Source organism: Gadus morhua, chromosome 23 (genome assembly GCF_902167405.1).
Source record: "Gadus morhua chromosome 23, gadMor3.0, whole genome shotgun sequence".
Taxonomy (NCBI): Eukaryota; Metazoa; Chordata; class Actinopteri; order Gadiformes; family Gadidae; genus Gadus; species Gadus morhua.
In genome coordinates this window covers 14,973,939-15,046,027 of record NC_044070.1, presented here as the reverse complement: position 1 = coordinate 15,046,027, position 72,089 = coordinate 14,973,939, and the positions used below count along the sequence as shown (strand labels likewise).

The following is a 72,089-nucleotide window of genomic DNA, read 5'->3' as shown; positions in this document are numbered from 1 at the left end:
AATTTATTAAGGGCAAACTTTTTGGGAAAGGGAAAAAGGTTATTTATAGAACATGAAATTATTCTAGCATTGATAGATATTGATACTCCTCTTAAAGGTGACATTTTATACCACCAGGTGTGAGTGTTATTAGCCGTTATAAGCTGTTTTGAATAATCTGGCTCTTCTGATATCACAAGTGGGCGTGTGTGTGCTGGATAACTGAGCAACGTTTGCTACAGTCCTGCTACAGTACTGGGCAGGCTGGTAGACTGCTCTATCCAGCACACATCTAGATGGACACGCATGTGTTAACCGGCATGTTTCCCCTGACAAAATGCCAGTCGAGTTGACATGGCGCGGCTCCCCAAATAGTCCCCAAATTGTCGTTCTCATCCTTAATGTCCGTTTACGTGCGGCTACATTGCATTGATAGTTGTAAATACCGAAAGCCCTTCTTCTCTTCACCGGTGTTTGAATATTTAAATCAGACCTTTAATCTGCGCATGAGCCAGCTCAGAGAAGACATGGTTGTTAACGAAGCAAAACAAAACTTTGACAAAATGATTTTGAACGGTACTTTCGCTGCGACTTTGAGGTAGAACAATCGATCCAATCATATTTAGGATCCAGATAAAACACCCACGTGGCGCTGCCGCTGCCAGGTCCCTTTGGCTAGTTACAAGACACATTTCACAGTCTGTCTCTGGCACACATATAATCTGAAAAAAGGGACGATTCAATGCGCTTACTTTCTGGGTAGTTTCTTTAATTTCATTTGTCCGTTTTCATTTTTTGTGCAATAAATGTTTAATTTGGTTTGAAATTGTTTCATTGTTTACAATTCAATTCTACCAGATAAATCCACATTTAACATAAGGTTCATCGTTAACAACTAAATGGATTATACAACAGACAAAAGCAGAGAAACAAAATATGCTGCAATTTGTGTGCATCCTGTTTTAAATCACATTTATTTAGAGAAGCTAACCTTTCGACAGGCATTAGCATTTGATCTATGGATCAACAAATGTCACGGTTAGGGGTCGACCAGCATGGAGCTATAGGTCACATCGGATCACAAGCCATCTGCATGGCCTTATATTAGTGCACCCTCAATACTGAGCCTGAAGCACAAGCACCCACACACACACATTCACATGCACACACACACACACACATACGCACGCACGCACACACATTCACACACACACACACACACACACACACACACACACACACACACACACACACACACACACACACACATCCACACACATTCACACACACACACACACACACACACACACACACACACACACACACACACACACACACACACACACACACACACACACATTCACACGCACACACACATACACACACACATTCACACACACACACACACACACACACACGCACGCACACACACACACTTTCACACGCACACACAGACACACACATACACACATACATACACAAACCCACACACACATGGATGTCAGTCGTGACTCTTCATGGGCCACAGTGGTCCATGTGAGGCGTATAGGTCAGCTGGGCCCATTGGGTGTTCTCATCAAGCTGAATAAACAGCACAACCCCCATGATATGCACGAGAGTCTTAGGTCTCCATTAACCAGAACCTTACATCATATCTTGTAAGGCTGCAACTTTCCATTCTTTGATGGAGCATTAAAATGGAAGCTGTCAAGAGGAAAGAAATGTCTTTCCAAAAATCTTTGACTGTTGATGACACAGCATTTTTTTTGCTGATACTGTGGAAGGAGTGTCGCTTGTCCAAGCAAAATAAGATGAACGGTCCAAAAGCCATTGAACCATTGTATGTTCCTCAGTAAAAAAAATAACATTGAAACCTAGGGGGAAGACTTTGAAGATCGAGTTGCATTAGATGACCTAATTGAGCAGAACGGCAAGTATACAACAAAGGAATGCCTTTGAGATCTCCAACATGGAGGGGAGACACCCTGAATGGGAAGCGAACCCATTGCAAGATCTCACACACAAACGCTGCTCACATGTTCACACACTTTCTTAAGGCCATATGAAACACGAAAACAATAATAGCCCTTTCATTACTCCCCCATGTTATTCATTATGGTGCATGAAAGACCATATCGTCTGCTTCCAACGCCTCTGCAATGTTTCCTCTTTCTCATAAGGTAAAGACTTGATACAATGGCCCGCGTCCAGCCAAAGGGGGAAGAACGGCCTTCCAACAACGAATCTGGCTTGTAGCCAAACATTACTTGAGTTAAGTTAAAGTAATCCTTTATTTTCCCTTTTTGGGGGAAATTATTTTCCCTGCTTTTGACCCATCCGGGAGCAGGTGAACAAATGCACACCGGCATACCCGGAGCAATGGCCAGCTGCAGTGCAGCGCCCGGGGAGCAGGTGGGGGTTTCAGGTGCCTTGCTCGAGGGCACCACATCCATGGATGAGGACGTAGGAGAGTGCTGCACAGCTACTCCCCCTGTCCACATTTTTTGTGTACCGGTCGGGATTCGATCCGGCCACCATCCAGTTACCGATAATATTCCTTCGGAGCTCATTATAATTATATCAGACCGCCTATTGATTAAATTAAAACATACAGTTCTGGAGTCTGAGTAATTTAGCTCTTCTGCTTGTTATATTTTACATGATTTCCCAGGAACGAGTGCTTTTAACCAGTGTCAGAGATGTGTTATGATTGGTGTTAAATCAAGAGAAATACAGAGCCCTAGTTAGCAATAGCCACTGTACAACTACAAAGCAAGCTGCTGAGTCTGGGGGGCTTGGGTGGTGTTTATTCTACTGTGCCACTTTTAAAACCAGAGGCCACCAGCCATATCCAAATAAAGACCATTCTACTTAATTATAAGACATGGAACATCATGAACATTTTCATGGAGCGTATTTGAGCATCGTTGGAGATTTGTCTTTTTTTTTCTTTGAAGTTGGGCTATTAGCAATTAAGTCACTGTAATTAATCCGACAACAGGAAGTGAGGTAACGTAAACTCGTTCCCCGGAGATCTCTGGCTCTAGTTAAACCTTTTTTAAAACACATCTGCGCAGAGACATGGATACTCGCCCCAGACACACACCTGCTCTCATAAAGAGGTTGCTAGTACGATCCCCGGCTCCTTCTAGCTGAGTGTCGAGGTGTCCCTGAGCAACAAACAAAGTAATTTCTCACGAGGAACAGGCTTTGCCTTGCGTGGTTGACTCCGCAGTCGGTTTGAATGTGTGTATGAATGGTTGAATTTATCCAAAGTCGCTTTCGATAAAAGCGTCTGCTAAAGGCCCTAAATGTTAATGTCAATTTATACTGAACACGCCAGGTGCATGGAAAATTTACTATTGCAGAACCACCCAGACACAAAATCCATAACGTGGTATTTGATAGCAATCATCTCAATGCTATTATCTTCTTTAAACCCAAAGCAGTGGTACAGTAAACCTGGCCATATGCATTTAAACATACACGCACATTGTATTGGTTGAAAACGTGTCTGTGCATTTACACTAGCATGTGCCTTCAACCAAGCTTGTAAAGAGTAGTGGATTCCGGGTGATGGGGCTTACAAGGAATCCATTAGGTTTTTAAGTGAATGGACTGTCGAAGATAACAATGCCTATGTTAAAACACAGATATTGGCTTTCAGTCGCTGTAATAATAGCCCCTGTTGAATGAGGATATATTATTATCCAATAGCATAGCACCAAGTAATAATGGCGGTGAAAAATCGGCGTTAGCATTTTTACTTTTACAAAACGGTTTAGCTGCCATTAAGAGAAAATAGATGTTACTTCGTGCTTTACAGGAATGTTTACAAGCAACATAGTGGTAGCCATTAATTTGCAGGCAGTGTTACTATTTTGCACAGTGCGGTTCTGTAGGCTTCTGGGAGCCTGGGAGCCTTCGATCTAACCTTGAAACCTTGAATTGTTAGATCTATCTAGACCTATTTGTGCATGCATATCCCACATCTATGACGTCCACGTTATCTGTTAAGGAGGGAGGGGGGGGGGGGGGGAGAGACTTAAAATCCCCAAACCAGTTTTTTAGAAGGCATGCCAAAACTTGGAAGATCTGAAATGTTGTCTTGAAATAGACTCTTCAGTAAATCCCGTCGGGGTTTGGGATATTTTGAGTCACTTCCAGGAATTGTTCATTTCCTCAAAGCATTGGGTCAATACTATGCGAGTTGGGGCCAGGACGAGCCTGTGACCTGCGCCAAGTCAAAACCCAAGTCAAGACCGGCTTCCCTCAGGTCTTCAAAACACGGAACACAACTTCAACCAAAAGCAAAAGACAAAATAAGAAATCCACCAAATAAATAAAGAGTGAAAATAAACTGAAACTTTAACAAAAAAAATGGCGGTTACATGATGAATTACCTGGGGCTGTGGCACATCCCTCTCACTCTGTCTCCTGCTCTCTGCCCTCGGCTACCTTGAGGTTGCAGAGACTTTGGGGCGGAACTGGAGGCTGGTCAGGTGACGCGGTTCACCTGGCCAGCCGGTGTAAAAGCTTAGCTATGGTTCGACATCAACGCAACGCAATGACCACGCAGTCGCTTCGACGCAGTCGTGAACCTGTTTTGGTTCTGCGTCTGTTTGTTTTTTTAGCGGACCAATCAAAGCCTTTGCTGCTGCGTCACCGCGGCGCAAGGTTAGAATTTTTGCGAGGTGCACTTCAGGGCCTTGCTGCCTAACCAAGCCTTCATCCATGCTACGTTGGTCTCTCTATTCTCCAATGTCTAGCTTCCACCAATATTTAGGCCTTTTTTTTTATCAACATCCCCATCCCACATGTTCTATGTCGACCACTGCACCGCAGCTGCTGATATAACCAACTACGCTCTTCATTTGATTCTTGTGGTAAATTGCTCTTTTGTTTCATATAAAACACTTTTGACTGACAGTTGTTAGCCCAGGAGGTCTCCAGCCTGGTCTGCGCAGCTGTCGGTTCTTGGCTCCTCTGATAGCCCGACCAATTTCCAACCGCTAATTGTGTCAGCTCTCCCCGGGGCTACAGCAAATCTCTGCTCCTCGGCCCGCCCGCCTCCATCCACCCACACTCCCACACACTCCTGCCACCCCTCTACTTGGCAGAGCTCCTTATGGATCTCCTAGCTCTGTGTGGAAGGAGATGAGGGTGGATGTAGAGAGGGAAGGGAGGGAGCTGGGGGTTATTAGGGACAGTGATCTCGGAGGAGTGGGCGGGTAATCCGACGGCGCTGTGGTTCCATATTGGAATCACTGCTATACTGCTGTATAGCAGTTTATTATTGTGTTGGCAACCGCTTGAGCTTTAACAGTGAATCACCTCAATGGCCGTTATCGCAGTGATGTAGAGCTTAGGTCGGGCCCAGAAAACCAAGCCCGACCCGACCCGAGCCCGTGCGCGTTCTGTCCGAGCCCGTGCGCGTTCTGTCCGAGCCCGGCCCGGCCCGACACATTAACTGTAATTATGAGCCTCAGCCCGATTTCAACCTGACATTTTATTTAATACATTGGATGCGTGTGAGTGGAGGAGACACGTGAGCTGCATGCGTGGCGTTTTTATTTAAATTGTTTTACTTTTTGTAACTTTGTTCACATTTGATACTTAGGCCTAATCTGCTAAATATATATAGGCCTATAATATTTCTGTTTATGGCATAGATTTCTCCTCAGATTAGGCCAATAAAGCAATGATTTAAGGCATACCCGGCACCCAGCAGTGGCCAGCTGCAGTGCAGCGCCCCGGGAGCAGGTGGGGGTTTCAGGTGCATTGCACATCAACTGTAATGTGATGTGTGTGAGAGAGAAAGAGAGAGAGAGAGAGAGAGAGAGAGTGAGAGGCACAAAGGGGATATATATATGTATATATATCCCTTTTGTGCCTTTGCCTTTGCCATAATCCCCTGACATCTCCATAGAGTTTCTCCTTGTAAGCCCTGCTGCTGATTAGCAAATGGGGAATCCTCCCTCTGACAGCCAAGTTCTCCGACCCAATTTGGAAGTTAGCTTCCCACTGATGAGGAAACCGGGGGAAGAAATGTCCATTATAACTAACCATTCTAACGCGACAACGAAGAGAGAGCGGCAAGGTACAGAAACGGGCCTACTGAAGTTTCGGCCCTGATTTAGATTCATGTCAAGATTGAAGACACATATATGCACCCCCCCCACCCCCCTCCAATAAAATACCTCCATGGCATGGTGAGGGGCGTCTTCATGAGAAAGCAGTCTGAAGGGTAGAGGTCCATGGTGGGACGGTCGGGCCCCGTGGGACCCCCAGGGGGGGTAGTCGAGGGGCGGGCTTCATTGTTGTGCTGTAACGCCTCGCACGGTGTTGGGGGGGGGGGGGGGGGGGGGGGGGGGGGGCGGAGCCTAGGCAGGATGCAGGCCGGCGGGGCAAGCCAAACAGAGCTTAATCTGTGTGTAAACACAGCGAATCTCAGAGTGACCCCCAAGACCAAACACCAGCAGGAGCCAGACATCCTCCACCAACCCGAAAGTAAGAGCCTGAGACGGGTGGGTGTGGTGGAGGTAAATCCACCATCTATTGTGAAGGCCGGAGCCTGATGTGGTGCAGCACAGTGGACTGGTCACCGTTGTAGCCCAGCCGTTCCGGTCTCCCTCGAGACATACTGTTCTGTGGATTTCACTGTTGTGTTGCCATGACATCATCCAGGGTGAGGTCACCGGGGAGTATCGGTTCACATATCAAGATATTTCGACAATCGGGGTGTTTCCTCCGACCGCAAAGTCCAGTATGTCCTTTGAAGGAATGTAGTTTTCTTATTATTTGAACTGGTAGTCTCTGTGTTTTGACCCAATGTTTGAATACAAAAAAATAAATCCAACTGTCTAACGTTTGATTGAAACTGGCCTAGCATTTCAAATGTATGATGGAAGAATCCTCAGATGTAGACAACATTGTTAAGATAATCAGTAATTTCATGCATGGTTTGATGTCTGGATGTTTTACCGAAGAGCAATGTGAGAAGCATGTGAAACAGAAATACAGAGCGAGACTCTGAAGAGTGGCGGCTACGGAACAGGAGTTTAATCCCGCTCTGACATTGTAATTCTTGTTTTAAGTGAAATATCAAACAAGAAATTCACAGCTATTCAAATTCGGTTCTGCTAACGCCTCCCCCTCCATTATAAAAGTTATTTCTAATACATATCAAATAGATTATGTGACAACTGAGAAAAGTGTGTGCTTAAAATTATATAATATTAGAGAAAAAAATCAAGAATTGTAATGTCATCCTGGACTGAGGATATGTGCAGCCATATCTCTCTCTTTGTGAGTACTGACCACTCAAACTCAACATTTGGTTATAATAAACGTTGACAGAAGGCTCCATGGATCCACACAAACAAGAGCTGCAGACCCTTCAGGCCCCACAGAATACACATCCCTCCCCCTGGAGAGTTGCTGGACCCCTCCCTCTTGGACAGCCGTACTCCATCCACACGCTGCTCCCTGCTCCGATTGTTTACTCTTCGCTGTACTCCCTCCACCACAAACACAAACTTTGATATGTTTTTCCATCGTTTTTTTTAACAGGGGGTACGAACAGAGAATATTAAATGAACTGAAAAATAACGTGTACGTGTGTGTGTGTGTGTGTGTGTGTGTGTGTGTGTGTGTGTGTGTGTGTGTGTGTGCGCTGTACTTTGACAGATTGTAAATTCAAAGAAGGTTTGCAACCTGCACATTTTGGTAAATTGTTCAGCACATCTTCAACGCTAAATGGATAAAGTGCCCAAGGCATTAAGTGTAGCCCAACAGGGTGAAAGGATGAAAGCTTTATCCAACAGAATATTCGTTCTATTTAACCGATGCAGATGCTTCAATTCGATGCAACTATTTCGTTACGGTTTCATGCCAGCATTGGGCGGTTAACTTAAGTATTTTGCAAAGATGCAGCTAATATTTTGAAACATACAACCCTTTTTAACCCTCCTTTGGCTCACAGAAAATGTGCCTTTATTTTCGAAAAATACGGTACACCATATCCCCTTATAATTTGTCATGTCAGAGCCGGACATAAAGCAAGTCAATGGAAAAGTGGCATGAAATGTATTTCGGTGGATGTTAGTCTGATTCCTGTGCATTATTTTCTATGCTTCACCAATTCAAGAACCATGCCATGCATTTGGAATTACTACCGTAAGACATTGTACTACACTAGATCATCCCACGCCATATCATGCCATACTCTGCTTGTGTGTTGAGTAAGTGCATGCATGGAGGCACTTACAGTCATTGCACTAAGCACTTTAAATTGCATGGGCAATGTTTAAGTTGAGAGTGCAATCTCAACTTTTAGAGGAGGAGATAGCATTCATTTCTCAAGTGGGAGAGCGAGAGAGCGAAAGAGGGAGAGAGAACGGGCAGCGACGGAAAGAGTGAGGGTGTGAGAGATCAAATGAAGCATTTCCTTAGAGGTTGATACAGCTTCCGTAACTGTGTGCCGTCGTTGAGGCCACTCACATGTGCCCTTTCTAACCACGTGGTGAGTTTCTCACAACGGAAGAGAGAGCACGATGGAGAGAGAGGGAGAGAGAAAACTTGTGTCAGAGATCATCACAGAATACGAGACGTGTAGACCTTGTGTCACACGACAAGGTGAACTACCTTCGTGATGAAAATACGCAATCCCTCCCCGGTCAACTATTCCCTCTGTCTGTCTATCACTCCCCGTCCCCCCCTCCCTTTATCCTCTACTCTCACTCTCCATCACTCAATCCCCGTCTGACTCTCCATCCCTCTCTCTCTCTCTCTCTCCCTTCCAGTCTTGCTCTCCCTCTGTCTTTATCCCTCCCTCTCTCTCTATACCTCTCCCTATAGAGAGGAGAGCGGAGGAGAGATGAGAAGAGATTCAGATTAAACTAATGAGGGGAACAGCAGAAGCAGTCAAAGTGAGGGGTAGATTGGCGACGAGTGGCAAGCAGAAACGATGGGGATGAGGAGAACACACACACACACACACACACACACACACACACACACACACACACACACACACACACACACACACACACACACACACACACACACACACAGAGATGTCAGCCTGGTTGATTGGCAGGTGGAGTATGCCCTTGCAAAGCTGAGATTGCCCTATTGGAATACATGTAATTCCAATTGGGGACAAACATGAGCTTAATGTTCAGCTGAGAAAAAAAATAATGATTGCATATTAAAAGGAATAAGAATCCTTAGGTTTGCAAAAATGTTGGCAGGCATGCGCAGACACACACCATAGTATATTTATAACTATGTTCCAATGCACACCTCGGCACTTGTTGTTTTGTAACCCCCAAGGGATCTAAAATGTCAGTCGGAGGTGACCCTGACAGCTCTAGAAGTGTTTTTCCCCTGGGTAGATAAAGGTAATCTTCCATCTGACACATCCACGTCCCCTGTGGGGCTTTTTAGCGTTTTTTGATGGTATCCTCTGGCATGACTACCAACACCACCATGACTACCAACAAAGTAAACACCACTACCACCGTCACCACCACCACCATCGTCACCATTACCACCATCAACGCCACCATCATCGCCATCACTACCACCACCATCAGCAACACCATCACCGCCGGTGCCACCACGATCACCTCCACTACCAATGTCACTATCACCACCACCATAACTACCACCACCATCATCACCACACTCACCACCAACACTACCACCACCACCACTACAACCAACTTCACCACCACTATCACCGCTTACAACACCACCACCATCATCACGCACAGCCCCTATAAAGAACACAACACATTGGTCTCTGGTGGAAGTTACCACCAACCTTAAACTTAAATCTCTCTCTCTGTCTCTCTCCCTAACACACATGCGTACGCATAGACCCACGCACACACACAGTGATGAGAGTGATAATGACTATTACAGCTAAAGTGACCAATTTCCATCTCACCTGTTTCAGTTTGTTGCCAAGGGAATGCTACACGCCACCTCTGTGGCTGCCCGACAACCATTGAATTGGGCTCTTCCAGACAAAGGACACCGGGCGGGGATGGTGAAGCAGACAACAATGCATGACAATGGTGCCCCAGTTTTCCATGCCGGAGTACTATCCCTGAGTGTGTGTGCGGTGATGGCCTGTTCAACCTGTAAACATTGATTTCCTCAACGTGCGACTGGTGTGCGGCCTCACCCGGCCCCAGGATCCAATCATTCCGACGGGGGCCAAGCAAGGCTGCCTAAACCAGCCATCATCCACACACACTCCCTGACATTTGCTAGGCTTGTAATGCTGCTGTCTTTTACTGCAAGGCAATACATCTCCCTCAAGGCACTTTAATGTTCAGCAGGGAGAAGCTAGATGAAAGCTAGTTAGGTAGCTAATGTATGACAGACAGAAAGACGAGTGGGCATTATAAGTTGCTCTCCTGCTGAATAACTCATTGATCTGATCTGAAGTGGTCCCTGATCCTAATGTGAGATGGCATCCTATTCCCTGCTGGGAGTCCCGTGCTTGACCTTTTGCTCTCAGAGGCTTTAACGAAGCGCCAGGGGATTTTTTAAGTCATTATTTTATCTCCTATCTCCGGCCTCATTAACCTTACAGTAAATGTAAATCCACCCTATTCTGACTAACCAAGGAGATAATAGAGAAAAGGGAAGCTACGGGTGGATCGGGGGGGGGGGGGTCTGGCTGATGATGTCACAGGACATCCTGTTAAGAAACACTTCAACGTCTTTGAACTCCAGCCAGGTCCAAAAATTCCGGAAAGGGGCCTTTACACAGCGGGGGCCAGAGAATAGGACAATCTAAGCCAAGCGTGCCAAAGGAGGACAGATACAGATAATGTATGGTAACTATAATAGGAGTTCATGTCTTCAGTGAGTGATGAAGCTTATATTTGCCATATTTGGCCATCTATAAATATCCCAGATGTATATCTTTGTGCTTGTATACCTTGTGTGTTTGTGTGTATTTGTGGGTCTATAGATTTATGTCCGGCAAAGCACATACATTTGTCAACTTTTATATGTCGTTGTTGACATAAGAGATGACATAGGAAGATATATGTTGCTTTGTGTATGTTTATGTGTTTGTGTGTGTGTGTGTGTCCGTGTTCTTGCGTGTGTATGCCGTGCCTGCGTGTGAACCTGTGCTCATGCGTGCCAACGCACATGTAAACATGCTAACGTAGGGATGCTAGCTTTGCGTGCCGCCGTCTCTGTTTGGGTAGACGTTACATTCAGAGGATGTGTATGTGTAAACGGCAGTGTGTGTATTATAGGCATAAGGGCCCCCGAAAAACAGGAAGGCAAAGAATGGGGGTGACTCCCGCTTTTAGAAAACGGGCTCCTTTGAATGTGGCGTGGGGCAGGATGGGACACCTAAGGTATAGCCCGGCCCAACAGAGTCAGCACAACGCAGACCCCTACCACAGTTACAGAACACCTCGGGGGAACACCAATGTGCCTTGATGCAGAATCAAACTGATTATCGTTCTATTGTTGGAACCCAAAATGCCGGAACTCAGCCTTTTTATAAATGTGCATACGGATGAAATGGTGTTTGAAATTAGGTCTTTTTTTTTTTGTATTGGCGCACTAAAGCGAACAGACGCCAGACAGTGTTTGTGGTTACCTGGACAGCGTGCAATGTTTGCTTGCAAAGCGTTCTAAAATGAAGGTCAACTGAAAAAGATGATGAAGTAGATTTTATCGGAGTATGACGCTCTTCTTATTATTATTATTCTGTTACCATGAAATCCATGAAACTCCTTCCCAAACTCGGACCTCGCCCAGGCTGAGCAAGTGTGATTTGTATAAATCTTCTGAATTTTCGTTCGGTATAGGGAGGTCGGTAGATGGTTGTTTTTTTGCAATACCAACCTGACTGAGGTTAATGAATGACTCACTTGGATCGAGCAGGAAATATTAGAAATAGAATGGTACGACATAAGAAAGAAGGAAGAATAAAGTCATGAATGATTAAAGTCATAAAAGTGTCAAACAGATGGGATCATTTTGGTTGGACCATTCACCGTGCTAATTGATGTGTCTACCAGTTTATCTGCTAAGCTGCTGTGAAATATGGTGTCCAGCAGTGGAGCTGTAGTAGTGGGGCTTGGATAGAAGGAGAGGGGTAATAAATACATGAGATGTATGATGATACTATGTATGCAATGATTTATTCACACACACACACACACACACACACACACACACACACACACACACACACACACACACACACACACACACACACACACACACACACACACACACACACACACACACACAGACACCTAGACAAATGCAAATAGAGACTAAAATAGACAAAAACACACACACGTGTCGCCAGACACACAGACATATACACACACACACACACACACACACACACATGTAGACACCTAGACAAAGACAAATATAGACTATCATAGACAAAAACACACACACACACACAAACACACATAGATACGCACATACTGAAATATTGATCAAAGTTTCCCTGACGAAAGTAGGGAAACACTTGGGCTTAGCTCAAGTGCTGCATCACATTACATAGTGTATGGTGTGTCCCTGTGTGTGGCTCTGTGAATGTGAGTATGTGTGTGTGCATGTATTAGCTTTTTGGAGTATTCTCTGCCTTTTATATACATTTTTGCGTATGGAGAAAATATATGTGTGTTTGTGTGCGTGCGTGTGTGTGTGTGTGTGTGTGTGTGTGTGTGTGTAAGTGCATATGTGAGAGTGTGTGCTGACATAAGCCAGCTGGGCTGTGATTTGCCATGCAGGGGCTTTAGGGAGGAGGAGTACAGAGAGGAGAGGGGAGTTGCCAAGACAAGAACTGGAGAGAGAGAGTCGGAGGGAGAGAGAGAGAGAGAGAGAGAGAGAGAGTCGGAGGGAGAGAGAGAGAGAGAGAGAGAGAGAGAGAGAGAGAGAGAGAGAGTGAGAGAGAGGGAGACGGAGAGAGGATATTTAGAGGCAAGTGAGAGAATTCATAGAGGTGCAATCCGATGGTGTCTCTCTGACACTGGCAGGGAGGAGGGTAGACGAGGGATACTTTCACTTAAAGAGTTGGTGGGCGTGCTGATGGCTGAGGATAATTCACTGGTTGTAATCCCCTTCCGTCCCCTCAGACACTAAAACACCTCCTATACACATACTGTACACAAGCACTGACATACACAAGACCGACACACACACACACACACACACACACACACACACACACGAGGACACACATGCACACCTGCCCGCAAAAACACACACAGACAGACATGTACACACGTTCACACACAAACATACATACAGGCATGCACACACACACACACACATACACACAAACTCGCCTACGGGTAATCGCTTTAACAACAAAACCTAAGCAATCCACATGCATAATAATACATACCTTCTCAGACGGTTAAACTATCTGCGCCTCACCATCGTTCAAAAGGTTTTATCTTCTAATGGAGTCAAACCCAACATGCTTTGTTAACGTAAATCCTTTACCACGCGAAAAAAAGAAATCCCTTCCTACACACATTGTATTGTATTGCGCACACACACACACACACACACACACACACACACACACACACACACACACACACACACACACACACACACACACACACACACACACACACACACACACACACACAGTCACCCTAGGGTAACCTATTTAACAACAATATCTAAGCTATCTGCCGGCATAAGGAGGTGAAGGGGGAGAAAAAGTATGCTTGCTCAACATTTCCCCGGAAAAAAACAGGGCTTTAAAAAAAAACACTTACTGCGATTGATGGAGTTTGGCAGTGGGGGAGGGGGGAAGGGGAGCCGAGGGGAGAAAAATGATGATGGGATGGAAATATAGGAAGAGTGCAAGAGAGTGGAGAAGATTTATGAGGCTGGGATAATTGCGCGTGACTGCAGAGGAGTATTAGTGTTGGAGGGAGAAGACAGAGAAGAAGAGAGGAGAGCAGTGATTGGTCAGAGGAGACAGCGGAGCGGTGGTAGTGGTGGAGGGATCGGAAAGAGAAGAAGAAGAGAGGAGAGCAGTGATTGGTCAGAGGAGACACTGGGAACCAGGCAGGGTGAAGCACCCTCGGGAGGATGTCCTGTTTAGTTCATATGCAGCGTTTTTACTGTGGGAAAGCAGGCAGCGTGTGTGTGTGTGTGTGTGTGTGTGTGTGTGTGTGTGTGTGTGTGTGTGTGTGTGTGTGTGTGTGTGTGTGTGTGTGTGTGTGTGTGTGTGTGTGTGTGTGTGTGTGTGTGCGTGTGTGTGATTATGTGTGTGTATGGGTGTATGGTTGTATCCATGGTTGTGTGTGTTTGTGTGTTTGTATGTGTGTGTGTGTGTGTGATTATGTGTGTATATGGTTGTGGTTGTGTGTGTCTGATTGCGAGCGTCGTTATGTGTTTGTGTTTGTATGGTTGTATCTGATGTGTGTGTGTGTGTGTGTGTGTGTGTGTGTGTGTGTGTGTGTGTGTGTGTGTGTGTGTGTGTGTGTGTGTGTGTGTGTGTGTGTGTGTGTGTGTGTGTGTGTGTGTGTGTGTCAAGGTTGTGAGTGCGCATGTCTGTGTGTGGGCTGAGATGTTCTCTGAGCTTCCACTGTTCACACTTGGGACTCTTCCCTCTCTCTCTCTCTCTCTCTCTCTCTCTCTCTCTCTCTCTCTCTCTCTCTCTCTCTCTCTCTCTCTCTCTCTCTCCCCCAACATAAAATCATACTTGAACAAACATGTTGCATGGAATACCATTACTGCTATGGTGGCGAGGTCATAAATCAGATGACAAAAACATGTCATGTGACCCATGCCGTAATTGACAAGTCACACTGTACACAGCAAGTTAAAAATAGAGGGGTCTATTTTGGATTTAGTACTTTGAGTGGGTGTGTGTGTGTGTATGTGTATGTTTTTGTGTGTGTGTGTGCTAAGTACCCGAGAGAGACTGAAATCCAGTCTTATGTGGCTAGGCCGGGATTAATAAAACTTCTATTGTCTTGATTGTCAAATGGTTGGCATTATATCTGCCTCAGGGGACAGCTCAGCTTTGTATTTTCACACACAAAGTACTACAATATCTATTTTTAGAATGAATGAATAACCTGGAAAGTCAAGGTATTCCAGGGTCTTTGACTCCCAGGGGAAGGAGTCTGAGTTCCAACCCCTTAGGCATGGGAAACAACATAACAGTCCAAACCCCCAGTCTACCTGTAAGGATCCTTCATCAAGATGCCCAAACCATTACCTACTCGCTAATGGCCTCTATGTAAAAAAAGTAATATCTAAGATTAAAATGATATGCATGATAAAGGGCTCTACAGGTAATAGTTATGAAGTAAATAGATTGAATTTAAACTTTTCCTCTGACCGTGAGGGTGTACGTATGCATATGTGTGTGTGTGTGTGTGTGTGTGTGTGTGTGTGTGTGTGTGTGTGTGTGTGTGTGTGTGTGTGTGTGTGTGTGTGTGTGTGTGTGTGCACATGTTTTCTTTGTCTGTTTGTGTGTGTGTATGTGTATGCACACATTTGTGTGTTTGTTGAATTAGACACCTCCACCACATGTAGCCTGCGATAGACAGCACTCTGCACATTCCCATGTGCCCCCCCCCCCCCTTCGTCCCCTTAGTCACGCCAACTCACCTCCAAGGTAGTGTGGCAAAGTCTCCCTTCCTGCCCCAGGCTCGGTCAGAACCACTTGGTCGGACCCACTTCCCTGTATTCTTCTGTCAACTCTGGGGAAGAAGATAAAAAACAAAGACCTCCACTTCCTTCCTGCTTCCATGACTGTGTGGCCATGTGAAAGGCCACCCTTACGGGGCACCACTGTAACCACTCAACCCCACTTGACCCACCCCCTGGCTCCCAAAGCCCTATTGTCCCCCCCCCCCCAAACACACACACACATCCCACTGTTATTATTCTTGCACAAAAAAAAAAAAATGAAAATAATAAGGAAAACTATTAAAACCAACAATCGTGTCCCGGCATTTCCTGAGGTTTGTGTGCTGAAATAAATAAAGCGGAGACAGAAATTGTTTCGATTGTTGGCTGGGGGTCACGTTGGAAAACTAGAGTCTGACAATGTTGTTGACAGCTTCCACTGTCCTGCCTATGACAGCCGTGGTTTTATTGTTCGGGCCATCGGCTCTGTTTACTGGACATGTTGGTGAGATACTGCCGTGGCCGTCTGGGTTTACTCTGTATTGTTTTCTGTGTATTGTCTGACTACTTCTGCGGTGGACATGGTCTGACTCCGGATCTGTCGCTAACATCGGCTGATCTGGTGTTTATTATTTGCAAGGCAAACCAAAAAGCCTCTGAACAAACAAACACACACTCATATCACACACACATACTCACCATCAGGGCCTCTTGCGTTCGCACACACACACACACACACACACACACACACACACACACACACACACACACACACACACACACACTCCTATACAAACATGCATCAACTATGCACATATTAGCGGTGAGATTTTGCAGGTCATTTCTCTCCCTCGCTCCCTTACTCAGAGCAGCTCAATGTTATTCAGCCTCGAGACTGAAGGGCATATGTCCCCTTAAACTATAAATAATTCAACAGCAAGACCTGAAAATGACAACATTTGCATGCCTTTATTTCTGAATTTGAAGTAGTCGTCTTTCAATTGTACAAACGGCACATTCATGTACATATTTTATAGCAATTTACGGAATTGTATAGAAATGAATGAATGCGGTGTAAGGATTTTTCCGAGAAAGGAAAGCATGCACTTGCATCCAATAATTTTTTTTTGAGAATTGGCAAAAGTGTGTTTCATTTATTAGCATTTTTTACAAGTTCCGAGGTTGGTGTCAATACACCTCTGGAGTTTGCAAAGAATAGATGTTTCTCTCATTTTCATGAGGTCAATGATTTGTTTAATTGACTGAAGATTGAATCAGCTCTTTTTTGTGCTCAGTCGCACATTCAATGACAATGGTTGGACAGGGGATCACATGTAAATAAGTAGTATGAATAATAATAATAATAATAATAATAATAATTCCTGACAATAACTTTCTTTGTAAATGACTTGAATGCTGGACGAAACCTTGTAACATTGAAACATTGTAATTATTAGTGCTGAAGGATGCGATTTCCTTGCAAATTGTGAAAATAGCAGTTCCAATCATAGTTAAGAGGATATTACAGAATATATTATGCACTGGACAGGAGAGATACAGTAGAATGCGCTCATAAAGAAGAAGATAAAGTTGAAGGTAACTGTACATGTAGTAAGAGATTCGATTTTAACCCTTCTTTCTCTGCAGATTTGATCCTTTTGTCAATGAGTATCACCTTGGGCAAAGAAGAAGGTTTTATTCCATGTGTCAGATGAGTTGTGATGGTTATTCATGTCCTGCCTGCAACAGTTATCCCCATGGAGGTGTCCAATTATCCAGAAATATCTCGATGTGACCTTTGCCTACTTTCAGTCTCTTTGGATTAAAGACACATGTAAAATCCAAGTGGATGAATCCACTTGCAAACTCGCAATGATAAGTTAAAAGCACAACACTAGAAAAATGAATGAACCCTCTGGAAAAGTAATGCGCTACTAGGATTGCAGTCATGAAGATCAAGACCTCCGTCTCTCTTATGTTTAATTCCTCTTTGGTCGACCTTCCAGAAGGGTCACAAATAATGTTCCGTGATTAATGAGTGCATGAGCTGCACGCAGTAGCGTTCCTCCCCCGTCCGTGACTCGCCTCTGATGCCTAATCATCCAGTCTCTTATCGGGAAAGCGTTCAGAGGGGAATCACTGGGGCTTCAGTTCACTACAGAGACTCACCAGAATCCAATGTGCTACCATTTGAGTCCACAAAAAGAAAAGAAAAAATTTCCCGTTTCCCGTTTCCCGGTCCAGTCGGGAGGCTGCGTGGTGTGTGCTTGTGGACTGAGCAAGAGGCATAGAGACCCGACCTGGCCTTTGGACCTTCCCCTCCATCCCCTCCCATCCATCCATCCATCCATCCAACCCTAAGGCCCAGCCCCCTCGGGCTAGCCCAGCAGGTCGCTGCGTTTGCTGCACCAGACCACCAGGGCGATCATGGCCAGCGTGAGGAAGACGGGCACCAGGATGAGCGCCAGCAGCTTCTCTTCGGGCGGGTCCAGCCACACCACCCGGTCGAGGCTGCAGTTGGAGAAGAAGTGCTTGTGGATGCGGATGATGTAGCCCTCCACCAAGGGGTTGGGCCAGTAGCAGTGGATTCGCACAGCCCCCTTCTCCGTGCATTGGGTGAACTCGTGGTACTGCCTGGGAGGGGGGGGGGGGGGCACAGTGGGAGAGATGGGTTAGTATAGGTGATGCATTACGATCTCAGTGAAAGAAAAAAGTTTTTTTTCTGAGGTTATTCTGAATTTTTGTTTGCTATTTTTGGCTCTCTAGATGTGATGGTGTTATTTCAAAAAATATGTTTCACACATTCCTCGTCCCCCCCTTACAACTAATTTTACAACGTTTTTGTGTTTATTTATTTTTTTGGAGTGCAGCCTCAAAATCATTCCCTGTTTTTTTAACAAATACCGAAGTCAATAATCAAACCAAAAATCGTTAGCGTATCTGATAGTGTTGGCAATTGACCCGGCCTTGGGCCATTCTTATATGCTTGCTATGGATTTTTGCATGGGTGGCGGATACTGAAACGCTTGCTGAGACAAAAAAGACTTCAGTGGTTTATTGATCTGTATCAGCCAAAATAAATAAATAACAGAGTGCACAAGCATGTGTGTGTGTTAGTGTGTGTGTGTATGTGTGTGTGTGTGTGTGTGTGTGTGTGTGTGTGTGTGTGTGTGTGTGTGTGTGTGTGTGTGTGTGTGTGTGTGTGTGTGTGTGTGTGTGTGTGTATTTGTTTGTCAGTGTGTGTGTTTGTGTGCGTCCCTTGTTTGTGCAATCATTTCCGGCTTAATGCCCCTGTTGCGCTGCTTGTCTAAAATGACAATCAGCTAACAGCACGTCGTTAATTTTATCCTCGGCTCAGCTCCTAGATTCTCTCCTAATCCAACTCAACTCACTCCTTTTCTTAACACGAAGTTACACGATCGTATTGTAACTGATATCGGATCATATATCAAATGAACAGTAACTTCATTAAATAAATACAATCCAAGAAATATTGTGGAAACAAAACACATCACGCACACGCACACACACACACACTTAAATATTACTAGTGACACTTTCAATATCCTCCTTGACCTTTTCCAGGTCATTTCCTTCAGTCTGTCTAAATCACTCCCTCCCTACCTCCCTCCCTCACTCATTCACCCACCCACTCACTCCCTTCTCCAGTACAGTAACATCGGTTGAGTGTTTAATTGTATTTACACAGTTGAGAAGCTAAGGGAACACAGGGCACTTCAACCTGCATCTGGATGTGGTTAAAGCTCTTAATGTATGTGCGTCTCTGGGTCAGAGCATCAATATTTATGGGTTAGACATTGACCTCAGTCCCGATGCTGTTTTCAAAGAGACCTTTGCTTAAAGGTCGTTTTAATCAAATAAAGGCCCATTGGCTGGGATATACTGTATATAGGTGTATCTATAGGGGTCTATATAGATACATGGACCCCAAATGGCTGTAACATGCAGTCCCAAAGAGAGTAGAGGAGTTCTGTTGAGATTGCATGGTTCCATCTGATGGAAACTTAAGAACATCAACAATCAACAATAATGTTTTTACCTCTGCAACCTCACTTTTGCGCAAACTCACTTGTTACTTTTTCAGCGCAGCCATCAAACATATTTGAAGACATCTCAAGAAACCCATCCACCCATATCTTAATCTAAAGCCAGAATTTATTTACTTAGACTTTTTTTTCAATTTTTCAAAGGAGAGCCATCCAAAATTCGCATTTGCAACAAAAATGACGCCTATCTTGCAAGAAAATGTTGTGTTGCTTGGGTACAATAAAAAAATATTGAAATGAAATGATTAAAAAGTTGTAGGTATATATCTTTGAATGCTTTTGTGTGTAAAAACCCAACACACAATTGTGTCTGGATGAAATAATTGTGTTTGGTGAATTGGGGAACTGGGCAAAACTCCCAGGTAATCATGCCAGGTGGGTTGATTGAATTCTGGGTCCATTTGCTTAATGTCCCCACTAATCGCTCTGGGCCTGCCTGCAGCGCAACGAAAGACAGGATGTCTCCATGGCTTGAAAACATACATTGACACAATTATTGAGATGGAGAGAGAGAGCTAGACAAGAGACATAGAGACAGAGAGAGAGAGACAGATGGACAGACAGGGGGAGACAGCGAGAGAGGCACTGGAGAATAAGAAATGAGGGTACATAACGGCGTCTACAGAGATGTTCTCTAGTGTTGATCAACATAGAGGCTCTCTGGGAAATAACAGACTGTGGAAGCTATTTTCCCGATGGAATACAAGGCAGCAAACTGGTCTTCTTTAAATCATTATTTACATCATTTTGCATCATAAACAAAGGTGTATCATCAGTTGGAATGGATGGTGGGAATTCTATGCCTACCAGACACACAGATACACATACAGACACAATTCATGATTGCATACAAATGCGGGCCAAAAGCTAGATATGGGCACACAGAAATATGATGTGTGCCCGTATGTAAGGAATAGGAATAGAAGTAAAATGTGGAATGTTTCATTAATGAAGCATCTAAAATGTAAAATAAGTTTTATCCTATCCACCCCAAACCATGTTCCCCATGTTCATCTGTCAATAGCCCCAATCTTAAAATGATAATTGGCTATTTGAGTGTACATTAGCATCTTCTGGAATAGACTGTAATGACTTTAAAAGCACATCTGCTGCTGAGCCACAGTCGAGGGGCTTTCCGGACAGACTGAGATTTCCGGCGAATAACACCACTTAACATTATTTATTATAAAGTAGCGTCATCGTCTGCTCTCAAACCTCATCTGTGACCCATCTTAGCTGAGACCCTATCGAGGTAGCCAGAGGCAGGGATGCATAAAAATGTGTGAAGGGTTAACATATCCGTCATATCGGATATCATTCAGGATACCTCATTTAAAAACACCCACTCACTGCACTTCATTGGTCATAACAATTGACCCAACCGGTCAAAGCTCACACAAATATTGGGATCATTCACTCTATCTCTCTCACCCTCTCTCGGTTTAAAAAAATAAATAAATGTTGTCCTCACATACCTCATGCTAGCAAAAATTCTCTCTCTCTCTCTCTCTCTCTCTCTCTCTCTCTCTCTCTCTCTCTCTCTCTCTCTCTCTCTCTCTCTCTCTCTCTCTCTCTCTCTCTCTCTCTCTCTCTCTCTCTCTCTCTCTCTCCTTTGCTCATCACCAAGCAGACTCTCCAGTGACTCGCCCACGCAAAATGTGCACACAACACCCCATCTGCTGATATACACCGCAGCGTTGGGTAATTCAGATATCAAAACACTTACAAATGGAGGCACGTACCAGTCTGAGGAAGTCACTGAATTTAGGGCAGAAGGAGGAAGTTCTGTCTCTCATTTTCTCTTTCACTCTCATGATGTTTTTTAATTTGGAAATACATTTGGTTTTATGTATCTACATCAATATTGTTGGGCTGTTTTGTCGAATAGGGTTGAGCAGCCTGAGTTAATTATTCTTCGGGAGTGATTCGAACAACGTTATTAAATATTGACGACTACTTCTCAGTGAGACGTACGACAACATGTAATTGAAGATAATGTTAACTGAAACTAATGCAAATCTGTCCCTGCTTAATTCATACTCATCCCAATCCTTAGGATCCATAGGGAATACCCAGACAGAGAGCGATTCGAGTTCCTGACATATGTATATTATTATATATTATAAAGTCTAAGCATGCAATACAGGATCAGGGTACAGAACACCCGGATATCATGTCAACGTGGTAAGAGTGCAACAAACAGACACACATCTTTCACACTCGGACATCCGCATACTCCATCAGTCCATCTACATCCCCTTTCTACATCAAGATCACACTTACAAGGACAGTGTGCTCAAGCACAAGAAAAAACAAAGTCATCGCTCTGCACAGCACTGTGACTCAAACAAAAGTTATCCATCAAATATCTAGCGTTCCCTCCTATTTACATTGGTAGCCTTTTGCAGTAAGAACACACTGTGTGGTTCTCAAAGAGAGGAACGGCATCCAAACGGTTCAGGGTTTAATATATTTTTACCCCCTACAAATAAATAAGGCTGAGTTTGAGACAAATACTCATGTAACTTCTTCCTTTTAAACAAGCAACCACGGCGCCCACCCACCCCCCGGTTTAGTGTTGTTTTGATTCGGTGAGTGTTTTTGCGGTTATGTTTTTTTCATCACTCTTGTCTCAACTACCATCGACTACTTGTCCGCCTCCCCTCTCTCTGCTGCCGAGCAACTCTGACTCAACGTAATTAAAAGAAAAGGAGAAGAGAGGCTGGCAGGGGGAAGCGAGAATAGAGATAAATAAAGACAGAGACAGAGAGTGTGAGAAAGAGTCAGAAAAGAAGGCGGGAAAGAATAGAGAGGTAGAGAGAGAGAGAGAGAGAGAGTTAGAGAGACGAGTGAGAGGAAGAGCAGCAGAGAGATTCGGAATCATCGTTGCGAATTTGAATTTGGCAGAGAGAGATTGAGAGAGTGTAAAGAGAGTGGATGAATTACTTTGGTGTAACTTTACACCGATTCTTATTGAACTCTGTGCTTCCTGAGCATGAAAAAGGAACTCGGGGCCTCCCATTTTGCTCCCAGGACAGAGATAAGGGAGACGGGGCGAGAGGGTTTCTGACAGCATCCCCGCCGTTGATCTCAGGAACAAACTTCCGTTCGTGCTAATGTTGCACAGTGGCGCCTGTCAGTCCCTTAGAGTGTGGTACAAATTAAAATCTGTGGATTGGAGGGAAGATAATGCTGAATATAGAAAACCACGGTGCTGTCAGATGGCACAGGATCCCCATAACTCATCACAAGTGCTGAGAGCAGGTGTGAGGTTGTTTTCTGTGTTCTTTTAAACAATAACTTAAAAAAACTCCATGCTGCCATCAATTGTGCGGGCAGAACACTGTGTCCTGCCCACCAAATGGCAGAGCACAGTGTATTAGTCATCTTAGTCAAACCGAGGGTTTGCTTTTAATCTCTTCCTTCTAAGAGGAAGCTTGTTGAGACTGAAACTGCGCTTAAGGCAAGGCAACTTTATTTCAATACCACTTTCCATACACAAGGCAGACTCAAAGCGCTTCACATACAAACATTGTCATACAATAAAATGAAATAATAAGATAAGATCTAGAGGATGAAGATTTAGCAAAAACCTAAAGCAAACATACAATAAGTTGAAGTAATAAAACAAAGGCAAAGCAAAAATAATAAAAAAAAAAAAAGTTTAGCAGAAGGCTAAATCAAACATAAAAGGTTAAGGGACAGGGTTCACAAAAACATGCAGGCCGGCCTGCGGAGCCCACAGTGCAGGTCCCCAGTGGCCTTCACCACCACATACCTGATGAAGTGCGTGAGGTTGCAGAGGTTCTTGGGAGCGATGTGCCCCATGTCCTGTTTGAAGCGCTCCCCGCAGATCTCCGTCTGACTCAGCAGATGGGTCTCATTGCAGAGTGCCATTTTGGGCAGGGGGGGGGGGGGTGGGCACCAGGTTGAACGTATCCCCCTCTGGAGAGACCGCCGGGGGAAGACAGAGAGAGAGAGAGAGAGAGAGAGAGAGAGAGAGAGAGAGGGAGTATCATGAGGCTGCTTGACGGATGGATGGACAGGTATGTCTCTTAGTTAACGGAGTGAGTAGCTGTTTGGAAACCGTGAGGGAATAGTAATGCATGCATATAGGGTTATGGATTGATGCAAGGGTGGAGTGAGGGGTGGAATGAGTTATGGATCGATGGAGGGATGCAGAGATGAAGGGGGTATGATAAATGGCTGGTTGGTTCGATGAAAGAGGTAATGGCTGGATAGATTGGGTAAATGGATCGAAGGTAAACGGATGGATGGATGAATTTGATTAATGATGAACGCATGTTGGATGGACGAATGGATGTTTGGATTAATGGGTGGATGGAAATGCTGGAAAGTGGCGGTAGGTAATCCTGATGGAGATGGACAGGCAGTCATGTGGCTTCATGCAGCATGTGATGGCTCAAAGGGAAACCGATTCTCACTTGTTAAGGCCCCCGTCATCCAGGCGTTTACTGTAAAGAGAACATAACAAGTGTTATAAGCCTGTGCTAATTAATAGGTGAACAGCCTTATCCTAAACAGAGAAACAGCCTCTATCCTTATGAAACATTGAGCAATCATGAATCGCAGATGTGATTGGTCAGCTGCATGGGTGCAGCTATATAGACTAAATGAGGAGAGCATGGTGGTAAGGTAATAGAAGGATACAGCAGTACATCTTTTCCCTCTGGGCTCTCTCTCTATTTCCTTTGGTGTACTCATAAAAGGAATTAATTGTTGGGTCTCTGGGAATGAAACGTCTGCAGACAGCAACAGCAGGAAATTGTTCATCACCTGCGAACTCTGAACAGGCATGATGGTGTACTGACGCACACACACACACGCACACACACACACACCCCCAAACAACACACACGCACACACACACACTCAAACACAAAAACACATACACACACACACACAAACAACACACATTTCCTTTAGTTCTGATCTCACAAGATGTCCCTGAAGTCTTTCTCTGACCTCAGGCAATTCATTCACTGTATGACATCAGGGCCCTTGACAGCTTCTCAGAGTAACCCCAGTGGAGAGTGTTACAAAATACCCATGCCAAAATGTTGGCGAACCAAGACGTCTTAAATGCATTTTGAAAGATTCCCATTTCATTCAAGAAGGGAACTTATTCAAATCATGGCCCTGGGGCCAGATGCCAAGTTAGCTCAGCTAAATTGAGTAGCATCCTGTTTGAGGATATAGGGAATGTGGAGCAGTGTCCATAGATGACGGCAGGTTGCGATAGGAGAGCGGTTTCCGATATTCCCCAAGGTCAACCATCTCCATGTTCACTTTTTGTAAATTAAAATAGATTGAAATTTACAAATTGTGGCATCATGGCAATTAAGTAATGTGCTGGCTGAGTAGAGCATTTGGGTCAGAGGATTTTCAATAGGATTTGGTTTTCCCATGGTGACTGAAAAGGGAATCTACCTGTCCAACTAACGCAACATAGAACTCTAAAAACAAACCCTTGTGCTGATAAATTGATAATCTTTCCATATCTAACACATGGTGTTCCTCGATCATGTGTTCCTGTGATGCCCTGCCTTTGTAACTCATCGTGTGCAATAGCCTACATTTATGACAGAATTCAGCCTGAGGGGTATTAAGTAATATTTCTTTCCAGAGATTATTTATTCTTCCGCTAGGACTAAAGCCACTGCCTTAATTCCATGTGAACATTGAGACAGCAACAAGAGTTCTTACTATTTTGCCAGCCAGGACTTTGAGATAAACAACCCATCAATCATGCCGTAAAGTTTAGCCGTGGGTCTCAAGACAAGCTAAAAGCAAGTAGAAAACATGGGAATGAGCTTAACGTGTATAGATACAAGTTTTGCGGTCGCTATATCAACAACATATCAGATGATATTATTTCTGAAAAGAAAAAAGGGACATATCTATGTTTGACCTATTCTTATCATGGTAATTGTAGTGCTGCAGTAAAATTTCAAGCAAAAAAAGTTCATGATTGGTCACACCTGCTTGTCGTATAAAATTGATAGATAGACCCTCGTTAAATGACTTAAATGAACATGAAAATAAGCAAGTTTATCTTACAATTTACGAGACCAGATTTGAGGATGACTGCAATCAAGCCATACAATCTATACGCAAAACCTTGCTAGAAAATGTGCAGGCAAGTCAGGCAAACTAATAGATGGTTTGATAATGAGTGAGTGAGTGAGTACCAATTTAACATCGGCCAAGTTTCAATCTCATGTTGATTAGTTCTGACAGCCAACCAGACTGCCCCACATCTCTCCTGGCTGCATGAATATATGGTGAATGTAAATGTGTGTGTCACCGTGCATGCCAATGTTGCAGCTCCTCCACTGAGCAGCACTGACCTCCAGCACCCCCCTTCCATTATCTCTAACACCACCATCAAACCTCCATCATCTCCAACACCGTCACCCAATGTCCACGTCCACCACTATCAAACCTTCCCCCCACCACAATCACCACTACTACCACCCTCCTATCTAAGACTACCACCCAACATCCACCACCACCACCCAACTTGCACCACAACAACACACCTTTACCTACCACAATCTACTATCTACTATCACCATCCTCCCCTCTATCACCATATGCCCACTACCATCATCATAAACTCGAACAACTCCAACCCCACCTTTACCACCACCATACCTCCACCTGCACCATCATCAGTACCGCTCACTGTAGAACCCCCAAGAGCAGTATAAGCGGTTGTGTCAGCTTCGATATTGTTTTCATTCGTCCTTCATGAACGCAATGCTTTGTTCATGAATAAATGCATGAAAAGCTGTCTTCGGTGCCCAGCCACATGATGATGTAAATATGAGCCTTGAATAGTCGGCCTGTTCATCATAATGTAAATCCAACTTATATCCCTCTCTCCTCCTCCACATAATACTACAACATGCTCTCTTATTTTACTGTGAGTCACATGAAGTGTGATGACTTCCTCGATACAATTGCCTGCGCGGGCTTGAATCTACGCTAAGTCCCCCACAATGAGGCTGGTGGCAATGACTCCGTGATCTCCGTTAATCAAGGAGCCGATTGGCTGAGCCGCTGGCGGTCCCGGATCTAGTCCTCGCTGGGTGTTTCATTCATTCATCGAAAAGGCGGACGTATAGGAGGCGGACGGGGTAGCCGATGTATCAGCATGTGTGTGGATGTTCTTCTGTTAAACCCATACAGGGATTACCATGTTTCAGTTTTTTACGTGATATAGGTGCCCTTGGAATTAAGTTGGGTAGGTAGGGAGAGAGGGGTGGAGGATGAGAGATAGAGTGTGTTTCGGTAGCTGTCTTAAAAGATGAATATGATCCAAAGATGGATTTTCGTGTATTGAGCCGAAATGTCTGCCGACTATCTTTTGGTATTTTTGAGCAACATGTCAACCCCTGCCTGCTCCTAGATATCTTAATAACCTGAGAGTAACTTAAAAAACAAAACAAAAACGTCTGTGTCTTTTTTCTGTGTTATAGAACACGTAAAATAAAGAGGAGGAATTCTAAATCCATCCAAATCTTGTTTGAACATATAAAACATGCTTTTCCCAACTTCTAAGCATATAATAGAAGACCAGTGAATCGTTTGTTATACATTTAAGCTCTGTTGTGACATTGTTGGAGAGATAAAAACAGTTGAGGCACCGTGGATGATGAAAGGGGCCTCAGATCCCTCTTCAAACTGTCCTAGTTACATCATGTAGTTTCCTTCGACAGCCTCCAACTGATTTGGTATTCCCCCTACCGTGTTTCCGGTTGACAAATCTGAGGCTGTTTTAGCTGACTACCGACACAAATGAGTTTGAATGGAACCTGTGGATTAGCGTGAAGAAAACCTAGAAATAATGGCCACGTGAATAGGCTCATTGTGATGCTTAGCACTACACTGCTTAGGAGAGATAGTGAGGGAGCTGGGCGGGAGCGAGTGTGGTTTGGATCGAGTGCCGGTGTGTGACGGCAATGGGGGTGTGGTTTTATGTGTTTTAATGTGTTCACATTGATAGATCATTAAATCTTTCTAGGTGAATGGAAAGTGCTTAGAAGCTGAGGATTATTCTTTACCCGAAGCTTAACAGTAGGAGGGCCAAGTGGAGATATACGTACTTTAAATGAGGTAAAATCAGGTCAGTCTTTTTATTGAATAATACCCAAGAGGGAACATGCATACTAGCAGGTATTCATGAGGTGAACTGCTACACGGCCCTGAGTTTTTCCCAATTGCAAAGTAGGAACAGTCTCCAATATTTCTTCTAATGTTAGAATAAAATCTCCATTAGCCTCGAGGCCTCTGCTGAATAATCGCGTGTCACTTCATAAAATGCTGCAAAAGCCTTATTGATGACAATACTATCCAATCCAACCAGCGACATCTTTAACAGAGGAGATATTTTGGGAATCAGTGTTTTCTCTTTACCAAGTTAGCCAAATACTTGCAACGTGTGTTACCAAATTCATATAGCCTTGGCTTCGCAAATCGTATAGTCTTCTTCGCCTTTTGAGTGAGTGAGAATTAGGTGTTGTTATTGTGGCTCGAGTGGCTTGTTAATTCGACTCAGTTGGGTTCTGCTTATACTTCATTTCATATTCAGATTCTAGCTCCTCTTGTTTTTCTTGACACTCAGTTTTAAATGAAGCAACACAATATGGATCATTTAACGGATGTGTATTAAATCGCAATCACTTAGAGTGCTGTGGGGCCTCCCCTTGGAACTCCCCAACAGGAGCATGATCCGATATTTGTAATACTCCCAATATAATACAAGAGAAAACAGTGTACCTCATTGTTTTCGGGGAAACATAAAGTCTATTCTAGAGCTTTTTTATGAACCTCTGAGAAAAATGGGATATCGATATATATATATCACATAGAGTGATTGTTGTTGACGCCCGTTCAGTGGGATTGTTTCTTTCGCCAGGTCATTTGTCTACGTGAGGGTGTGATATGCAATTGAAGTCCCTGCCAGCAATTGACAGAGCTAACTCTGTGGACTCTGAAAATGCCTTTGTTATATGATCAGAGGGTTGACCCAGTGGTGCATAGACATTCAATATTGAACAATTGTCACCAAACAAACTACTGCTACTCTCAAAATTGACATTCTTTGCCCGTCTGGCTGCCTCAAGCACTCGAGCACAGTCGCTGTAGTTGTGGAGCCTCACAATCATTATCGAGAGCCCTATCAATGGAATAGTCTGCCCCCTGTAATCAAATGTCAATTATGGCACCCATTGGACTCCTTACCCTCCCTGGAAGGAGGGATCCCCCACTCTGCGTTCCATCTCAAGATTTCTTCCTTGCTAATTAAGGGGGTGTTTTCTTGCCCACCGAGGGGCTAGGGTTAGGGGGTGTCATAAATATATGGCCTGTTAAGCCCTTTGAGACTGTACCTGTGATCAAGGGATATCCAAAATGAATTAAGTTGAATGACTTAATGAATTAATTTAATGCTTACGACTCTCCCCCCTCCTCACAAAGCCCAGATACTCGATGCACACTCTCCAGCTTGATTTTACCGGCCTTTGTGGTCATCGTGAGAGCTTTGGGAATCCATGCCTCCATGAAATGTATGGCCAAGGTGACATCTGAGGATTCTGGCAAGTGCCTCTTCTGAGATTTTTGCATCTTCATCTGCCCTCCTGGTCATCCAGACACTCCTGCAGCAAAGCAGTAGCTTCTTCCCGGTAGGAAAATACGTTTTTCTCAGCATTTGTATCCTCAAAGGATGAAAAATGCTGTTCTGCTTCGTCAATGCGCTTGGTTGTGTCTTGCAGTTCATTTGAAATCTCTCCTATTGTAGGAAGGGGATCAAATTCCCCCTTATTGTGGACGTGGCCTTGATCATTGCCAGGCTTAATTCAGTCTTTATAGTCTCTGTCATGCCATATTTTGATATCAAATACTAGCCGTCTAGTTTGTCGTCTCCCTACAGGCGATACAAATCACCATTTGACAGATACTACCAGCTTCAGGAATGAACACTACAGGTTTGGAGTTGAACATGATAAGCATAGGCTGTTAATATCGTAGTTTAAAAGGTTGACTTTAAATATTGCATTGACTGATCCGCGTTGGATTTGCAATTTGTGATAAAAAAAAAAAAAAAAATCTTTGTATTGTCCCTCAAACAAAAAGGATTTGTACAGAGCGCTATGACTATAAATACCATAAATAAACAAATCAATACATGTGGAGGGCAAAAAACTGATTTTCAAACAAGGTGTACAAGCGTATGGCTGTATACCTATAATACACATCAAGACATAAAACATCACAGAGAGATGGAGAGAGACAGGGAGAGAGACAGGGAGAGAGAGAGAGAGGTAGATCGACTGAGAAAAGTGACCGTCGGAACAGGATGCGGCCTCTCTCACAGTCCACAAAGATATTCTTAACACCACCAAGTGTTCCAGTATTTAATGTGCAAGCATATTAAATACTGGAGTGGGGCTGGAGATGGATGGAGAGAAAGGCAGAGAGAGAGAGAAGGAGAGAGAGAGTGTAATTTAAAATGTCCATTTATTTTATAGTTGTGTCAGCTTTTCTGTAAACATATGCATTTCATTGTGTGTACATTCCAGCGAAGCATGTTGCTGTCCCTTTTGGCAGGTATCTATTCAACACGCTGCATAGGCAAACATGTCTGAATGGTTTGAATGAAGGAAAGCAGTATATATGGATCTTGAGCAGTGAGCTGATAGCACGTCTAGGGATGCAGAGGTATATTCCATTCAGGTTTCTGTGTGTGTGCGTGCGAGTGGATGAGAGCCTTTTTGTCCATGTGCTGTCATGCGTGTCGATGCCTGTATGCATTTGTTTGTGTGGGTGTTTGTGTGAGACGTGATATTTGCGTTGTCACACGATTTTCAATGTAGGCCGTTGGTTACAGATAAAGAATCTCAGTGGGATTAGGAAACACCAAACTGCCAGGAAAGCCAGCGGCCTTTTCATTGAAAAGACAAATGGCACTTCATCTCAATTAGGGAACATAATCAACCGAAAACAGACCAGCGAGAGTTTCCAACTGTGATCTACTATGCAGACAATATTCGGCATCACCGATCCTAGTCAAATAGCATTGTGCTGTTTGTTTTTTTTCATTGCCAAACTAAAAGTCTAAAAGTCAAACAAAAAATTGAAAACATTTTGCACTTTCATTAGTGCCAGCAGAACAAATATGGAACCGAAATAAACAAACAAAATAAAAACAATCAAGCAAAATTATCACAATGTTGATTCTGAACGCCTTTTGAAAATATCAGAAAATACGATCTCTGCAAGTAAGCGTTTCCACAATACTAGAACAAAAATGTAAATCTAGGAGGGGGGCGGGTGTGTGTAAAGTACAGGCTATGCTTTTTTGGTCCTTCCTCAACAGCTGAACAACTTATTAGAATTCAGAGCTGGCAAAGATGTCGCTGTTACCATGAGAACATCGCCTTCACCACTGTGAAGATGGGATGGCTGCTTCCATTATGTGTGGTTTTTGGAGTGCTGTGAAAACTGATAGACTTTCTCTTTCCATCTGGATGAATAGCCCTTGTTCCTCCCTCCCTCCCTCCTTCTCGCCATCACAGTCGACTGAAAGCATATATTAACTGGCTCTGAGTACAAACAGGGCCTGTTTTTTTTATTTTGTTTTTGCATTGAAGCAGGACATCACACCTGCTACATGCTGCTAGTTGGTGGTTGCTCTGCGGCTTCAGTTGTCGCAATTGGTAGGAAGGCGAATACAGATGTAGAGACAGATTAGCGCAGCTAGTCATAAACACACACACACACACACACACACACACACACACACACACACACACACACACACACACACTAAATAACCAAACACGATAACAGAGATGAGCGATAAGCTCTAACTGGGTTTAAGCGACGACTCTATAAACGCACAACTACATCACCATACCGAATCAGCTGTGATAACTCATAACACCTCCTTACGTTTGTACTGTCTCTAGCTGAAGCAAAGCAGGCTGTCCGTCTTAATGAACTTAAGTTCTCCCAGTGCATTGCGGCGTAGCCAGGACAGTATGCCCTTCCCCGCGTTGAATAGCTATGTAAGCTACTGGCACGTTCAAGCATCTATCTCATTCCTGCCATGTGTAGGAAGGAATCCTCTCAGTCATGTTCTACCCCTGACCTTATGAAGGCAGTTCTATGTTGACAGCATATTGTTCGGAGTGATTGGTCTATTGCATTTTCTTTTTTTTAAATGCCATATAATTTCCATAACCGTGTCCTCACCTGCTCTCTACTCTGTAGTTAAAGGGCCTTATAGTACCACAAGGTGTATAGCCATTACCTGTCATGATGGCTTGTAATGGAGGTATAATACTAGACAAAAAACCGAATGGAGAACATTGAACTTCACGAGCCCACGCTGTTGTTCATGACGCCTCCAGAAATATCCATTCAGTTACGTTCAATTACAATCGCCCACTCTTTTGAGCCTTCTTCTGTTGCGCTTCCTGCACCCACTCCGCCTCAGCCCCATCACGTTCCCCGGCTGTCTCACCCTTGTCAGGCGGCACTTCTCAATACCCAGGACGACACATCCAGAACAGGAAACATTGATTCTTCCGCTGCTCCTGCCTTGTTGTTGTTGCCAGTGGAGCCCTGATCCACCGTAGCGTACAGCGGTGACCCCCTCTTGCGTGAGGGGAATAGAAGAAGGGATGTGATTTGTGTTTGGTGGAAAACCCATTTTGTGAGTCTTCTGGGAAACTGTGAGCGGATACCACAGGGACCCAACTTGACTTTACTATTGATATTCAGTGTCTACTGCCCGCTAAGTCATCAATAATAACATCCACGGATCCTGGAGCCTATATGCTGTGCTAAGGATTAACGCTCAGGGTCTCCAACAGCTGTCTTTAGGCAAAACGCAACGCCTCCGCAAGCTGACTGACCTCAAAGCGAATTAACTTTTCACAATATGAAGACGACGCGTCTTCATTTTGCATATTCCATGTCATATTTCGCGTCCGTTCATGATAGCATCTGCATTCAATTTGACAGACTTCAAATTGTTGAGATCCCTAGCATAATCTATGAGCCATCATTTCAGTTTAATTGTTATAAAAGGCATAGTCATCCATCAGGTATTAATTCATTAGAGAATGTTTTTAATGAAGATGGTAGACTAGTTGAAGGGGAAGGATTCCATCCTTATCGTTGGCCACCGAAGAGCCCATGAGCAATGATCCCCCTAGGACTAATTCCGGGAAACAGTTATCACGTGCACAGACTTATTTCGGCAAAAAGGCAGGTGCAAAAAGGGAATTAGCCTCAAAGAGGTTTGAAAAAAATTGCTCTTGGATCATTTTCAAACAGTTTGACTCACTCGACCCAATACAGCTTTAGTGATAATATCCGATCATAGCATTATTCGTAGGAACTGTTAAGGAATACAAGTGACCAAGAGAGTTAATGATCAACTAGGGATGCACCGAAATGAAAATTCTCGGCCGAAACCGAAACCGAATATACTGAAACAGTTGGCCGAAAGCCGAAACTTCAAAAATAAAAATGTTCGGTGTATTTTTTTCGGCCTTTTTACTCCTTCACCCGAAACCAAAAATTATGTTTTGGGCCATTTTCAGTGGCCGAATATTCGGCGCATCCCTAAGATCCACTGAGTCTCTCAGAGTTCCTATCTCCCATCGAGTAGCACTGAGTAACTCGGAGTTCAGCACTTACCGATGAGCGCGAAATATCTGTGTGGAAGCTCCCTCAGAGGGAATAAATATTTAACAGGAGGTCATTGAAAAATTAATAACACTCTTAAAAACATTCACAATTGACACCGGTTGATCGGATATGGAAGTAGGCCATGACTATTATTTATGCCCCACATTGAGGTTCTGACACACTGTAAAAACATAATAACTTGCCGTTCACCTTGCCGTCAACTTGTTCTCATGGTGAAATATTATTCGGCTGTCTTTTGTATGAGGCCACCTTCGTAATGAAAGTAAACAAGAAGCTTTGCAGACCTTTTAAAAGCAACTGCCTACTCTGCCTTGAAACTTTTGTGCTTTAATGAATGGCAGCAGGGTAGAAAATCTGGGACATTGCGTAAACATAGGGATGTGAAAGCAGAGTATAATTTCACAAGTACACCCTTGAGTAGTAATAGAGCATTTGTGCATCTCAAAAATATCAATGAGCGAAGTCTCAGTGGATTATACAAATGTTTTTTACAACTGTTTATTATATAGCATTGTGAATGAGTTTGCTATGTGTGTACTATGACATTAAAACGGAATAGAAACCATGTATTCAAAGGTAATGTGTCCTGCAATCATAGATAACCCTAGAGCTGCTTCTGGAATGCACTCTGGATATAGCAACTGAAAGAGACTCGAAAGAAACTGCTTGAAAAGCATAGAGTGTCAATGAGTCCATCTCTTAGCAGAGATCCAACAATGCTTGTTTTTCTTTTATAAGAACAACATTCTGTTCACAAGCAACAGGACCGACATAACCCCGTAGGCACTTCCCCTTGTTCTCTGGAGCACATGCACACTGCACAGCTTTTATTACTCCTTCATCCTAGAAAGCAGATGCCTCACAGTTAAAGGCAATCTTTTCGTATTGTTATTACTATTTCTATGTCACAGATGCACTTGCAAAAAAAACCTCTGGCTTGGTTTCCTGCGCTGCGATCACTCCGGTCTCTTGTAAAGAAATCAAATCCTTATCTCGGCAGCAGTGTGGACGTGGGGAATGTGTTTGTTTTTTCTACCCGCCTGTACTCCGTCTGATCTCTGACTTCTTCCCTCCAGATGGAGATCTCTATGGGGGAGGAGGAAAAAAATGACCTGTCTAGTCTAGACAAGGTCTAGCGCGGGATGCAACCAAGGCCTTAGGGAAATATTGCTCCCTACCCGTCCTGCTTAAGACGACACCAAGGAATCACATCACCAAACCCTTTCACACACAACCCAACACACAGATTAGCAGCCGGGTCTGTAATAAAAAACATCCGTTGAATTATAACGCTTTTAACCAAAGTGTGTGTGTGTGTGGGGGCGAGGGCATGTCACACATCATCTATGACCAGAATGCGGCCCCTACTAAGGTGATGCAGAGCATCCAAAAGTTGCCACACCACTCACGACAACTCCTCCCGCACTCGCACTGAGGCAGCACAGGTTTGACCCTTAAAATGGATTGCACAAAAAAAGCAAGTGTAAGCCAATTTCCTCGGTGAAGGAAGTAAACAGAACAGATAGCATTGGCTACAGCTGTTCTGTGAATGGCAAGGATCCAAAAGGAAGACGAGGCCAGAGAGCTTTGGCCAGAAGAAACAGCCCTAATCTCTGCATTTCCACAAAGCTTGACACGTATCTTTATTTAGCTGTGGCCTCAGTCCTCGAACGTCAGTGTGTTTTAGGTTTTATTATTGAAAAAGGATGACCTTTCTCTCGCCTTGCCTTCCACCAACCCATCTAAATGCTAAACCGCCCACTGGATGAAACACAGCTATTTCTATGATCCAAGGCAGCCACAACGGCAGCGGGTCACCATGGCAGGGTTCCAAGGCAAAAGCGAAGTGGGACAGTTATTTTTGAATCCATCTCTGAGTTCAAAACCATTTTGTGGACCACAGAAGATATTGAGCCGGAGGTTAGTCTGTTATGACCCACATGGAGGAGGTCGAGGCTGAAGAAGGCAATGACCCTATAAAGGGGTGGAAGTGAGATCCAATCCTAACCAGGCAGTACCAGCCCTGAATATTATCACTAAGACTCAGTCATCCATTGCTGATTCGTTACATACTGCAGACCCTCTCTGCAACAACACTGCTACATGTAAATCATATGTGTTATGCTTATTGCAGTGGTCTGGCTTGGTCTGTCAGGGCGGGCCTCTGTGTCTTTCCCTTGTTCTGTGCCTTTAAGCAGGTAGGCAGGTTGGATGGTGGGGCTGGAGACTAGCCATTAGAATGATCCAGGGCTATGTGTCCCAGATCATTCTAACCGCTCTCCAGCCCCCTTTCTCAGTCCCAATAGCCTTAAAAGGCTCACAAGTCCCTTAGAGACGAGAGAGAAGCCCTCAGGGATTCTCTCTCGTCTCTTAAGCCCCGGGGCTTTTCTCTTACCGGCAACTACTTCATCTTTTTGACTCTGGTTTTTCCACCTCAGAACACCCACCTAACCTACTTTCCTTTTCACTCACACACCTACATGACAGATTTACTGACTTTTACTGACTTCTTCCTATTAAATGGAAGCTACGATACAATCGTCCCTTCCATTAAACTACACAAACTCTACAAGCCACGAGTTTGTTTCGTTAAATGCTTTTTTATAATAAATTCTTCGTCATTTTTCACTTATAGTGTGTGTGCCTCCATTTTTGTTGAGGCCCTTAGCCAGGTCATAACTCCGTCGATCATACCATCTGGCAATGTCAGTATCAAATGTGAATTTTAATTGCTTGTGTATAGACCTAGTCAGTTTGTAAATGTAGAACCATATTGTAATGGATTCATAACTGCTTTTATTCTGCCCTCTCAGTATGTGTTGGTTAAGGGGGTTTGACTCCACCAAAAAGGTTCTAGATCAGCTCCCCAATGTATGGTTCATAAATCGTTGATACATACCCCTACCAGCTCCTTAGTGACAACCTGTAATCTCTGTGGATTCCTCAAAGCATCTCCTAATTGATTAAATAGTAAATGGCAAACTGCTTTACAATTCATTCCCACGTACCCTAATTATGATAGTGGTAGAGTATAATGAGTACATTGTATTCATAGGGTAGACATTTACATATATGCCAAAATTGCGCTTTCTTGCCTTGTTCTTTTTTTTTTTCATCCATTCCTACTAAAAACGCATTGTTTTTAAAGACACATAATAGCAAAGTGGTCCCCCACCTTGGGGGTGAGAACTCTGTTCTCAAATTAGTTGAAGGGAGATTGCTATATTTGATGATACATTTATTTTAATGGGCCCTGATCCAAAAGTGATGATATGTCAACCGATGATTCCTACACTAATAGGCCAATTTTGCCAACTACTTAGCTGGAATATGATAATGATATTACGGGCCAGATGTTGATGGGTAAAAAACTATGTGTGTGGAAGCAGGTTCAAAAATAAATTTCTGAAGGACATTTTCGCACTGAAAAATTAGGTCACGGGTCAAAGAAAGCAGGGAATCCGTATTAGCCGTTGGTCACGGATGCATCGATGGATTTGTACACGGTATATGTGCCACAGTTATCGATACCGTATACAACGCTACTACACTTAATGCCATCACAAGGTAAGCAGTGAATGACAGGTGCGAGGAGGTAGCCTCATGAAAAATAATTGTACTCACCCAAAATCCCAAGTGCAAAAAGTTTGAGTAAAGCAAACGCATTAGTATCCATCACGTTAGAGAGATTCCGTCCCAGAAGTCGGACTATCAATATAACATCCGTGAACCCGTTAAAATATGTTTGTGGCGAACCATAATTACTGTTCCGAATGAAGGACAAAAAAAATCCGTCGTCCCTTCTGCTTTCTTTAGATGTTGTTCGCCGAAATACAATATAAATGCATCGATTGCCTCGCACCCCCCTTATTACTCCCTGGTTCTCTCATGTGTTCAAACTGATCTGGTGCCCGCTCACTACACTCACCACAACACACTGCCCCTCGCATCCTCTTGAAAGGAGGAGGGAGGAGGGAAATAGGCAGACCGGACCAGAAGACAGCATGGAGACCAATTAGGCTTTAAATTAAAGCGCAAACAGATGTTTTTCTTTTTTCTTTTGCATGCATTGTCTTTTAAGATTGTATTTACAGGTTATTATTTAGCCAGGTTTTCGATTGCCCCTCAGATATTGAAGGGCAATCATATATTTTATATTGAGGATTTTGTATTATTTGAGTTTTTCTAGACGTATAGGCCTATTGGGCACATGATATGGTAGATTTGCGTGTATGTGTATGACGTGTATGTGTTATTGTATTTTTTTCTTTAGGAGATTTTGCTTATCTTTTCGCAAATGCGTTTACAGGATAAGCACTTACTGTTGCACTCTGCAAACTCAAACGTAAATTGGAACATAACGCAATACTGACATCTTCTGGTCAATCTTGAGTATTGTATGATTCCAACTCGTAATAAAAATCAATGTGCTAGCCTATCATAATGACAGAACGCCTTTACTTTTCTACATTTCTGCATTTTTGCGTTGACTATTTGCAATAGGCCCAATTGCTCTTTGTCCAATGAAGTATGCAATTAAAATGTTTTTTTTATTTTTTTAAGTAATGACATATTGGCTGTAATGGCAGTTCAACCCAAATCGTTATAAGATAACCTCCGAATTAATTATTATCGAAGCAACACTACACACATCGACCAGAGAGTGCATGGCTGCACCTGTCCTCAAGACCTGTCCAGCCTTGGGAAAGTTTCAACAAAAGGGGGCGGGTTAGACTTCTCTCGACCCCATGGTCCAAACCACCGGTCCCACGCAGAGCGTTCAAATGAAATGACTGCGTGGTATTCTTTTTGCATGTTAGTCAAATGTATTCGCCACTGACTACATTGCTTTCAATTGGGCTTCCCCCTAGCCTGCCCGGTGTGAACTGGGAGGACTTGGGCTTCACGGAGGAACGGGCTCCTCCGGTTGAGATGACTGGTTGAAGGAGAATGTCATCGAGTGACGCGGGAAAGTTGGGAGGAAGAAGACGAGCGAGCGAGTCTGCAGAGAGTAAACACACGGGCACGAGCACTGGGACGACGCGCAGCATCAGGTACGTTGTCTAGCCTTCTTTGGTTTTTCCTATTCTATCCTATTATGCGTTTCAGAGTAGTATTTTCAATATTCAAATCGCTATTTGTTCGACTGGCCCACCGTTTTTGGTTCTGGGTTTATTTCCTGGTCTTTCTAGTTATGCGGCCACTTTCTTCTCTGCGAGTTTAGCATATGGACATGGCCGTCATGGGGAGCTGTCTGAGGACACGCAGTTCGCCACAGTGGCTGTAAACTTAGAATGTTTTTGTAGTGTGATGTTTCAAGGGTTGCATATTGGTTATTTTTGGATAAACGTGGCAGGCGTGGATATCAGTGTTTGTGTGTGTGTCAAATTAATTTCAGTGCTACGTTTACGCGAATATGATATCTGCCTGTGGCGTTGAAAACAAATATTGAAAACAAATATTGTATTTCTTGCAATTAAAAGCCACTGTGATCGAAACTCTTTACACATGTGCCTACAATCTCGACAACCACGCATTGTCTAGGTAATATAGCAATTACATATATATTAAAAAAAAAAAAGATTTGTGCCGATGGCTCTGCATGTGCAGAGCTGAATGGCTTGTAATAACCTTAAATAGCGTTGTACAGGCTAAAACATAAACATATCCTCTAAGAAGGCTGACAGCTGCTGAAGGAGTGGCAACCTGAGAGCAAGTCTCACTTTGTCTCAGCCATGATTTTCAGGCCTGGCAAGAAACGAAGCGTGTTGAGAGCTTCGTTAGGAGAGTGGGTGTTGTGGGGGCCTTCCTGTGGTGATATAATACATTGGCAAGGATGAACTCTGGCCGCCTCCCTCTATAAAAGCCAGATATAGCTGAGGCACGCACGGACAGTTGTCCAAACAAGAGGCTCTATACAAGAGACTCAAACAAGACAAGACAAATTCGGACTGAAATGAAACAGGAATGGGTCCATAACTGGCCGTGTGTGCGTGTGCGTGTGCGTGCGTGTGTGTGTGTGCGTGTGTGTGTGCGTGTGTGTGTGTGTGTGTGTGTGTGTGAGCGTATGTGTGTGAGACATTCAGTCAGGTGTACTTAGACCCTAGAGACCCCTGGAAAAATACTGATGAATGTAGGACTTTTCGCGGACAACATATAGCCAAGTATAAAAGATTTCGAAATGCACATGCAGTGGTAGAGGAAACAGCTCAGAACATGCAAAGCCATCGGAGCAAAGAGCAAAAGAGGTCTTTATACACAAATATTATTTCAAGAAGGCGATGGCCAGTGGCTAACAATGGAAAGAAAAACAGGGCAACACGGCAAAAGAAAACATTAGGCACAAACACAAATTAACACAAAACACCAATGGTATATATTAACATATATAATAATAACGAGCCATAATCTTTATATATATATTTACCGAGCAATATTGATAATATATTTAAATTAAATTACAATTTTCCATTAATATAAGTTTTCTATTTCAAGAATAAAATCCCATGTGCAACTGTGGTAAGCGGTGTAAGCGTGTAAGCGTACCACAGGTTGAAAAACACGCATAGATGACGCTACCAACTTATTCAGTGGTTCTCAACTGGTCTTACCTCAGGACCCACTAGTGTCCTTTCGTTATTAATTCACCAACCCAGAATAAATCATTTAGCAAACGAAAAGCTGGAACATTGGGGCTAAACTCAATATATCATTGAACCTTGAATGTATGATGAAACAAATGTTAATTAATGGGTTTCCCTTCTAAAGATCAAGCATAAGCTCTGCAACCCCGTGATATTGCCCTCTCAATCAGTTGGGAATCACTGATCTTATTATTGCAGGGAATTTAATTAAAACCATCAGAAAAAATGTAATATAAGGAAGTAGAGTTTTAGAGAGATCCAAAAGGGGAATGAATTTTTGTCCAAAGACTGACTGTTAATGTAGTGTTAACTCTCCAGTGCCTTCGTAATCACTTTTTTATAAAAAGAAACAATTACAGTATTATGTAAATCTCCTTGTCAAGCCCCTGGAAACGTTAGAGCATGCCAGATGTAGTGGGCCATAGAGAGACATGGATTAAAGTTCCTCCAATGTTGACAAAGGATGGCAGAACAGGATTTTAAACACTTTAAAACCATGGCAGTAACTCTTCAGGAGTGCACCAATATTTTTCGCTCGACGCTCGACTTGAACCAGTGTATTACATTACTCAATTCAATGATGCATGCATGGTCAAATCATGTACTAGCTTTATTCGTGCTCTACCGGTCAATCAAATCCTTATATAATGATTTAACCATGATACAACGCGCGTCGCTATACCTGTGTGAAGAGGGCGGGTGCCGGGTAATAAAACAGTTAAGGGCATGCCTATTTCAGGTGTGCAGACTTTCGAAGGGATGTGCCTTCCCTGTGTTTTAATCCGAAACCACATGTCAAGTCATGTTAGGGCTTAAATCAAAACAGACATTATAATTCTAATGAGGCCCGGCAATCTCCCCTCGGGCAAAGGTGGAGACAGCGAGAGGAGCCAGAGCCCTGTTGCCCATTCAGTTGGAAGAGCAAGAGAGAGTGAAATCATAGTCATGCACTGGGTGTGGACAGGGTAGGGCAGTGTTTTGGAATTTAGGAAATAGATTTAGAAAGTGATGGGATGGAGCTAAATAATTTATGGCGATGCTTTCGTTGCATCACACAAGTGCGACCACCGGGAAAATGGCACAAACAAATGACCTACGGTTTACATTTTTGTACTGTCCTTGTTACTATTTCACATAGTCTATTCATAATAATTACGTATAACAGGAAAGGATTTATCTTCAACAACTTTAACAACTCTTTCACAACAAGTCGGCAGATTTGTGTTATTATTACCTGTCCGAGGTGGGGTTAGATTGAGTTTAGTCTATGATGCCAAGCTGCAGAAATTAATCGTGAGTCTTATGTAATCTAATCATCCTTATCTGATGAGCTTGTGTGCACTGATACACTGGAGAAGTCCCAGAATGGCTCCACCCATGGAGACGGTCGACAGTTGGTCTCTCTGTGTTCATCCGTTTGGGTCAAAGAGATCAGGCTCATCCTGTAATATAGTCTATAATACACAGTCTCGAAAGGTGAGAAAGACCCATAGGATTGTAACTATAACATGTTTGTTTGGGACAAGATGGGACACCATCTCATACTTGTTATTGGCCGTGTTTTCCAGTGACCAACGAGAGGAGACGACTTGTGAAGGGATTCTGCGGGAGCAGCACCTTGGTGACAAGACTGAGCCTTCAGAGTGCCAAACTGAGACGCTATACAAAGGTCAGCCCTCACCTCACACACACACACACACACACACACACACACACACACACACACACACACACACACACACACACACACACACACACACACACACACACACACAATATTTTCCCCTTGGGTGTATCAATGTCTCAAATTGACTCGTAACTTTAATGTATCACATTTTTGAGTTCAAAGAGCATTGTTGACTCATTAAAGGATCTGTTGCCGTCCTTTCCCAGAGCACAGACCCGGGGCAGTGAACGTGGTCCACGTGACCTCCTTCTACTGTAGACTTTCGGCTCCGCCAAGCACAACACCTGCCTCCGTGGGGGGCCTCCCTGCTACCAGAGACACCGTCCCACAACCCTACCCGCCGAGGTGAGCAGCAGGGAAACCATTCAGTTTATTTTATGTCTTAACAATGCATGGTTGAAACGATAACACACAGGGGACTGGATATATCACGGACTACGATATTTCAAACCCAGGCTGCAGGTTTCTGGGTTTGAATCCAAATCAACCTGTAAAGGTCTCCCCTTGCCTGCTCATTAATGACATTTCAATGTATTTCTCTCTTTGGAAAGCATCAGCTAAAAGACTGAAGAGTAAATAAAGACATTTTGAAGTATTTATAGCAATCACAAGAACAAAGAAAGAAAATACAGGTGTGCATGGTAGGATAAAACCTACGCTCACTCATGCAAATAAAAATAAACTGCAGGAAAGGCTGATCAAAGGTTGATGGAATGATGAATGGAGAGCAGATGTATGGATTTATGAATGAATTAACAACAAATAACCCGATGGATATGCCATGGTACACTGCACTTTGACTGATATGCAGTCTGAAGGATGAGTGAGTGGAGTACGTTCTCTGAACTCGCTTAAGTGTAATCCTGATCACAGAGCATGGTGTGATTTGTAGCGCTCAAACACTATGAGCTAAAATGAAAGAAGCATGGTTCAAGCTCACAGCCGAGTCCTAGGACTCCTCTGGCATGCCTGGTACTCAGGGAAGGGGGGAACCCAGGCACATATTTAAACCCTCTATGAGGAATTCCCGAGGCCCAAAGCTCTGTCTATACTGTAGCGGCCTGCATGTGAAGCTGCATAGTTAAATAATTGGACAACAACATGCTCTTGAATGGCTACCTGACACATTTACAACTTTAGGTCTTCTCATAAAATCTATTACAATGAATTTAGAGTAGCATATTTCTTCATTGATTATAATTATTATGTATCCTATGAATATGACTATTATTACTGACCACAATTATTTTGATAGTGATGATTTCACATTTAGGCCATGTTAGTATGGATGCTACAGTGGACCACTTCCAGACTAAAGGTTCCAGACTGTTGAATCCTGAAAGGCCACACTGCTGTAAATAACCTGTATTCATGATGTGAAGGGTTTCTTTGGATAAAAGCGTATCCTAAACAGTGTTTCCCCTAGAATTTTTTTTAGGCCCGGTGGTAAGAGCTGATGGTGTGATTTGTTATACATTTTTCACGGGATGCTAGAGTATTTGTTGGTTATTTCCAAATAAAACACTTGCTTAGCCATCACAAGTTGGTTAAGTTATGGACATATAAAGAACGAGGCTAGTGTTTCGCGGGGGCGGTAAAAATGTCCATGGCAACGGCGGGCTGAACCAATCAGACGTCGCATTTACGCGATCGGTTCATGGTATAGTTCTTCTGCCGGAGAATAAACAGTGTTTTTCTAAAAACAAAGTTGATTTAATATAAACTAATTTCATGTACAGGAGCATAAAGCACCAATACATATTGAGATAGCTGGTGGTGAGCTTGGATGGTTATGATATTATGGCTAATAATAATAATAAAAAAAAAAAAAAGTTTTTTTTTTTTTTCATTTTTTTTTTTTTCTCTTTTTCATTTCTTTTCATTTTTTTGGCCGGTTGTTGGCCTGGCGGGGGCGCTCGTTGGCCTGGCGGCCCGCCAGGCCTGAACAATGATAGGGGAAACACTGCTAAATATGAATATGTTTTCTATTTATAATGAACCCAAATAAGACATAAGAGCTTGGGTTTACCATTGACCTCAGCTTGGTCACGGAAGAAAAGTATTCCGAAGGAACAGCAGTATTGCAGCGACGCATGTATTGGCTAATTGGTCTCCCGGCCATGAAACCTTGCCCGTGTATGTGTGTGTGGTTGCGTGCGTATACATTTGCATGCACGTGTGTGAACAGGTGGATTTTACAATCCTTCACCAGAATAATAAAGCACAGAGCCAATGCCATATTTATAGCACACATATTTCAGGACAAATATGCATATGGGAGAGTCACAGAGTGTGCGTTCTATGTGACTGGTTTCTTTCTTCGCCGTTGAGGAGCAGTGCCTATCTTGTGTGGCCATCACTGAACACCCTTTTTCTAACGACAATAAATGCAATTATTTCATACCGAGGTGTGAGCCAGGGCGTGTCAGATGTGACGGTAGTCTTATAAATGTTAGGTTGTTGACCTAACTTTCTCTGTGGGTGTCATCCACCACATCATTCACATTCTACTTGACCTTTCCACCCATTGCACACTTTCTCTTACTGCGCCAGCGCCACAGCCTGTGGCTCCAAACACCATTCAACATCACCTTATATGGACATAACTCACACCTCTGCTAGTGAAAGTGTCTGTGTGTGTGCGTGTGTGTCTGTCTGTGTATAGTGTGTTTGTCTGCCCATCACCTATAAAGTTACTATTTAATTTTGTGTGCTGTAATGACACTAAGAAGAGTGGGAATACCGTGGTGCAGGGGCGGGAGGACTTAAAGTGGGATAGGAAGAGCAATGGCAGGAATGTCGTCCTCCTTGTTCGGCAACTCTCTTTTGGTAAATGGTAGACACCTGAGACCTTTAATCCCTCTGTCAGGAATATGGTTGTATAGTAAGACAAGAGTGGGACAATATGTGAAGAGAAACACTCTAATGCTCTTTCATCAAAAATGTTCGGCCAATTCTTCAAATACCTACAGACCCATCTCAAGTGTAAAGGCTGCTGAAAATGTGTACTTTCTCTACTCCCTTTCAACATATTTCAGGACTGACATCACTTTTGATTCAGTGCCATTAATAGAAACCCATTCCAATGGAGGAAGTACTTTATCTAATATGTAACTGAGAAGTCCCTAATCAGTTATGTTTTTCTTTTTTGCATGTTTCCTGGGTGTACCTTTTCAAATGCAGATAAAAGCCATGAATAGCATTTGACATTGAATGCATATGAATACTTATCTACATGTCTCTACATTGTGTGGATACAACACTTAATTAAGTTATTGTTAATTCTCTTCCACGGTATTCATTCACTTCTACAGTGTTCAAGGTACACATTTGGGTCAAACTACCCTGACCTAACCTTACCTTTTTTTAGAACAGTTGAACTTGCATGCACCACAAACACAGGCTTCTCTTCAACCGAGATATCTCGCCACCTGTCATTAACCACCAATGTTTTTTTCTCTTTCTATTCCCTGCTCTACTAGTTTCCACGAAGCCCTGAGAAATGAACCTTATAGCAAGAGCTTACAGGTAAGCATAGACTAGCCAACCTCTATTAAATATAATGGAAGCTAATAATGCCATAGGGTGGTTGGTCGATTTCACTATAGAATGAAAATAAAACAAAATTTAAATGTACTGTTCACAGTTTATTTTCAGTCCCAGTGCAAAGGGGACATGATATTTATTTTTTATAGATAAGATATCCTGGTATGTATTGTTTGAAAATCAAGAAAAAAATATCCTGACGAAACAATTCTAATCAATCTCATTAATCTGTTTGCTCAAACGGTTTGGTGATGTTATGAGTACAGGGTGTGCACCTTTGTTTTCTGCCTCCCTCTAAATATCTTCTTCGCTCTTTTCTCGATAACCTGTTTGTCCACGCCTAAATCATTGTAGTTACCGAGTCATGGGAACATGGCTTATACGAATGCCATTGTTGCATATTTGAAATCCCACAAAACGTTTTTGTATACTCTCTGCATGTCCTTTGTCGAGTGACTCCATCTGATGTTGACATGTGAAAACTATTAACCTGATATTATTTTATACATGCTATGAATAGCTTTGAGGGATGTGTGGTAAACAAGTTGGGATCAGATTTAATGTTAATTTCTACAGTGATGTTTCATTTTGGTACATGTTGAAGACAAATTGTTATTCTGTTTTCATTGAACAGGACCATGGCGATGCATCCCCCGGAGCCTCATTAGAAGAATTTCTAGGCCTGAAACCATCAGAGAAGACATCAGTCCTCATCAACAACCAAGAGAAAGCAGTCCCGGCTTATGTTTCATCAACAACCACTCACACCTTTTTCCGTGAGATTCCAGAGTACGATTACGACCGTGGGAGTTTAAACACTGTTCCACCTGTGTCCAAACTGAACAATACTTCAGTGGACTCGGTGGAAGACAGAAAGTCAAACTGGACAGGACTTGAGACTCCAAACCAACTTGTGGGGTGTAATAAGACCAACAAAGCTATGCTGTCTTCAGCCATGGTGTCAGTTCTTGCCCCACATTGGAGCAGACGGAACCAGCGGACTAAGAAAGGGTTATCCTCAGAGGACTTTGAAGCACAAAATGTGGCACATGGTCCGAACACTGGCGCTCAAAATGTCCACAATCGGTTTCTGGAACCCCACAGGCATTTCCGTGGCGAGAGGGATTTGGGAGATGGACCTCATGTTCAAGACCCATTGGTTGGCCACAGGAGGAAGATTGATGGTTGGTCCTCGTTCAGCGGGCCCTCAAGCCTAAACCTTAACTTCACAACAAAGCGGCTCACGCCACGTACGGTTTCTGTCGACCTGGATTCACGTACTCTAGACAACAGAGACACAGTAGGGTGTTACCCAAAGGAGAAAACACCACCTCCGATACCTTCCCTCTCATTGGATCTACGCACAAATGAAAGGATTTCGCCAGGGGCTCATCAGCGTCCCCTGGCTAAACCAAGCTCCAAACCAACCACCAGCGGCTTCCTTCTTTCTCTTAGGAAAATCGGTTCGACTTGGAAGAGCCCATCCATGTCAGAAACGGGAAGCCGATCTCTGACCGGTCCAAACAGGGACCGAGCTGCAGTCTCATCCAATCTCAACCCTTCCTTTACCTCACCCAGTAACAACTCAACACAACGATGGATGCCCCGCCCCTATTCGTCACACATTCCTCACGGACCGAACATTTCCCAGACAGACAGTCTGACAAGTCCGACTTTTTCGCATCCACAGAAACCCATCTCCACTAATCAACCAGGCCCACAAAAAGAATTTAGTACTTCAGACAATAACACAGATCCAGCCAGGCTTACCCAGTATGAGCAATACACTATACTGAAGGGTCAGGATCTCCCAAGAGGCACTACACTGAGGTCAGGAACCTGGTGGAAGCAAGTGACTCAGGAAGGTGGTGTGCAGCCTGGTTTCAAAGACACTGCCAGCATAATCAACAATAACAGACATGAGACACACACGCCCTTAGTTACACCCTGTAATAGAAACAGTGACTTGGCCTCCTTGAGGCCAAATGACAACAGGAGCTTAAACAGACAGATTCCCAATCATGCGGAGCATACCAAAGCTGAAGCCATTAGTTTAGGCACACATGCCCTTGTTTTTAATAGACCACGAGGACCAGAAACTCTCAGGCGAAGCAATGCCGAGGATAGATCTGGCCAGCAGTCAGACACGTTCTCCACACAGTCTAAGGGCTTCAATTTGAATGAAAAACAATCACAGCAGCCGCATAGTTCACTAATTGAGATTAACAAGGTAAATGTAAACAAAGCCTCAGCCAACATCATTAACCAAAATGTTTACTCATTGGATAAAAGCCATCTAACTGCACACACCCAGAGAGCACTACTTACCCCTTCACCAGTCACTAGCCCTACTTATATGGATTGTACAATTTCAGAAAACACCTCCCCTAAGATTCTAAATGAAAATCAATCCATCCACACCAACGACACTCCGACCTGTCGTGAGCAAAAACCTGCCTCCAGCCAAGACGCTAGCTTCCAATCTACTGCATTACCCCGTTGCACCTACAAAAGACCTACACCTCTTGTTTTCGAGCGGACCTACCCCACCATAAGCAAGCATGTGCATCCTAAGGCCTTATTTATATACAAGGCCACAGTCTCCTCTAAAACAAACTGCAAACCTCTACTCACAGTTCCCACCTCTCCCCCCAACCCCTCCAGCACTCCTGTCCCATCTACCACCTCCTCCGTGCTCCTCACTGTCCCTGGGGAAGTCCCCACCGCCACATCTCCAACCCCTTTCATTGGCACCTCGTTTCTCCTAACACCCCCAGTGACTCCCACCCCTTCATGCTCCCCCTCCCCCTCCCCAAAATCCTCCTTATCTAAAAAAGAGAGAACATTCTTTAAAAGCCAGGACATTTCTTCTTCCAAGAAGCAATCCCCCAAGGGTCGGAGAAGGGTGACATGGCAGGACTCAGTGGATCTGCAAAGGTCTGAAGACATGGGCCAGGCTTCATTGCCACCTACCCCAAGCCCACCACTAAAGACCAGCCCTTCGCCTCTAACTAGATCTCCTCATAGCTTAGAAAGTCCCTCTACCTTTTCTTTCCTCAGAAAAGGCAATTCAGCTGATGTCCCAAGATCCTCACCTGTCTTTTTGCCAATTCCCAAGGCCACGAGCGGAAAGGCTGAGAGTGAAGAGAGAAGTCAACAAACTGTGTCTGCTAGCCCTGTCAGCCCCATGGACTGGACCTCAGAACACACAGGGGGGTTATCCCCATCACCTGGCCCAGATAAGAGGTCACCTGACAGGGCTAACCAGTGGCAGTCTTACGTTCCGCTCTCTCTTCCCCCAGACTTCAGCTATAAACAACATTATAGCTCTCCACCTTACTCCTCCCTCAAGTCTGCACGTTCTCCCCAGGGGGAGGCTGAGAACCCTTTGCCCACATCTCCTCCTGGCTTTCAGCCACAGACTTTCTCACCATCTTCTCTCTCTAGACCCAGTGCCCTATCGCCCGACCCAGCTGCAAACAGAACCTTAACCCAGTCCCAGCGTTCTCCAGACCCTATTTCCCCGACACAAACCGTACCTCTTCCTTTCCCAAACCGACCTGTCTTGCCTGAGGGCTTGAAATATGAAGGTTTGAGATTAAAAGAAGCTGACGACAAAATCAGGAAGCAGAGTTACAAAACCCCCAGCTCGTCACAAGAGGACAACAAAGCGGTTATGGGCTCAGAGCGTCTCTCGCTGCAGACTACACTACAGGATAAAACACTCCCCCCATCTACTGCGTGTTTGAGTGTGGTTGAAACGCTTGTTTACAGCCTTTCTAAAGGTAATTCGACGGACTCGCCGGGCAATACCACACCCAGATCTCTGATTCAGTGTACGGGCAAAACAAGGTTCTCCATTGGGAAGAAACCGAGCATTCAGCTGAGCCCCAAAACCAGTGGGGTTGGGGGTAATCAATACTATCCATTGAATCAGAACGCCAACACAAGCAGCACAAAGGACACTTCATTCCCTCTGTTTACAGCGACTGACAAAAGCAGCACAAACAGCAAAGGCCCTACCTGGAGGAATGAAAGCACCAGTAGACCAGGGGACAGTTTACCTGCTAATCAGGAAACACGTTTTGTACCAGACAAAGCAGCAATTGAACATGCATCCAAGGGAATTACCCAAATGGACCAAGGCGTCAGTAAATTAAGACGACAATTTGCGGGGATGCTTTCTGATGATCTCACACGTTCTCCAAAGGGTAACCAAAGCTCTAAGACACCATCTATTAGTGGATCAAGTGTCGGCAACAACAGTGACGTCACCATGAAAAGTAATGATACGTTAGAAGGGGATAAAGAGATGGACATACCTGGGGACACGAATGCTGAGGAGTTAGAGAGAAGAGAGACGGAAAAGGACAGATGGACAAAAAATAGATTTACTCTCGTACCAAAACAAGGGCTGTGTAATAGGAGCAGTGATCATTTCTCGAGTTCCTCTCACATTACACCTGGAATAAATGCTCAGACCAAGTTTTTAGTTTCAAATCACCCATTTACAGAAAGGGAAGCGAAGGAGGAAAGGGCCAGCCCAAGACAAATGAGCATGCCTATCGAAACTCAATGTCAGGATCCCGATCTCTGCAAGCAGTCACCGGGGGACTCTGCCCCCACAACGCTGTCTGCTAGTTCCAACAACAGGCCTCGCGCTCCCTTCGCTCGGTTCTCCTCATCTCCAATCTCTCCTTATCTCACAGGCACTGAGATAAATGATAGTGTCTTCTACAGTCCCAAAGAGCAGACGCCCCCTGATGAGAGGGGAAGGTCGGTCAGTCCTTTGGGTACCGCAAGGCGGAAGATGTCCACGAGTCCATCCACCGAAGGTCCGGTTCAAGCGAAGGGACGCCTAACGTCCTACTCTTCCTGTGCCGACCTGAAGTATGGCATCGACGCCGGACGCTCTATCTCCGTGAGCTCGGTGGTTTCCAGTCGGCGTCAGGGCTCGGAGCGCATCTCAAAGGGGCTGCGGGTCCTGAGTGTGGATGACCTCTCTGAGCCAGCAGAGACATCAAAGTATGAAAGCCAGAGCATGGGCGATCAGGGAAGCACGAGCAACTATCGACTGTCGTCTAGGCCAGGCGAAATGAGGTCGAAGTCCCTCCCTCGATCACTCAAATCCCTGTCCTGTTGGTCTTCGGAGGACGGTCCACCTAAAAGGCAGAGTCCAACAACTTCACCACAAGACCGCCCGTCAGGTCCAAGGTCCCGGAACACTGATCTCTTCCAGTTTTATTCAGAGGGTGGTCTGACCCCGCCGCCGTCTCCGGCATCCCCAGCATCCCTGCTGATGTGCAAACCCCCCCGTCGGTCCTCCCCTCTGTCCCCTGCCGCGTCCAGGGACAGTCTTTCAGTAAGGGGGATGCCGCCCACCAGGGGTATGGTCGCCAGCCTCTCAGACTTTGACGAATCCTCAGACAGCAGCTCAGACTCGACCACGGACGATGAGTATTACCTGGAGTCTGAAGAAGACGACGACAAGGAGAGTTCATTGTAATGGAGCATGTTGCTGCGTTAAGGCCTTTTCTCTCATCTTAAACTATTTTTATTCTTTGAATCAAAGTGATGGGATAAGATTTCAAATGTGTGTCGAATCTATGTGTTAAAAAATGGGAACGGGTAAAGAGTATCTGAACAAACATTGGAACGAAACGCTTATGTTTTTTGATTTGTTCATATGATCAAAGTGTGACAATGCTTTGGTGATAATTTATGCTATTTTCGTACTTATTTATCTTGATTTTGCAATGTAGGATACAATCCAAGTCCTTGAACCCACATAATACTCCAAAATACTAGGGTACTGTGTATTCAAAATCTTTATTGTATTATATTAGGATATAATATTACTTGCTGAAAAATAATAACTGTATATATATTTTTGTATACAATAACAAGCTAATTAAAATATCAGTTTTAACAAGTGCTAAATGATAATTTCATAAGAATAGTTTGGCCTTAAAGAATATCAAAAGATTAGGAATGAATTTATATTGATGGGTGATGTTGCTTAGTAAGATCTTTTTTAGCCTTATATTTAAATGTTGTTAATACAGATTTCTATTTCTGCTTTTATTTTTTTTACTAAAAATTTATCAAACCTTTGTGTTTTGCATTTTTTTCTTTAACTTTGTAAATGAATTGTCAAAGTCTAGTTTTATCTTTTGACCATCTTAATTTGATGTGTCTATACTCACCCAAAAATCGCTCTCACCTTGAGCTCCCACCAGTGCCTGCCTACTAGTGTTTGAATCATTGGTGAGCTATATTGTGTCCATTGTGATATGCTTTCGAGCCAAGCAAATTCATATGCCATGGTGCATACTGTATTTTAAGACTGACATACTTGGTCAGTGGCTTCATTGGGTGTTGACCTAATGGGCTTAACTACAGCAAATGTTACCAATGGGTGTAACAAATTTAGCACTATATTGGGGCCTATTCAAAGTCTATGTGAAAATGTAATGCTGCACCCTTTCATACGTACTGTATAGCCTACTTCAAAGTTACAAGTCAAAGAAATAACAACGGTTTAATAGAGGAAAGAAAATCTGAAATTGAAACATCAGCGGACATAGGACAGTGGTTTATATTGTACAACAAATCTTGTTTTCCAGAAAAGTTGGAAAACAAGATGTTGTTGGAAAATTGCAGGACTTCACTCTGAGCACTACCGCAGTCTGGTGACCTGTAAATTACCTCTGTGTTTGTTTGTAAGATAGTGTAATGCCATGAATCTGACCATCTGTAGAGGAAGGCCAGTCGTGATGCAGCCGCTAGTGCTCTGCTTGCCTTCATCCTAATGGGTGTTGTATACCAGTGTTTTTCATCCTGTGGTACGCGAGGGTACTGCTGGCTGCTTCTATTCTTAAAATAGACACAGTTTATGTAGCATCACGTGGAATAAATTGTTTTAAAAAGATTTAAACTATTCAAAACGATGAGGTACTTTGCAGTATAAGCCGTGTGACGTCCCCTTAAATTTCCACATTATGGCTTTTTAAATATTTGAAATTTTGAGTAGTGTCAGTTAATTCCATCTTATGTATAAAATGTTCAATTGCAATGTTGCCCATATATGTTTTGTGTTAATTTGGTTTGCTTAATAAACACAATGGGGGAATAAGCAGCGTTGCTTACTTTCTTTCCACTGTTTCCCACGTGACCATGGCCTTCTACCAGTACATTTGTGTGTATAAAGGGAGTGCTGGCACTCTGCAGAGCAACTGCATGTTTATTCTTTTAATTTTTCCGTTTTGCATACTAGGTCGCCTGCAAAAGGTCTCGATAACACTTTAATTATAGCCTACACCTATAGTCAGCGGTTGGGAACCACTTGCAGACTATAGGTCAATATGCTTGCATGCCAACTCTGTTACAGGAACAAAGATTGAGTCTTCAAATGACACCGCCACATCGGTTGATCTGCATTGACAGAAATAGGTTGGCCCATATTTAGCCACTAAAAGCGGAGGTGGTGCAGGACGTTTTTGAGAGTAGGCTAACAGAATGTAATCATTAATTAAGAGGCCTGAAACTATACATAATCTTAACATTTAATTTAATAGTAAAAGAACATTTTAAACGTTTGCTTTTAATCTACACCGGTTTATCCGTCTTCATGTCGTTATCTAAAGTTATGTCCATAGAAAAGGGCCAAGGGTCACGTGAACTGCTGCTATAGCAAATACAGCAGGCCACACAGGACTGAAATAAAGCCTGTATGGAGGGAGTGGCCGCCGGGCTGTCCCCACCTGTTGACTGCGTGCTCGCTGTGTTTACGTGCGTAACGCTATGTTGACCTGCATAACGTTGCCAGGTAACAAACGCTTCGCCAGCCGTAATCCATTGGGCCAATGGGTGCCAAATATGGTTAAGGGAAAATATTTATTTTACGTCGAAGGAGGTAAGAAGTTAAGCGTTGCCTACATTCACGGCATGAGGCGTGCATATTGTTTAGTTAATTAATTCTTTCGTTGTTTTGTTTTTTTTAAACGCCGATTCGTGACGCAAATAAGTCAATGGAGCAACGCCAGAGAGATGATTGAAAAATAATTGCAAAACTTTGATTCTGTATTCCTTTTTTAATTCCTCTCTCTACCTCTCTTGCTTTGAACATAAGTTTCACCTGAATAGCTGACTTGACATTTCTCTGGCAAACCCCAAAAGCATGTGTAGGTAAGACCTTTGGCCCGAGACTGAAATAGTTGCAAGATATGCACCGTGGGTGTGTCAACCGGCCATTTGATGTAATCTACTTGTCTAATTTTCCTTCTTCTCCTCTGCTCCATGGCTAAGCAGCACCAGCTGTAGTTTGGAGGCAGAGGGTGTCCTAGGGGAAGCCGAGCCCCATCAGAGAGCAGCCCTGATCATCCAGAGAGCCTGGAGGAGACATGTGGTGGGTGTGTGGGTTGGGTGCTAGTGGATGATAATAATAATAATAATAATAATAATAATAATAATAATAATAATAATAACGCATTTTATTTATAACGCACATCAACTCAATGACCTCAAAGTGCTAAAAAAGCACATGTTCCTACAGATGCATACTCTGTTCTTACACTGCAATGAGCAGTGGTTATATTATGGCGTACGGTGTGACCCATGTTACACAGATCTGTATAGGATCCAACAAAAAAACGCACATAGACATTAACAAACATTTGAATGTTAATGTAATGGAAATACCATCACCGCTTTATTTCAAATTTAGGACACACGGGTCTACGCCTACTTGAAAGGGACGATAAGCTTCCGTTACCATGGAGATCCACGCGGGCTGCTCAAATCCGTCAATCCCCGGGAGGTAAGGTAGGAGCCAATCAAATCAATGAAAAATCTGTCAGGAAGTTGAATCAACTCATCAAATATTCACGGTAAGAAATGTAAAACCTTACTTAAAAACTCCCAGGTAGTCCTCAGGTGTTGTGAAATAGCGAGTGCTGGTTCTGATTCGACACTAACCACCAGATGGACATCCGTGTTTTCCAGGCTGCTCTGCTGGATGCTGCTGCGGGGGTGTACATCCGATTCCGTCTCGGTGGGGTAGGATCAACCTCTCGTTTCGGTACCTCGTGCAAAAATCCCCAGGCAGCAAAAACTCCACAGAACCATCAAAGCCAACAATGTTTTTATATCTTCTTTTAATCACACTGTTTTCTATTTAGCAGTCATAATTTAGCTGACATCATTTAGCATCATCTAACTGAAAGATGCCTACAGGTATACGCCTCTGTTTTGGGTCCAAGTCCCCCTAAACGCTGTGTTTCTCCTTCAGGTCAGGTTCCCTCCAAGCATCTACTATAAAATCTTCACCCACCGACCCATTGTGGACATGTGCGCCAACAGCCCCAAGGACTACACCCTCCCAGGCCATAAGTGTCCCGTGCCCAGGCAGACACACAATGGCCTGCCCCTGATCCCGGAGAACCGGTCCACATGGTACCGCAGGGTGGAGAACAATGGCTGGCGGCTGCTCTCCGGTAAGGTGAGACAGTTCCGGGTTAGATTCCCAATGTCCGCAGGCAGTCGATTTGTAAGCTTCCTCCAGCCCCACCTGCCTTCTCTTGAATGACCTGTGTCTGGATTCACCATCACAAGTCACTGGGTAAAAAGTGTTTTGCGAAATTACTTAATGGTCATACATTGTCATACAAATGAATACATTGTAAAACCAGTGTCTCGGACCCCATATTTAATTATGATAACCTGTAAATCAGATTAAGAAGAGTTAAAGCCTTTAATGCACCTAGTAAAGAGCTCTGTAAGGTAGTATAATCTGGGCCGTAGCCAGGGTTTGAATAATAGTGAGGTCCGGGATGGGGTTAGGTGGTTTTGTTGGGCGTGTGGGGGGTTGGCTCGGCTCGTGCACACACCAACAGATGTCACACACGGAAGACACAAAGTAACAAGTCTCAACTGGATTAAGCATTTACTTAATTTCCTTTTTTATCTCCTGCATGATTATAGGTTAGGGTAAACTGATCCAGCAGAAGCAAACATCCTTTCCAAATATTTCCTCAACTGGCATTGGGTTGGAATGTGGCAGGCACTGAATGTGCCTCTGGCTACCCCTGTACTATCAAACATTAAGCGGAAAAATCTGTGTACTCCTGTTGTTGACAAAAGCTGTAGGCAGAACATGACATAGACTTTAAAACAAGCTTCAAGTCGAGACACAGCTTCTACCAAGCTTGGCCCTCTGCCACAGGTTAAACCTTTTCCCTAGTTCTGGTCTCATCTACAGGCTGGTTATCATAGTTAGAAAATGACTGGTACAATTTGTGTATTAAATTGTTATCGTTTATTATCCCATTGAACAGCTGGGACCCCTGTCTAACCCCGTGGAGCTCGACGCTGATAAAAAGATGGAGTTCCACCATTGCAAGCTGCAACGGCGGCGGGATTTAGAGCAGAGGAGAAGAAAGAGGAAGATAGAATGGATGAGGCAGATGTGAGCGGTGGAGCCAGATACAACTCCCTTCTTCCCTCTCTCTCTCCCTGCTCCTATATGTCTCTTGCCCGCTGCCTTTCTCACAGTTTACTTTCTACCTCTTGCCAATCCCCCTGCCCACACACACACACACACACACACACACACACACACACACACACACACACACACACACACACACACACACACACACACACACACACACACACACACACACACGTAAACATGTACACCAGGTACAACCACGGTAGGCACCTGCAGGCACCTGCAGTGGATCCAGAAGAGGCTGTCTTGGTGGAGAGGGCTTTGCAGGGAATGATCCAGGACGTGGAGCGATGCGGAACAGCCAATCACAGCTCAGACTGGGAGGTGGACGAGCTCCAGGAGTGGACCACCGTGCTCAACTTTGAAGAGTAAAGAAAAAACGATTGACCTCGGCTTAATATAAATATTTCATATCTGGGGGAAAGGGACTTCTGGGTTTTTTGAGTGGAAGTTGAAGGTTTGGGGATTCTAAAGTGAAGTGAAGGTATTTCAGAAATGCTAGCAGCTGTCTGTAAACATTATCCACATTGTGTCTAGACACACAGTGTCTACTGGCCTACATGCATCTTCTATTGGGCTGACAGGTCGGCTGTGTTTCATAGGTATGTGTTGTTTTTTTTGCTTTACAGTTACATGACTGAGTGGACAAGCTTGGCGCTCAGTCATTCCTCGGAACACTTCATAGGTAAATCCTTTCTATTGTTCTCGCTTTCCTTTGAAGGGACACAAACAAATTCAGTGTATACCTCTGGTCTGTAGCGATCCAATGGTGAGCAATAGTGCAGTTATCGGTTCAGTATTGTTACATATGGAAATACTGCCATCTACTGACCTATGGGGGGAATACCAGGTAGTAGTAGTAGTAATAGTAGAGGGAGCTTTCTATTCACTTTCTTAACTTATTTGCGTACTAAATAGTGTATCAAATAATTGTAAATAATGATTACAATTATGTAGCAGCTCATAGTCCCTGACCATGAAAACATATTGTGTTATATCCAATCGTTTCATTTTAAGCCTGTGCAAAAACTTACTGGTTTCACATCTTGCCTTCTATCAGCACCACAGCAGCGTTTCCCTCATCTCCATCGAAGAAATATAGGTGAGTTGGATGACGAGGACAGCTACAGGCAGGGTTCGAGTTAGGTGTGAGCCAGTGGGAGCTGAGCTCCCATAGAGAGAGGTCTGGCTCCCATGAAAGCAGCAAACTCATATATCTGTGGGGGTCTCTGAAAATACAGCAGCATAAACATTTGATTACAAATAAAGCTATTTTCCCTTCCACATACAGAGTAATATTGACGTTAAGTAAGGGATAATAGAACGCCGGTCATTATCGGGAAAATAACCCCACACAGGGCGAACCGGACACCGACGCGAAACGGAGGTGTCTTGCTTCGACCTGAAGGGGCTTATTTTCGATAATGAGCGGCTAATTGCCAAACGAAAAAATAACTTCATAAGGTGTCTTTTTACAGTTTATTTGTTACCATTCGTAGTGTCGATCAGCAGAGAAATAGTTAGCCAAAGACGTTGCTTAGCAACCGACGACGCCGTTGTGAAGGGCCCATGCAAGTGAACGGAGCGTTCCATGGCATTGAGAAGGGTCGTGTCACATATATTTATTTACTATATTTACTTCCTATATTTACCCCCCCCCCCCCCCCCCCCCCCCTCAACAACTTCAAGAGACCCCCACAAAGATGGAATCATAACTCGAACCCAGGCTACAGGGGTAACTGCTTCTTTGTCCATTAGACCACACAAGATAAGTTGGTGTGTGAAAACGATTGTAATGGAATATTGCCCAAATTGAAAATAATAAAACAGTTCACTGTCATACCAATCTTGCATTATATCTCGCAATCTTTTTGTAATCTATAATTGTATCTCACTTTCAGGTGTAAATAGTCAAGCTGGATCTAGTTTCGAAGATGGAGACTAAACCATGTATGTGTGGCCGAAACCAATAAAGCAGAACGGTCAACTAACTGTCTTCAGTTTCAGTTATTTGTTGTTTATATGAATTTGTAAGACATACATCATTATATGGTGTTATAATCCATAGCTAGATTTAGGATAATACTGGATATTTATTTTCATACATTAAATACCGTCCCAATTTTAATGAATTCAGTTCTTTGAATAGATGGAACATCTGCGAATGTGCTATGCTCTAGCTGTCTGAAAAGAAAAGTGAGGGGGCACCCGGATTTGAACCGGGGACCTCTTGATCTGCAGTCAAATGCTCTACCACTGAGCTATACCCCCTTCCATGCTCCAGTCGACGCAATATCACTATACAAAAATATTCTTAGATAGGAAAAATACACTCTAATTTGCATTTTAAACATATATATTGATTTACTCTATATAGTGCTTCCAAAACTGATTAGCGTATCCCTGCTTCTTTACCATATCGATCGATGTTACTACCGTATAATATTTACCCCGCCGAAACCGGACGTTTCGTCACAAATGTGCGACGTTAGCGGAAGTTTCTAATTTCTCCAGCAAAAGCGAAAGAGAGCAAAGGACTGACTATGGTATAATATTGTTTTATCTATTTATAACTCGTGTGTATTACTGCAACCAAATTGTGTATTGTGTCATTTACTATTATCGAAAATGTCGCTACGAAGGCGTCCTCATCCTTAGTCCAATAGAGTGTGTAACAAGCCCTGCTTGTTGTGAATCTGATTAGTCACTTGCGTCAGGCTAGCAAGCGTTAGCATCAAGATCCAGTCTCTTATAACATGTCGTATTTACTAATTTCTCGAATTATCCGGTAGGACTTGAAACATCAACATGTGGGGTATTCTTTTCTGTACTAGAATACTCGAGGACTCCGCTCCCAGCTGAAAGACAGCGTGCCGGTGACCGGCTTCTGCCCCCACGGGTCCTATGGGGTCCAGGACACCCTCCGCAGCGGGTAAAGCCGCCACGAGATGATAGTCGAGCCGTGGTTATATTTGCCCTTTGAATGACGTCTATCGTGTGGGAATCGTTTTTTTGTTATTGTTTTATATTTGTTGAAATATGGGATTTTACCAGAATGCTGAAACTGCCCCAGAACAGACTATACAGGAAATACAGCCATGTGAAAGTCTTAAATGATCATAACAAATATTTGAATGGGTAACCCTATATTTAATAGCCTTTTCTCTGTGTACAAATACACATTTGAACGTGATCAAATGTGTCCCGTCTCATCTTTAAATGTGTGTATTTGTGTTGCAGGTTTAGCAGTGTAAAAAATGAGATCCTCCCCAGCCACCCACTGGAGCTGTCTGAAAAGAATGTAAGTGGATTACGCAGCAGTAGACTGAACACATTCACCACGAGTCCGAGAGACGTCCTATTCAATTGAACAACGGAATTGTGTTCAGTAAACAATTTTAAGTTAACTTTATTTTCAGTATTTAAAGTAGTAGATATGGCTTTAATACTGTGATATGTCAAATCGTAATTCCATACAATATAGATTTTCTAAGTTCAAAATACATGGCTGTATCTGTTAAATGTCACATTAAATGTAAACGTGCATACGAGTTTCACGTGAGTGAAAGGACAGCCAACAAATGCATCCGAACGATCTTTGAATATGTTCACATGTGATTGTTTGTTTTTCTCTGTTTGCAGTTCCAGGTGAACCAGGAGAAGATGAATTTCGCCACAGTCAGAAACATCCAGGGTCTCCACGCGCCACTCAAACTGCAGATGGAGTACAGGGCGGCCAGACAGGTAGACTTTAAACCTACACGTCGCTTTGGCTCTTGGTGTTCTAAAGGTGTATCACATCTTGGTTTGTTTGGCCATTTACCATCCCTGTAATTTTTTTTCCCGGTAGATTCAGCGCCTGCCGTTTTTGCAGAGTTCCAATCTGGCCTTGGACACGCTCCGAAACAGTGACGAGAGCATCGGCTTTGAGGACATCCTCAACGGTAAGAACCCGCTGCAATATGGCACTCCCTACTACTTGCATCCTCTTCTGCAAGACCATTATGACGTAAACGTCCAATAACACTTTAAAATATATTTGAGCGACGCTAACTGTGACCCCCCTGTGCTGTTTGTTGCTCTGTTTCAGATCCATATCAGAGCGAACTGATGGGCGAGCCTCACATGATGACGGAGTACCAACTTGGACTTTTATAAGAAATGAAACCAGGATACAAATCATATACTCGCCTCCAGATATAAATTCCATTGTGTTATTGTCTCTGCTGGTAGCTTGTTTTTTCCCATTTGTTTCCTGACATCTGAACCTCAACAGTACTGGTTGGACCGATTTGGTTGATGTACCTTTTTTGTATGGTTGCTGTACCCTCATCCTCCTGTGTTTCTAATAAACCGTTAACACAAAAATAAACGTACCATTTAATTTTTCATAGGTCATCGAACAATCCAATAGGAAATGTATATTATGTGACGGAGGAAGAAAGAGTCGCTTTCTAACTATGTTTCAGAAAGAGTATATTTGGAAGTACAAAGGACTGGCATACATTTTTTTATCATTGAAAGCCATTGTGCAAACTCGATTCATGTAGATTCCAAGTTTTCGATTCATAATTTACAATAGTTGACTGACTCGATACTTAAGTACCTCCGCCCAATCCCTACTTCCGCTCAGTCAATTTCAAAACAAAAGTACCTAAAACTCGCCCTTTTCAACACACAATCCCTCAACAATAAAAGCCTCATTCTCAATGAATTTATCACAGACCAGCAACTTGAGCTCCTGGCTAAATGAAACTTGGCAAAAAACCCTGGACTACTTTGAACCCAACCAAAATACCCCTGTTGAATATTCTTACCTGGACAACCCACGCTCTGAGGGCAGAGGAGGGGGTATTGCTGCTGTTTACCATTAAGACCTCCTACCCACCCCACTCTCCATCCATGCTGCCCCATCATTTGAACACCTGGCTTTCAAACCACCCGGCTCCAAACTTCTCATAATTTCAATAATTTACCGCCCCTCCAAAACCAACCCATCATTCCTACCAGATCTCTCTGAATTCATCACTGCACTATCTTCAATCTCGCCATCTATTTTACTCCTCAGCGATTTCAACCTCTGCATTGACTCCCCGGAATGTTAAAACGCTATGGACTTCCTGGACCTACTCAACTGCTTTAGCTTCACCCAACACATCAACTCTCCCACCCACAACCGTGGGCACATCCTAGACCTGGTTTGCTCCACTGGCCTCCACATCCACAATGTTTCCAGCACCGACCTCTCCATCTCTGACCACCTGGCCATCTCAGTTGTTATTGACATTCCCGCCCCGAACCCAAACAGAACCGCAAAATCACTTTGTTAAATCCATCTGTCCAGTTTCTCTCTCCACCTACATATCAAACACTCTCTCCGGCCTCACCTTTCCTGTAAATCCAGCCCCCATGGACCTCGTCAACATCTACAACAACACACTGTCTACCTCCCTCAACAAACTGGCCCCCCTGAAAACTAAAACTGTCGCGTTCCCTCACTCGGCCCCCTGGTTCACCCCGGACCTTCACAAACTAAAAAAAAAACTTTGACAACTAGAACGGCTACACAAGAAAAACGGTCTCACAGTACACGCCCTCGCCTACAAAGAGCACATGCATCTCTACAAATCAGCACTCAACAAAGCCTGTTCTGTCTTCTACTCTGGCACCATTCATTCTGGATCCTCCAACCCACGCACCCTTTTTTTTTTGCCACCATAAATAAACACCTCAAACCCAAGGATGACATCTCATCCTCATTCACCCCGGAGAAATGCAATAACTTCCTATAATTTTTCCACTCCAAGATAGAAATCATCCACAACCAGCTTGCCACCTCCTCTGCCACAAGCCTTGACTTAGAACCTCCACTTCCTTCAACCCCTGACCACCGGCTTTCCATCTTCTCACCCATAACCACAGCAGACCTCTCAAAAATACTCTCCACCATGAAATCTTCCACCCCCCCCCCCCCCCGGACCCCCATGCCTTCTGAACTCGTCAAAGCATGTTTCACCTCTCTCGCCCCACTCATCACAGACACCATAAACTCCTCCCTAAACTCTAGCACCATTCCCCCACCTTTTAAGCTTGCTGCCGTCACCCCCCTCCTTAAAAAACCTGGCCTTGACTCAGATGACCCCAACAACTTCAGACCCATCTCCAACCTCACATTCCTCTCAAAACTACTGGAAAGAGCCGTCGCAACACAACTCAAGCAATACCTCCTCTCCAATAACCTATACGAAACATTCCAATCCGGCTTCCGAATCCACCACAGTACTGAAACAGCCCTACTTAAAGTCAACAACAACCTCCTACTCTCCTCTGACTCCAGCTCCCTCACCATTCTCCTCCTCCTCGACCTCAGTGCTGCCTTTGACACCGTCAATCACTCCATCCTACTCAGCCGTCTGCAATCCATTGGCAAAACTGACTCCGCCCTCTTCTGGTCCACCTCCTACCTGTCTGAAAGATTCCAATGCATCTCCATCAACAACCACAAATCCCACTCCTTCCCTATCTCACACGGAGTCCAAGTCTCAGTGTGCTTGGCCCCATCCTCTTCATCCTCTACATACTCCCACTAGGTCACATCATCCGCCGCCATGGTCTTCAATTTCACTGTTAGGCCGACGATACCCAACTATACATCACCATCAAAGCCATTACTCCTGCCATCCTATCCACTCTCACCAACTGTCTCACGGACATCAAAATCTGGATGGACCACAACTTCCTCATACTCAACGGCAATAAAACTGAAATTATCATCTTCGGCCCAAAAACCATCATCCCCACCTCCCAGAACTTCTCACTTTGCATCGATGGTCACTCTGTCACTCCCTCCCCCCTGGTCAGAAACCTCGGCATCATCATGAACCCCACGCTCTCCTTCAAGTCACACATAAATAGCGTCCGGAAAACATCCTTCTTCCACCTCTGCAACATTGCATGCCTTCGACCCGCCCTTTCATCCTCAGCTGCCGAAACACTAATCCACGCCTTCATCACTTGCAGACTCGACTATTGCTATAGCATTCTGTATGGCCTCCCCTCAACTATTCCTCAAAAATTGCAATATGTTCAAAATCTGCTGCCCGACTGCTTACTAAATCCCCCTCCAGAGAACACATTACTCCCATCCTCCGTCGACTTCATTGGCTTCCAATCAAACAACGCATACATTTCAAGATTCTCCTCACCGTCTACAAAGCGCTTAACAACTTTGCACCCTCGTACATAACAGATCTCCTCCATCGCCACTCCCCCACTCGCCGCCTACGCTCCGCTGATGCCAACCTTCTCACCTCTATCAGCAGTATCGCACCCTGGGGGATAGAGCCTTCGCCATCGCCGCTCCTACCCTCTGGAACTCCCTCCCTCTGGCCATCCGAAACTCTGATACAGTCTGTTCATTCAAAAGTAAACTTAAAACCTATCTCTTCAGGACCACCTACAATATTTGACAAATCATCCTCCGCCATCTTCCACTCTCCCGCTCTCTAAATGTGTTGCCTGTTGTGGTGTTTTTTTTGTGTGTGTTTTTTTTGTCCCTATTGTTTGATTGTCTGTAGGCCTACTGTCTGTATGTATTCCTTTCTTATTTGTAAAGCGTCTTTGAGTACTTAGAAAAGCTATAAAAAACTGATCATTTATTATTAGTGTTATAATTAAGTAGAAATTGCAGAACTGTCTTTGAAATAAGAAAAAGGGACTAAATGCACCTCTCGCGTAAATGTCGACACATAAATCGTTATCTTTCACATTTTTTGATAAACCTCTAGATGGCAGTGCTGCTCCATGTTCCTTATGGGTCAGAACTTGACTCCTCTATGACAAAGCTAATGTACAATTCCATGGTTATTAAAGACTTTGATAAAAGCACTTAAAACACGTCCCGTGTTGATAAAGGCTAAAACACTAAAACCAAGTGTACTGTCCCAGAGGGAACTTTGTGTTAAGCCGCTAGCACAGATTTTCGTATAAGAGAGAAAAGCTGCTTAATGTGACCATTAAAAGCTCAAGGATGCAGTCTTTGAAAACATAAACCCTTCTGAGTTGCCCCAGGGCTACTGATTGCCATAAAACACTGCATATAAGACTATAAAGGTTAACCCATTTTTAATCGTGGTCTATTTATAAGTCTCCGATAACACTGCTCGGTTTAAACAAGATGAACATGTCTAATATTGCATTTCGAAGACCAATCGTTTTTTTTGTGTCCAATGATGCATATCATTGATGATTCTATCATAAGATAGTTGAAGGAAAATTAAGGTTGTGCAAGGAAGAGTGAATTCAACAAGCTTCTGTGATGTTCGCAATGTTTATTTTTTAAAACATAAAGTTGAATGTTTAAAAAGTCATATTTGATACGACAAAGCTATCCGTGTGTCATTTATAAACGTGAAAAGGCTAACTTTTGAGTTTACCATTAAGTTGTCAACCAAACCTTCATAAAGACTCTTTTAGCCTATGCTGTGAATGCTGTCCTCACAAGGCACTTTGGATTCATCTGCTGAATGACTTCATGCATCTATGACACCTCTTGGCCAAACCCATCCCGACAAGGTCACTATACTGCTTTCCTCATTAGCCTGGAACTATAAAGGTTGTCCTTAAATTAGGACTTTGTCACATGTCAGATGACACAAAGTAAAGTGTATTTGAACAAAAGAGAGATATACTATTTTTGGAACCACACATAATATATAAGAATGCTTTCAGGGCTTGGTAGGTTCTCCGGTTTTAATCCACAGCTATGATCCTTAATTGGTTTGTATACCATTCTGTATTTTGGGCTCAATATGCAAACCGCCCTGACTTCATCCATTAAAAGCAATGTTTCATGAGCAACCCAAAGTCTCCACAGTCATAATGGCGATTTCAGGAGAAGAATGTAAAACAGAATCCCTGCTTAAAAGACAACCAAACTCAATATTTAGAAGGCACGGAGAACGACAGCCTCACATTAACATTAATCTACTTTAAAGACAAATTAGGACAGGTGCAACAAAAGGAACCTTACAATTGTAATCTTGGGGTGGACAATACTGATGAATCCCACGAGTCAATAGCCCAGGCCTAAAAGTTTGACTATTTTAACTATTTTAGCCCATTGTATGACAAGTCAGGAAAAAGACAACTGCATAATCAGATAAGGCCTATAGCTTAACATAGCATGCATGTTCAACATGTATATCCAATAGCATTTGGTATGTTTTACAGGAATACCCATCAGAACATATGGTATACATAACACAGCCAATTCTATCACAGTAGCTTGTTTCAGCGCAGTCTAACAAGTGGCTGGTGATTGGCGTAACTGGACTCAAATAGCTGGTCCCCTGTGGGCTCCCAGTGGGTGGTAGAGGCTATTCTCTGTTAACCAGCGAGAGTGGGCACTTCAGGCGGTGCATTGCCGATCTGGCGTCTGTCGGTGAGACGCTGGGACTGTGACCTAGCCCCTCATTGACTTTGCAACCAAACCTGTAGTGATTCCTGGGTTTATCAATCGGCCCTTTAAGAAAATAGCCTTTAGTGTGGAGGTCTGACCATGACCTCTATGATCAGATGATGTGTTGGCTCACTTTGGGGTAGACGTCCCCAAATGGCAATATCAGATTTCCCTGTTTTCTTACCATGCATTTTTTAGGGTTAGTGTGAAGTTGTTTACACCTGTCGGTAGAAAGCTCTATTTATTTCTCTCTCTCTCTCTCTCTCTCTCTCTCTCTCTCTCTCTCTCTCTCTCTCTCTCTCTCTCTCTCTCTCTCTCTCCCTCTCTCCCTCTAGAGAGAGAGAGAGAGAGAGAGAGAGAGAGAGAGAGGGAGAGAGAGCACATCAATTGCTGAGCAGCGGCACAATTGTACGCGGCATCCCACCGTAAGCAAAAGGACAGGCTCCTCCTCCCACTGTATCCCCAGATACCAAGCAGCCAATCACAGCCTTGCTGTGGCAAAGACTCTTCTGTCTTTCCAATATCCCCAAGATTCCCCTCACCCTTTCTTTATTTCTTTATTTTTGTTTTTTGATTTTGTTTGTCTGTCTGGGTTTCTTCCTCGATTTCACATTTTGTATAATATGGTTGTAGGGGTGTCACTAGCCGTCGAAGGAATATCATGTCACTAAATAAAATAAAGTCTTTCTTGCCAATGGCAGCTAATCAAGTGATTTTTTATGTTGCTTGTCATTCCAAATTGTAGGACTGCAATGGCTCCTTTTGTTGTCACCGGGTGGCATATGCAAAGTTGAGCGGCAGACACTTTTACTATACGATTCTGACAGGGTGACTGACTGGTTGCATTTTAACTGAATCTTCCGCAGTGCAAAACCACTTCTTCTTAGACACAATGAGCAGACAAAGTAAAGTGACATGAATCTCTCCACGGTGGAGATGTGACCGGCGTTCATCGAATGTTTGTGTCTTTTTTAATGAGATGGGAAAAGCCAACCGCCTTGGCCCCAGTGTGGCGATCCGTCTTCATCCACAGCACACTTCACCTCCACAACCTCCATGCCAACTATAGCAGAGAAACTATCAGAGCATGGAGAAAAAAGAAACATAGACCCTCCTGGACACACACAAACGCACACATGCACAAATCTATGCACGCACGCATGCACACGCGCCAAACCCAGAAGCATGAGGTGAGAGGATGACAGAAAAAGGAGAGAGGAAAGAAGGAGGAGAAGGAGGAAGAGGAGGAGAACCAGGGGGGATAAGGGGACTGTGAGAGATTATGAGAGGGAGGGAGAGAAAACAAGAGGATGAAGAGAGAATAACAAGAACGAGTGAGGTTGAGAGACCGACTGCAATGGAACAGGGATGGGAGGGAGAGAGAAATTAAGGAATTGTTCTGTATTCTGAGTGGAATATTGAAAACTAAAATGCATTTTTGCAATTATTTTTATTCATCTGACCACTTTCTCGTTTGCCTGGAAGTCTAATTAAAGACATCAAAGTGAGTGAATGTGGTGTGTTTGCTTGTGTGTCTGTGTGTGTGTGTGTGTGTGTGTGTGTGTGTGTGTGTGTGTGTGTGTGTGTGTGTGTGTGTGTGTGTGTGTGTGTGTGTGTGTGTGTGTGTGTGTGTGCATGTGTGTGTGTGTGTGTGTTTGTTTGGGGGGGGGGGGTTGTGAAAATGTGAGCCATAGATGCAGAATCGCAATTCATAGTCAACTCACCAGACTTAAATATTGCTCTGTTTCAGTAAAGATACGTTTATCCGCAACAATTCCTCATTGATTCATGGCAAATGTCAAAGTAAAACATAGAAGTATAACTCATTTCTTTGGAGTTATACTTCAGGGTCAAAAAGAATAAAACGGGCCAAAATAAAGTCACTATGTGATGACAAACACCTGAGGGAGTCTGTCTGACTGATGCAAAAGGACCATGAAAGCCTCCACTGTGTTTGTGTGTGTCTCTGTGTGTGTGTATTTGTCTGTGTGTCTGTGTGTATGTGTGTGTACGTGTAGGTTTGTGTGTATGCTTGTGCATGTTTGCGTGTGTGAAAATTCATACTTTTGGCATCTGCTTTTGTGCATAGAAAACGCCATTGTCCACCATGACTGCAGGAATTAAACAGTTTGCTCTTTTTTGTTTTTGATTTTAATCCCTCACACTATCTTTCTATCTTTTCAGGTAGGAAAAAACAATCATACACTGCTTTGCCTTCATGCAAATTTAACCTCTGTTATTTTCTCTTTTTGCTGTTATCGCAATAGAGTTTCAGGGTGTGTTTTAAAAGAATCTTTCCATAACTTCTCTCGGTCTGACTTGTGTTGTTGACTTTCCTGCCTCCTTCTGGCATCTCCAATACGATGCGATGAACTTTCCGTCTGTCTCTTCGCTACTGTCATTCAAGCACTTATTCCTCTCTTATCGCTGAAATGGTGGATGTTTCATGCCCAGCTGTTCCTTCCTACACTGCCAGCTACCTGGGAGTGGTGAAGTGCGGCCTGTCAAATTATTGTTGGTTGGCCTTGTGCTGCTCCTCTGCTTTTTCTTAAGCTTTTACACTGGTTCAGACGCACGCACGCACGCACGCACGCACGCACGCACGCACGCACGCACGCACGCACGCACGCACGCACGCACGCACGCACGCACGCACGCACGCACGCACGCACGCACGCACACACACACACACACACACACACACACACACACACACACACACACACACACACACACACACACACACACACACACACAGGTTAACCTAGCAAAACCCAGAAAACTATAAAAACTATACTCCAACATGTATGGATAGTTCCTATTGTTTGTTATAACAGTAGATTTAAATAAAAAGCGGGCAGCATTGATAGGTCTCCGATACGCATTCACAGGGTCCACATAAAATAATTTACTGTAAGCACTTCTAAAGTGAGAGTCTTTTCTCCACATCTTGTTCCCTTTTGTCTTTCCACATTGACTACATTCACTCATTTATACTATTTTGCCATGGATGTCCGATCTGAATCCTCCATTGAGGGCCAGTTATTTCCTGTCCAGGAATACACAGAGGGGGGTAGACCAAGAATAGGGAGAAGGTGTTTTGGATGCCTAGATATCCCCATGTTAATGATTCATATCTAGCAATACGATAAATAACTTGTCCAAGACGTCATTGGCAATATTTTGAGTCATTGTAGCTGCCTGTCATCTGGTTCGGGTGTTTGGGAATCAAAAAATATATAATTGAAATCTAAACTAATATGTGTTTATCTGCCATTTTCACACCAAGTGGAGCCCCACAAATGATGCAATATATTTTTTTGCCTTTCACCTAAATAAGCAGTATCTGATACCAAAGTGGGTTCGAAAGCAACAAGTACCAAATATAAGGGCAGTTAACTCCAAACTAGGTTTCAAGACGAAACTCTCTCTCTTCTCCCTCTCTCGCTACCTTGCTTTCCCTCTCTCTCTCTCTGCCTCCCATCTCTGTACCTCTCTCTCTCTCGCTCTCGTCTTCCTCTCTCTGGTTTTCGATTAGTTGTTCCTTGCATGATTTCACAATTAAAATGATTATCTACTTGCCACAGTGGCCGTTGGACAAATAAAGTGAAGACCATGAAATTGCAATTATGGCCGAAGCACTCGTATTTCATCCTGTCCATTTTATTGCCTCAACTATACCAATAAATCAGTCCGTTATATTTTACATTCTGCTGCTGGGCTCTATCTCTCAGCTGAGCCATATCCCCATCACATCATATTAGTTCAAATCGTTCTGAAAGCTTGCAATATTGCCCATCAGTGGGTTTTTGAATTTGAAGTAATAATAATATCGAACACTGTTGCTAAACCATAGTTTGTACGTGTCTTCTTTTGGCAAAGAGTTGGGAGGGGTAAAGTCTCTGGTTAGCCTATTGATGAAAAGAAAAAAGAAAAAAAGATGAACTCATTTGAATTACCTGTTACCTGTACAATTTAGACTTTGATACCAATCATCATTCACTATCATTCCAATAAATGGAATATGTATGTCTCACGGAAACCTGGCAACCACAGAATTATTTGCTCCGGTTAAATCCAGCAGCCGAGATTTGTTTACATATGCAAACTTGTTTGTTTGGTAGGGAAGGCAGCTTTCCACTGGTCTATTGCGAGAGTCTAACATGAACGCCGCTTTGCCTACCTGATCAGACTTCCTCCGAACTGCTGCCGTGGTCTTACACAGAGTAGTATTGCGGCTCTGTACAGACCACCCAGACCTAACCCTAACCCAACACTGGACACTGGTCTTAACCACCCTTATTGCGATGTCTCCTAATATCATCCTAAAAGGGTTTTCAATGTTTAAAAGGGTTTCAATTTTGTTAACATTGAAAATATATTGATAAAAGATTTTAAAGCAACGTCAGAATGCTTCAATCAAACTATTTTTTTTAAATGTATAACCCCACTAAGGGCCATATCCTCGACTGATTTTGTTGTTCCGGCATCACACCATTTAACAGCCCCTCTGCTGAACTACTCCGCTCAGAATATAAAGCTGTCTTATTCAACACCAGCCGAGCCCTCAGTAAATCAAGGGTGCATCGTACCATACCGTGCAGCCACATCAGACATGTTAACCCAGAAGATCTCCTCTGATTCCCTCAAACCCTGTTCCTGTTCCTGCTCCAACTCCCACACACCACCACAATCAACATCTTCTACATTTTCCACACTTGATACTGCAGCCCCTCTGAGCACACAGGTTGTTTATCTGCCCCACACCGCTCCTCGGTACCTGAACTACACACCTGGAGGCTTTAGGTTGGTGCCTCGAGAGGCTCTGGAAAGAAATGTTCTTTGATCATATTTTCCACTGGCGAAATCAACCTGTTATGCAGATATCATCAGTATATGTGAAGGGAATACTAATTTCAATCTGTAGTCCCAGGCCAGGAAAAAAAGCAAACTGAAAGAGTGCAAACAGCCGACACAGCAAATAGCTACACATATGTTAAAAATATTTACACTACAGATGTTTCAAATCAAAGATGGATGTTTAAAGTCAACACAATACATTTTATTTTAAATCCTTCAACTTGCTGTTCGCCAGCCTGCCCAACAGCCGTCTCATGTCGGATACCTTGGCCCATAAAACCCTGATTCAATGACTTGTGCTGTTGTTTGTCTTGTTTTCTGCATTACATCTCTCACTTCCTCTGAGAAAAAGCCCTTTCCCCCTTGTCTTTAAGGTGCTGGTAGAAAGCTGGCACACCAGGAAGGGACGTCCAGAATAGCCCACCCAGGCTAACAGGACAGATTCCATCTGCACTCCTGGTGTGAATCACTGGGAAGTTGGATGACAGCATAAGTGGTGAATAACGTCGAGCGCCCTGTGAAATACAGACCACCTCAGACGAAGAGGGGGACTAGGAGACAAGACATAGCTGAAGATTTACAATGTAGCCTGTGTGTGTGTGTGTGTGTGTGTGTGTGTGTGCGTGCGTGCGTGCGTGCGTGCGTGCGTGCGTGCGTGCGTGCGTGCGTGCGTGCGTGCGTGCGTGTGTGTGTGTGTTCTTGTGTCCCTGACTGCATGGATATCACGTTTATAGAGTGTGTACATGCAAGTGTGTTTCTGGGCTAAGCCTTGATAGGTGCCTGTGTCTGTGTGCATGTCTGTGCGCATGCATTTGTGCATGAATATGCATGAAGTCACTTACATTAGAAAATATCAAAGAGGGAAAAGAGATTTACAGATGAGCTGTGATGTATGACATATTTATGTCTGTCTCTCTGCTTAGGTGCATGTGTACGCTTTCGATTTGTGTTACTGCCACATACGCACTTGTTTGTGAGTGTGTGTGTGTCTGTTTGCAGACTCTACTGCACCGCAACACGACATAACCCTTCAGTTTATGTAAGGTATGCGAATGGAATGTGTTGAAAGGCAGACAGCCAACTCATATAAAAAAAAGAAAACACTGACAGAAGTTCAATTAAACTACATATCACCTGTCACCACAAATTATAAAACTCCCCCTTCACTCTCCCTCTACCTCACGCCCTCTCTCGCTAGCTCATGGCTCTCTCTCTCTTTCTCGCTCTCGCTCTTGCTCTCTCTCTCTTCATAAACATAGCAATGTAGCAGTAAAAGCGATGTCATCGCTTCATGCCATATTCCCCATTGTGTATTATTCTTGGTTTGCCCATAGAGAAACCTCTTCTTGTAGACATTTTGAAGGCAACCCACACGCCTGAAGAAAAACCTCAGGTGACCTTTAGAACGGCACACTCCGATGGATGGGGTCCATCCAGAGAAGAGAAGGTCCCAGTCTGAGTGAACTCTTTCTAGTGGCGGCTCGCCTATAGAGGGCGCTGGGGCGCCGCCCTCCCGCCGACCGGCCATCTTTTCTTTTTTAAATATATTTATACATATATTTTTTAATAATCTTCTCATTTTGAGAATTAATCTATTTTAATTGCATTCGAATAATGAATTTACTTTAGAATATCTTTAGAATCCCCCATAATTAAATCTTCATTCACTTACATGTTCAACTTTCATTTTGGTGAAGTAGATGTCTTCCGTGGGGCGCAGTTCGCTCAGCCCCACATGCCTGAATTATTAGCCAATGGTTCCCCCGTTGCTAGGCAGAAAAGTACATAATTTCGCCAATCAGCGTCGTCGAATTGTTTGGCTTTGGGGCGCTCAAGATATAGCCCCAAGCGCAGTGCACCGTCGACTGCGCGTAACCGCGGATTTGCCATTACCTCAGAGATCAGCAAGATGGCG

The 72,089-nt window shown here is 43.7% G+C and overlaps 4 protein-coding genes and 1 non-coding gene across 8 annotated transcripts; 3 read left to right on the top strand and 2 right to left on the bottom strand.

Annotated features, from left to right (window-relative positions):
- Positions 1–16,595: 16,595 nt before the first annotated feature.
- Positions 16,596–37,411, bottom strand: LOC115537004 (receptor activity-modifying protein 3). Its single transcript, XM_030348565.1, has 4 exons — positions 37,092–37,411; positions 24,164–24,193; positions 23,497–23,663; positions 16,596–18,285 (listed from the first exon to the last, which is right to left on the bottom strand). Exons 3-4 carry the CDS (start codon positions 23,613–23,615, stop codon positions 18,030–18,032), a joined length of 375 nt encoding a protein of 124 aa, XP_030204425.1. The 5' UTR covers positions 23,616–23,663; positions 24,164–24,193; positions 37,092–37,411; the 3' UTR covers positions 16,596–18,029.
- An 825-nt stretch (positions 37,412–38,236) lies between these two features.
- On the top strand, positions 38,237–52,518 carry zmp:0000000991 (mucin-5AC). Its single transcript, XM_030348564.1, has 5 exons — positions 38,237–38,521; positions 41,680–41,780; positions 42,005–42,143; positions 45,281–45,326; positions 45,979–52,518. The coding sequence occupies exons 1-5, from the start codon at positions 38,418–38,420 to the stop codon at positions 50,848–50,850; spliced, it is 5,262 nt and encodes a 1,753-aa protein (XP_030204424.1). The 5' UTR covers positions 38,237–38,417; the 3' UTR covers positions 50,851–52,518.
- A 580-nt stretch (positions 52,519–53,098) lies between these two features.
- On the top strand, positions 53,099–57,846 carry LOC115537002 (uncharacterized protein C11orf65 homolog). 4 transcript variants are annotated; one of them, XM_030348563.1, is made up of 11 exons: positions 53,099–53,259; positions 53,476–53,531; positions 53,652–53,751; positions 54,070–54,162; positions 54,348–54,401; positions 54,634–54,843; positions 55,679–55,809; positions 56,046–56,222; positions 56,484–56,539; positions 56,915–56,956; positions 57,544–57,725. In XM_030348563.1, the coding sequence occupies exons 2-11, from the start codon at positions 53,524–53,526 to the stop codon at positions 57,567–57,569; spliced, it is 897 nt and encodes a 298-aa protein (XP_030204423.1). In that variant the 5' UTR covers positions 53,099–53,259; positions 53,476–53,523; the 3' UTR covers positions 57,570–57,725. The 4 variants fall into 4 exon arrangements, with proteins under 4 accessions (XP_030204423.1, XP_030204422.1, XP_030204421.1 ...); XM_030348562.1 differs by lacking the exon at positions 57,544–57,725 and adding an exon at positions 57,756–57,846 and having other exon boundaries at positions 53,100–53,259; positions 53,523–53,531; positions 53,655–53,751; XM_030348561.1 differs by lacking the exon at positions 57,544–57,725 and adding an exon at positions 57,756–57,846 and having other exon boundaries at positions 53,100–53,259; positions 53,655–53,751.
- A 207-nt stretch (positions 57,847–58,053) lies between these two features.
- trnac-gca (transfer RNA cysteine (anticodon GCA)) lies at positions 58,054–58,125 on the bottom strand. The gene has a single exon. It is a non-coding gene; the product is annotated as a tRNA-Cys (tRNA).
- A 183-nt stretch (positions 58,126–58,308) lies between these two features.
- On the top strand, positions 58,309–60,226 carry pomp (proteasome maturation protein). The gene is made up of 6 exons (XM_030348558.1): positions 58,309–58,400; positions 58,689–58,786; positions 59,095–59,155; positions 59,497–59,598; positions 59,705–59,798; positions 59,945–60,226. The coding sequence occupies exons 1-6, from the start codon at positions 58,398–58,400 to the stop codon at positions 60,010–60,012; spliced, it is 426 nt and encodes a 141-aa protein (XP_030204418.1). The 5' UTR covers positions 58,309–58,397; the 3' UTR covers positions 60,013–60,226.
- Positions 60,227–72,089: the final 11,863 nt, after the last annotated feature.

Coding starts and splice junctions, on each gene's coding strand:
- LOC115537004 (XM_030348565.1), bottom strand. CDS start 23,615: ATGGCACTCTGCAATGAGACCCATCTGCTGAGTCAGACGGAGATCTGC. Junction 18,286..23,496: donor AACCTCACGCACTTCATCAG/GTATGTGGTGGT, acceptor CCCCCCTCCCAG/GCAGTACCACGAGTTCACCC.
- LOC115537002 (XM_030348559.1), top strand. Junction 53,752..54,069: donor GAGCCTGGAGGAGACATGTG/GTGGGTGTGTGG, acceptor TTTCAAATTTAG/GACACACGGGTCTACGCCTA. Junction 54,844..55,678: donor GGCGGCTGCTCTCCGGTAAG/GTGAGACAGTTC, acceptor CCCATTGAACAG/CTGGGACCCCTGTCTAACCC.
- pomp (XM_030348558.1), top strand. Junction 58,787..59,094: donor CAGGACACCCTCCGCAGCGG/GTAAAGCCGCCA, acceptor TTTGTGTTGCAG/GTTTAGCAGTGTAAAAAATG. Junction 59,156..59,496: donor TGGAGCTGTCTGAAAAGAAT/GTAAGTGGATTA, acceptor CTCTGTTTGCAG/TTCCAGGTGAACCAGGAGAA.
- zmp:0000000991 (XM_030348564.1), top strand. CDS start 38,418: ATGTCATCGAGTGACGCGGGAAAGTTGGGAGGAAGAAGACGAGCGAGC. Junction 38,522..41,679: donor GGGACGACGCGCAGCATCAG/GTACGTTGTCTA, acceptor CGTGTTTTCCAG/TGACCAACGAGAGGAGACGA. Junction 42,144..45,280: donor CCACAACCCTACCCGCCGAG/GTGAGCAGCAGG, acceptor CTGCTCTACTAG/TTTCCACGAAGCCCTGAGAA.